The sequence below is a fragment of the Mustela lutreola genome, chromosome 10 (assembly GCF_030435805.1).
Source record: "Mustela lutreola isolate mMusLut2 chromosome 10, mMusLut2.pri, whole genome shotgun sequence".
NCBI lineage: Eukaryota > Metazoa > Chordata > Mammalia > Carnivora > Mustelidae > Mustela > Mustela lutreola.
In genome coordinates, this window is record NC_081299.1 from 85,021,421 (window position 1) to 85,092,891 (window position 71,471).

General features: G+C 39.0%; 1 protein-coding gene across 1 annotated transcript; it reads left to right on the forward strand.

Moving 5' to 3' along the window:
* The first annotated feature begins 3,298 nt into the window (after positions 1–3,298).
* PALMD (palmdelphin) lies at positions 3,299–54,673 on the forward strand. The gene is made up of 8 exons (XM_059136265.1): positions 3,299–3,771; positions 21,660–21,740; positions 27,741–27,865; positions 46,726–46,840; positions 46,975–47,008; positions 47,126–47,239; positions 48,747–49,838; positions 54,305–54,673. The coding sequence occupies exons 1-8, from the start codon at positions 3,727–3,729 to the stop codon at positions 54,346–54,348; spliced, it is 1,650 nt and encodes a 549-aa protein (XP_058992248.1). The 5' UTR covers positions 3,299–3,726; the 3' UTR covers positions 54,349–54,673.
* Positions 54,674–71,471: the final 16,798 nt, after the last annotated feature.

Here is a 71,471-nt window from a genome sequence, read left to right on the forward strand (position 1 = left end):
TCTCACCTTGGCTCAAGCTGGCATCATTTCCCAACTGGATTACAGCGATAGTGTCCTACCTACTCTCCCTGCTTCCATCCTTGCAAAACAGCTAGGTCACGCCGTTTCTCTGTAAAAAAATATCTCAAGGGCTCCTCACTCCACACTGAATAAAAACAAAGTCCTTACAGTGTCGCATAAGACCTACGCAGATTGAGACCTTTTACATTTCCAGCCACCTCTGTTACCATTCCCTGCAGCGCTTCCTGTCACACCACAGTGGCCTTGTTCCTAAAATAAGCCAGAGAAAGTCTACCTTGGGGCCTTTGCACAGACTTCCTCTGATATGTTCTTCCCACTTGAATACTTGTGGCTGTTACCCCTTCTTCAAGCATTTATCCAAATGCTCCCTTTTCATTCTAAATTGCAAATTGCAACCTTCCACCAGTTAGCAATCTTTATTCTCTTCCCTTGCTCTGTTTTCTTTCCAATGCATTTATCACTGTGGCTGTCACAGAAATGTGCTGCCCACATATCCAGCTACAGGAACATAACTGATAAAGAGTGCCAGCTGTTGCACCCTGAAATCTATCCCTGCCTTTGCATCAGGACCCTATCTCTCAGGGTCTACTCCCAGCCAGTGGGTGAGTAGAGCAGAAATGCTATAAGCTCATTCCTGACAGACATGGGCCCTCTCTGGTAGCTGACTTTGGCTCCAGGATTTTTTTTAAGTTTTTCTTTCTTTCTTTCTTTCTTTTTTTTTTTTTTTTTTTTTTTTTAGGGGCACCTGGGTGGCTCAGTTAGCTAAGCATCTGCCTTCAGCTCAGACCATGATTCTAGAATCCTGGGATCAAGTCCTGCATTAGGGCTCCTTGCTCAGCTGGAAGTCCGCTTTTCCCCCTGCCTGACACTCTGCCTGCTTATGCACCCTCTCTCTCTCCGACAAATAAATAATTAAAATCTTCTTAAAATTTTATTTATTTACTTATGAGAGAGAGAGAGAGGAGAGCACACATGCCATCAGGGGAAGTGATGGAGAAACTCAAGCAGACTGGGTGCTGAGCACAGAGCCTGACACGGGTCTCCATCTCACAACCCTGAGACCATGACCTGAGCTGAAATCAAGAACTGGCCATTTAACGAACTGAGCCACCCAGACGCCTTGGCCGCAGGACTTTCTGATGGCCTTGCCAGTTTGACGAAGCCTGCACTGCAGCTCAGGCAGTTCCCACAGCACTCTCCTCTCTCTTGAGCCAGACTTGTGACATGGTTGACCACTCTTCCAGACTCCAGGCTTCCGCCCTCTTTGCCTACCTCCCCAATCTTCTCTCACAGAGTCATTCTCTTAATAAAATCTAGTACTTTCCACCCATCTTGCCGGTTGTTTACTCAGAAGAGTCCAACAGAACCATCTTCTTACCTACTCTGTTTTGCTTGCTTATAATGTTTATCTTTCATTACCTACCAGAAGAGAAGTTCCAGAGAGCAGGAATTTTACTCATCCTTGTATCCCAGACACCTAGCACAGTGTGTGACACATCACAGGTACTCAATAAGTATGTGCAGAATAAATGCATAACAAATGCCTTTAAAATATTAGCAATTAGGAGTATTATCAACTAAATAAATGAATAAACACAGAATGGTACCAACAGTTGTCACAACTCTGCTCCCTCCTAAATTCCCTGGTCTTATTTTATCCAGTCCTCCCCTACACTAGAAGACCTTTGGGTTTTCCCACAGCAGAAATGATATTTGAGCGGTAAATTGTTTTTAGGAAATATCCAGACTAATAATTGGATAACTGCCCATCTGTTCCGGGCTGCAAATAGCAATTCCGGTTGAGATATTCATCACTACTTCTCCCTTGTATTTAATTTCATCCAGGACCTACACAAACAAAGTAAAAAATTCTGAAGGCTTGATTTTTTTTAAGCACAAGTATCCATCCAATAGTCACCAGACTTGGCCCAGGCCTAATCAATTCTCCACTTCTCTAGTTTCCCAAACCATCTCTTTTGAGTATGTATGAACAAGGTCAGGCTACTCTCAAGGATGATTTCAGACTCTTGACAATGATGGGATTCACTCTGCCGTTGGGTAGCTCCACATGACAATATGGAAAAATCTTTTCTCTTCTCTCTAGGGCCACTAAATTACTGTAGAGATTCCCAAGGAGTTCTCCCTAAGGGGTTTGCTTCCAGATGTAAGTGTTCTGGAAGCTAGATGGAAGAGCAGGCTGGGGGTCCAACTCTTTCTCATGAAGACTGATTCAGCCTTCAACCTGTGTCTTCCCTTGCCCCATTTCTTGGGTAGGCCTTGATGAACGGCTCTCATGAAGTCTGTCAGCCAGTCTTGGGTTTGCCATTATTAGCTAGGCAGCAAATTACGGCTCTGAGCCTCGGTTTCCTTGTTTGTAAAGTAAGGATAATAGCATCTATCTCCCAGCACTCTGTATGATATTTAGTATGTGGAGTATTTCTCTATAGAGAGTATTCAACAAAGATTAGCTATTATTATTACGATCAACAATGTGTAGGAAATTAAACCACATGGTCACTGTCTGGCTTGTCTCTTTAACGTGTTCAGCTGAATGTTGATCTGAAGGTGCTTGATAACATCCAAACACAGAACAACAAGGTAGATGGTAATTATGGTTTACTGCACAAAATTTAATCAAAGAAATCAAAGAGGAAAGAAAACAAGATCAATGGTAAAGCTTCCAGCCTCTGCTAAGTGTTTCACTGGGCTTGGCTTTCTTTTTCTAAAGGTCAGGGGAACACCCATATAATGTCAGACCACACGAGTTACAAAATGTCTGGCCACACTTTCAAAGGCTTGCTCCTTTCTCTTGCAGCACTGGTGAGGTCCGAATGGGCACCTTCCTGAAAGCCCAGAGTGTCATTTCTGAATAAGGTCCGAGGAAGAATGGCACCCCGTGGCAATCCAAGACAAGAAATAACCGAGGGTGGTACTGGATGTTTAAATCACACCCAATACTGTTCAGTGGGCCGAGCGTCACCTTAACCCCTTTGATTTCTCCCTGACCTCAAGACTCCAAAATTTGAAAGCAACTGCTTGAGTGGGAGCAGGAGGGAGACGGAAGGGCGACCTGAGGAAAATTTGCCCCCATACTCAGTTCTGAGATAAACACAGAATTTATTATTATTGCCTGAAGCCGGTCAGAGGAAGAAAGGCAAGTGAGTGGCTTGCCCCAGTCAGTCCAGGCGAGGCTCTGTCTCTGCAAACTCGGGAGGAGGGTGCAGGTAAACTTTGGATACACACACACACACACAGACCCACACACACCCAGAGGTGGCCCTGTGTCGCTAGAGCACAGGCCAATGACACCCTCTGCCTCCGGGCTCCCTGGGCCACTCCTGGAAAATAATGAGTTGGGTAAGGAACAGTTAATGAGAAAATGTGCCTTGCTAACTGTGCACATTACAACAAAGAGCTGGCAGCTCCTGAAGGAAAAGGGCTGGTGCGGCTGCCGCTCAGACTTGTCAGTCAGCTCTCGCCAGCAGCCTCAGGGTCTGCCTCCCCAGCACACTCTCATTACATGTGTCTGTCTGGCCGGCTCTGGACATCTGCTCAGAGACGCTCCTGCTGCCTCGGGGGTTCCTGCCTTCCTCCAAGGGGGCCAAGGGCTTTCTCCCTGTCACCCCTCGCCTCTTCCCCAGGAGGCTCCTGCTTTATGGTAGCTTGGGACTTCCTGCCCCCGTCTGCCTGCCCCTGACTTCCAGCATGGAAGAAGCCGAGCTGGTGAAGGAAAGACTTCAGGCCATCACAGTAAGTCTGCGTCCAGCTATCACTCGGGGAGGTGGTTGCTGAGGGGAAGGGCAGCCGCGCTGCTGGTGCCCCGGGCCGCCGAGCCCCGGCCGCTGAGTGGAAAAACAGAACTGTCATCCTTCGTGGACGCGGCTCGGGCGCTCTCTTAACCCCTGTGACCCTCTGTCATTCTTGGGCTTCAGAACCTGCGGGCAGGGCAGTGGTCTGTATTTTCGCCCAACTGTGCCGGCCAGCCGTCTTAAAGAGCAATCTGAAGCTGGGGAGGCAGTTCGGTTCACTGTCATGTACCTTCTCAGTACCTTAAAAAGGCAGTTTGTCAAAAAAAAAAAAGGCAGTTTCTCCTCCAGTGGGTATTTGCCAGACAGGGGATTAAAAAGCAGATCCTCAACTTGGAGACTTTTTTAAAGCAAGGAATACACCCAAAAGTTAAATTCTTTGAAATGGGGGAAAGAGGAAGAATAAAACAAACAACTTGAAACTTTTTATCTGTTATGAGGTAGTATGTTCCAGAGAGCCTAACAGAATCAGAATGAATGTCATTGTACTTAATTAAACTAAGCATTAAACAAGAGAAAAGTAGGTAAAAGCACGTATCAGATTCATTCTTAGAGATCAGTTTTCAGCAGAGTCACAAACTGAGTAAGATCCTGATAAAGGAATGCAATGCGTGCAATGCTGCGGATTTGGAAAATATCTCCTTAATACCGGGAAGGAAAATAGTGTATTTTTTATGTCTGTTCTGGGAAAGAATCGAAGCAAGAAATAAACTACTTTCCTTAAGTGACCTGGCTTTTTTTTTTTTTTTTTTTTTTTAATTTTCTGAAATCCTGTATTTGGCAGTAACCTGGAAATCTGTGGCACAGTCAGTTACGATTAGCTACAATTTGTGATATAATTTTCTTAAAACTTGGAAATCCAGATCCCAATTTCTCAGCATTTTCTGCCACTGAAATTAGCTGTCAGAAAGAAATGAGTACTTTTTAAAAACTGATGTTAAATCAGGATGGGTAGGAGGATATTATTCTCTGCTCTTCCAGTTCCCAGAGCATAAATAATAAGGCTAATCCAAATTTAGCATTTTTATTAAATGGATACAATGTCTTAGTGTCACCCAAAAATGATTCAAGAAGTTGAAGCATTTTCTCAGCCAATAGTAAGGAACCAGAAGTCCAGACGTCCACCAATAAGGTTGGCGCTTTTCCATAAGACAATGCTTTTGAAATGTCTAGCTTCTAATTAGTACATTTCCCTTTCTTCAGAAAACTTTGCTTTGGAACTATTGTTTGTTTTGTTTTGTTCTTTTTTGTGTGTGTCTTTAAAGTCAGCCACTGTTTCAGCTGTCAGGCTTTAAGGGACAGGAACTGGGCCCTGCTCTGTTGTTTTTGGCATGGGCTTTTTGCATTACAGCTGTTGTCTAAAGGTTACTTTATTACACTGTGTGAGTCGTGTGGGCACCAGCTCAGCCTTTGCTTCTACCTCCCAAATTACTAAACTATATCATGTAGCTGGCGAAATACACAAGCCCGTTGTTCCCCACTTTCCTTCTGGAACTATAGCACAGCCTTATTGAAGCCCACATTCCCTCCAGAGCACCTTTTAACTCCCACTGAAACAGCACGTGGTCTGAAGTTATGACTGCCTCCAGTTATTCAGGAAAACCAGGAATTTGCACTGAGGGTTCCAAATGAAAATAGAGGTAGAACAAGAGGCATCACGCCTTCCAAGCAGGCAAGAGAGTAAGTAGGTTCCTGAGTATACTGGTGTGTACTTTTTCTGATGATTAACACACACGCATACACACACACACACACATACACACACACCTACACTTTGAATTGTTCCATTAGCCTGAACTATTCCATTAGAAGGAATTAAGCAAATCTCTAAAGTAAGATCACAAAGTAATTCTACCTTGGACGTAAATTGTTTATATGAAGGTTACGGAGGTTGCGGGGGGCGATTGGAAAAAAAAGTTTTGGGGAATAAATTCATACTAGCCTTCACCTCACCAGGCAAAACTCAGTCCCATTTGTCACAACCTAGAGGGGAAAATAGAGCAGTGGTGTGTCCATGGAAACAACACATCCACCTCCTGCTAGACACCCCGGGACATGCCAGCTTTCCCCACCCTTGTTTTACCAGGAAGCCACCTCAGCACTGCCCCATCCCCCCTGGGAAAATGAAAACATACAGTATCCAGAAAATTCGCTGGGACTGTTTCACTTTAGAAAGTACTTAAAATTTTCGAAATCTCTGACCTAAACTAAAACTCAGACACAGTCTTCTCATTTTAACTGTTTTCTTCCTATTTCCTTTCACTGAAGCAATATGTGTATGCTTAAGAAACAAAATCATAAGACTTTTCCAATGTACGCAAACACAGCAATTCATAGACTTTCTTAGGGAACGGGGGAAAAAAAAAAACCTTTTTACATTCTCAAATCTATTTGATTTTTTTTTTAAAGATTTTATTTATTTATTTGACAGAGAGAGATCACAAGTAGGCAGTAGGCAGAGAGGCAGGCAGAGAGAGAGAGAGGAGGAAGCAGGCTTCCCGCTGAGCAGAGAGCCCGATGGGGAGCTCGATCCCAGGACCCTGGGATCATGACCTGAGCCAAAGGCAGAGGCTTAACCCACTGAGCCACCCAGGTGCCCCTCTATTTGATTTTTATATTAAAACTTGTTCCTCCATTTCCTCACTGTGAAACGAGATGCTCTTTACTGTACATTTATTCCACCTGGTTTTGAGTGTCCAAACAGTCATTATTTCCACTGCAAGGAGTTGAAAAACACAAATGTCTATGCCTAGAACTTGACAGAACCAAGTGCCCGCCCGTCCTCTTATTCCTCTAAAAAATAAATAAATAAATAGATAAAGCACAGTAAGTAGGTGGAATGTGGCAGTTAGGTTCTCAGATTGAAAACTAATACTGTAATTGTGTCCTTCACTTCTATCAGTAAACTGAATTTTAGATTGTCAGAAGTCTTCTCAAAAACTCAAAGAGAATAAAGAAAAAATTATGGAAAGTACACAGAAACAATTGTTTAAAAACCAGTATATCAGACTGGGTATGTCAAATATGGATTCTATTTTATACATGTACTCTCATGTTCTTCCTTCATTACTTTGTCCATGTACCAACCCTTCCTTCACTGAATTAATCATCAAAGTCTCTCTTAGCCAAAGAGTTCAGTTTTCAGCTGTAACTCAAAAACAGTGATTAGATGAAAAGTTTCTTAAGGCTTTTTTCAAGTTAGTACATATTTTAACAAATAGCCAGTTTTTATACAAAAGAAGAGCTATTGAAGTAGACTAGTAATTTGAATTTCACTTTTAATATCACTGGGATAGATGACGCTGATATTTCCAGCATCCTCAGGAAGAGTGAGATGAAGGACTGACAGTTATCCCAACAGAACTCCTCTCTGGCAGGAAACTTGGCCCACAGTAAAGCCAGTGAAAGACCTAGACCAATTCCTTCCAGAAAAAGAGAGATCCCCTCCCTTAGGAGTAGTAACATTCCATATGTTCTCGACATCCTACTCTGCAAGGAACGCTTTATCTTATCTCCATTCCTACCATGACCTTAGAAAATACAGTTCCTAAATAACATGGGGACACTCACACTGGAAGACTCCTAGACCTTAAACTGGCTAGAGATCATAAAAATAGCACTGTTTGGGGGCTGACCCCAGAAGAATTCTGAGAATGAGAATCGATTTTTCCGAGAACAGACCCAGCTGGGGAGTGAAGAGATAAGAATAAAGCGAACGTTTTAATTCTCATCAAGGTTTATCTGTAATTGTTAGGAATGTGTGCTATCAACCCGTCTCCTCATTCCTTTATTCAATTAATGGTGATCGAGCACCTACTATGAGCCAGGCCTTATGTATTTAAAGGAAAGGAAGGGAAATACTACTACCAGGAGTAGGGAGTGGGCTGTGGATCACAGCGACGTTGACAGGACGGGCCTCACAGAGGGGTGACATGTAAGCATAGATGTGGAGGAGGTGAGCTCTGTCACAATTTAGACAACAGAACTAATCACAACAACAAGCACCTGCCTAGAACTGACTCCATTTGGAAGGGAGCCATATAAAGTCCTGACGCTGGAATTTGAGCAACGGAGCCAGATTTGCCGGCCAAAGCCGCTCGTGACGCAAAATAATAAGGAGCTCTCACATTTCCCCAGATCCACTCCCTATTTCTTTCCACTTCTAAGGAATTTTTTCTAGACTTGTAAACGTGGGAACTTGGGTGGTAGAAATTTCCTTGCATAAAACAGAAATCCACCCAATACAAAGACCAACATTAAAACAAGAACACACACACACAGGTTCTAGTTAATTCATTAGCATGCATAGCCTGTCACCAGACACCACACTTCATCCCATTCCTTTTTTGTCGATATCTGGGATCTTCTAGTGTTTAATAAGACAGCTGATGGCCTCAAAGCAGGACCTGCTACATGATTTATGGGGCCAGCACACAAGGAAAATGTGGGGACCCTTGTTCAAAAAGCACTCAAAATATCAACGTGGCAACAGCACAGCGTTAAATGAAGTGCTGGGCCCTTCTCAGCATGGTGCCAAGTTACCCCAGAAACCAGCCCTAATTCTACTTCCTGGGCCCGCCATATATATTTCTCCCCCATTCATTCTGCCTGTCAGATAGGAAAGTAAAAAGGAGAGCAAGCCTCCTGGCTCTTTCCTGAAGATAAACCCTTACGTGTGTTTGGATCATTGCCTCATTTAGAGTTCTAAGGACTTCTTAAAATCATAATGGCTAAAAGAACGCAAGAGGCACCGTTGTTCCGAAGTACCTCGTGGTTAAGACAAAGTTACAGGAAGGTCTTCTCATTTGTCTTGGGCATCTAAAGACAGCCCATATCAATGGTACATGGAGACGCAAGAATCTCTTCAGTAAAGAAGTCCAGTGTGAGAATTAGAACAATCAAGCCTCAGCCCAATTTTCCACAGAGCCATACTGAGATTGCATGTTTCTTCCAGAGAGGGAAAGGTTGCTTCAAACAAAATGTGCTGTACCACATTTCTTTGCCAAACATAATAGCCCACCCACAAAGGAGGGCATGTGACGAGGTATAATAATTTCGATAGTTGTTAAGGAAACTGCTTTTTGATAACAGGGTGAGGTTTTTCCAGCGTGCTTCAGAATGATAATGCTGCTTTGCCAAGACTTCTCCGAACAAGGATCCCCAGGAACCTTCTGCATAGTACTGGATGGTTAAAAAACAAAAGCTGCTTCTTTACAAAACTCGGACTGAAGTAAATCAGAGTCTGAGCTCTGAAGTCTAACTAGAGTATAAACAAGGGTCGCAGGGCTCTGGCTAAAACTCAAACGGGGCTTCCACTCCCTCATCCCCCGTCTCAAATGGCCTAGCTTCTCTAAAAATAAAATATAAATCTTTTAACTTATGTCAGTGACAATGATGTCATTTGGGGAAGAGACTCCCTTAAAATTCATTGCCTCCACAAGTCCCCTCACCAAGAAGCCTGTGGGATGTCTGCTTTCCTAAGGGACCATAGGAGCAGTTTGAGTGAGATCCAAACTTTTTTTTTTAATGTTTTTTACGGGGTTTTTTTTTTACGTTTTTTAATTTTTTTTTTCCATAAAACCCCCAGCGACTGAGAGGACTCAGTCAAGCCCTTAGTGACATGGAACCAGATAATTCTCTGAAGCTCTGAAAAGAACTCAAAACTGGTTCCTGTCCGAAGCACCATGTTTTCCATGTGTAACTGTGTCTGTGATTGACATAGAGGTATAACGTATTCAAATGAGCTACCACTGTTACTCAAAATCCACCTAGGCTCACAGATCTAAAACATAAAGGACATTTCTTAAGTGAAAGAATTACAAGATTAATAATGATAATAACAGCACCTATTGTCACATAGCACCTAGACCTTAAAATATATATATTCTATATATATATAAAACTTTCACATCTGTATCTCATTTGTCCAAATATCCTATGAGTATTTGTGATAGCAGATGTCATCGTTCCCATTTTGTAGGTGGAAAACCTAACACCATGAAAAGCTAAGGGATTCGTTAAATAGCACAAGTTGGGTCAATTCTTCTGCTTGTCACACTCTCTGGCCGCAACATCACAATAAAATTCTAAGAAACCTCAAAACCACAAACCTCACCCCATTTAGAACTTCCTCTGTGGTTCACTCTTAATAGAGTTTGAAGTGGAAGAGAGAGAAGAATCTGTAGAGGTTCTGCTTCACTTAACCGCATTTTCTAACCCAAACCAGTCCTTCAGCCCTTAGAGTCTCCTCTGCTTTCCACAGTCCACAGGGGAGTAGAGGTGCGAAAAGAGAAAGTGATGCCATTTCAGAAGCATTTGTAATTGCTTTGACAGGGCTGGGCTGGCACCATTTCCCAGAGCATCCCATACTCCGAGACTGTGACCTTCCCATCTCACTTCCATTACACAAGGTCTCTTCCCTCCAGCCGGGATTTGCTAAGGCAGGGACATCACTGCATCTCACACAGCTCCCCAGCACTGAGCTCAGCACTAGCTGGAACACACACACACACACACACACACACACACACACACCTTGTGAATGAGTAAATGAATGAAGGCCATCAAGCTGAAAATATTTTTTTCACTAAAGCCAACAACAAAGTTCACCATCACCCTTGAGTTTTGGGGGGTTTACCTTGTGTTTGTTCTTTATCCTTGTTTGTTTTGTCACTATTCGTTAGAACAAACAGGAAAGGACAAAGGAATAAATGAGTAGCCCAACTGAGTTTCATTTCGAGATGTGTCAGAGTTTGTTCTCTGGCTAGGAAAGAAGTCTAAAGTTACTGAATAAAATAAGGTTTAGAAAATGCGTGCTTTTTCATTCACCTCATAAGATGTAGTGATAACCACATCCAATGCCCGTGGATAACTTCAGAATGAGGGTGTTTCAGAACTAGGATGCAGAAATAATCATAGAGCCAGGAGAAAACATAGAGATTTCCTGCTCTAGCTGAAGAAAACTTAGAGAAGGTCCATATCCCCATCTTCACGATGCTATGCTCCAAAGATGCTCACCCAGCTTCTCCTTAAATGCTTCCAAAAGTGTGTCCATACCTCACCCAATACCCTCTCCCATTTGAGAACAGCCCTCTGTGTTAAGTTCAGAATCTCGTTTCCTTAAAATCCCACTCACCCACTCACCATGGCTCCAGTCACTGAAGCCATAGGGCTTCATTTTCTTGATTTCGATCATTGCTCATATCACAGGCTCATTCTAGACACTCTGAAATGTCAGTGTCAGCCTTAAAATTGGGTACTCAAAACACTGACCTGTACAGAGTGCTTAGTGCTATACCATCTTGTTTGGGGAGCTATATTTCTAATGACAGATTTGAGAAAAGATAAGGTGTGGTATAAAGAGCATCATCTGGGGCTCCTGGGTGGCTCATGGATTAAGACTCTGTCTTCGGCTCAGGTCATGATCTCAGGGTCCTGGGATCAAGTCCCATATTGGGCTCTCTGCTCAGCAGGGAGCCTGCTTCCCTCTCTCTCTCTCTGTCTGCCTCCCTCTCTGCCTACTTGGGATCTCTCTACTTTTCTGTCAAATAAATAAATAAAATCTTTCAAAAAAATCATCATCTTTGAAGTTATAGAAATTTAGATTCAATACCAGTTTCAACACTGGACCAACCATACCATTTGGGGAAATTAATACACTCTAGTCCTTAGCTTCAGTGTCTGTAAAGTTAAGAATAACCATTAACTTAAAAGCCAGTAGCCAGATACACAATGAATACACAAAAATCAGTAACTTCCTGAAAAACAATTATTCGTCAGAAAATGAAATACAAAAATATCTCATTCCTAATAGCTATAAAATTAAAAAACAACCATTAAAAGCTGAAAAGAATCTTACTTAAGGAATGTGTAAGATTTATACAAAAAAACTTTTATACTCTTATACCCACTATGACAAGGAAATGTGCAGAATTTATATAATGAAACTATTAAACAATATGTGTTTGGGGAGGCACACCATTCCCTAAGGTGAAGCTCAAATACCAAAAATCCGTCATATTTTTCCAAATTTATTTTATGTTTAATGCAATTCCAATCAAAATCCTCAAAGGAAGCATTCTTTTTTATATAAGACTATATTTATTTGACAGAGAGAGAGATCACAAGTAGACAGAGAGGCAGGCAGAGAGTGAGGGAGAAGCAGACTCCCCACTAAGCAGAGAGCCCAATGCAGGGCTCGATCCCAGGACCCTAAGACCACGACCTGAGCCGAAGGCAGAAGCTTAACCCACTGAGCCACGCAGGCACCCCAAAGGAGGCATTCTTGTTCACTGCTGGTGGCAGCATGAAATTACTAAACAAGACAGTTTGGCAACTGGTAGAAGAAAAGTCAAAATTAATTTATCCTCTGACCTAGAATTTTATTAACAAGGATCTTATACTAAAGAAAAATAAGAGATGCACTCACAGATGGAGTCCTAAGGTGCTCACGACATAGCAAAGTCATTTCTTATATTACAAAAGTAGAAGCAAACTCAATGTCTAAAATAGGAATTTAGCTGAGTAAATAGAATGCATATATGTATGTGTGTATACATATATACTATAATATATATGTGTATATTACATATAATGGAATAATATGAAGCCATTAAAAATAATTTAGAATACTATTTAATGACATGACATATCATTGTGTTCATGATTTATTTAAAAAGTTCAGATTACTAAATATGTAAAATACACCTCCAATTTTATGTGAGCTATAATATATCACACAGATATAAATCATATATAAGAGTATTGATCTCTGATTATCTCTGGATAATGATAGTTACTGTTAGGAGTAACTTTTAAAATTCTACCAGAATACATGGTTTTTTGGCTTTTTTTTTTTTTTTTTTTTTTTTGATGGAGAGTAAGGTGGATAGAGTATTGTTTGGGTTTTCAATTTTATTTCTATAGGAATTTTTAAAAATCACTCCAAGCCCAAGTGGAAAAAACCAAAAAACTATTGCTACTAATTAAGACATTTTAGACAAAAGCAATAAAGCTCAAAAACTTGACCAATAAAATGTTAATTTGTCTCATCAACACATTATCTAAATTATGTACTATTAATACCAAACCCAACTATGCAGGTAACCTGGAACCAGACCCTTATATACATACCAAATTAGTAAATGATAAAAATTAACACTTTTTTTTAAAAGTAAATCAATAGGAAAGAATCCTTTGATAGAGCTATAGATCAGCCAAAAATTTGGAAAAAAGAATATTAGGTCCTTGGCAGTTACCATAAATCAAAATAATTCAAAATAATTCAGCTAGATGCAAGAGGCTTTTAAAAAAATTCTTTAGGAAACTGGAGGAAAATATAGATGGATAATTACTGTATCTCAGACAATAAAGATATTAAAGACATCAAGATAATAGAGTAACATTTTCAGCACTTTTTTTTTAAGATTTTATTTACTTTTTTGCCAGAGAGAAAGCACACACACAAGCAGGGGGAGTGCAGGCAGAGGGAGAAGCATACTCCTTGCCCAGCAGGGAGCCTGATATGGCACTAGATCCCAGGGCTCTGGGATCAGGACCTTAGCCCAAAGCAGACACTTAACCGACTGAGCTACCCAGGCAACTGAACTTTTAATACTTCTAATAACCCAGAAGTAAAATTTAAATGCAATTTAAAAAATTACTTGCAACTAAAATGACAAACAAAAGGTTATTATCCTTAATTCAAAGAGTTCTTACCCATTAATAAGTAAATAATTAATATGTTTTACAGAAAAAAGGGTAGACATCACAAACAGGCATTTAAAAAATAATTGATACAGATAGCCAATAAAATTATGAATATTTCCCCACACCAATCTCAGAAATCTCATTAAGACATCAAAATGAGATACTATTTGACCTATGCAAACTGCTAAAAGAACTTTTACTTGCAATATTCGTAATTAGTAAGGGTGAGGTGAAATATAAGTTAAAACTATTTTTCATTGAAGTCTTTTTAACAATCTGTATTAAGAATTTTTAAAACATCCCTATACCTAGGTAACTAACTTCTAGGGATCTATCTTGAGGAAATATTCAGAGAAAAGTGGTTCAAAATTTACATACAAGGAACTTCATCACATAACTACTCATTATAACAAAAGATACAAAGCAGCCTAAGGGGCAGAAAAAAGAGAGAGACTGAGGTGAACCATGAGAGACTATGGACTCTGAAAAACAATCTGAGGGTTTTGAAGGGGCGGGGGTGGGAGGTTGGGGGAACTAGGTGGTGGGTATTAGAGAGGGCACGGATTGCATGGAGCACTGGGTGTGGTGCAAAAACAATGAATACTGTTATGCTGAAAAGAAATTTAAAAAAAAAAAGATGATGTAAAGAAGAAAGAAAAATAAAATACATAATCCACTAAAAAAAAAAAAAAAGAGAGACTGAGCAAATAATGGTATTCTAAATAAAATTTAATATTTTTATTAGTAAAATGTAGTAACATGAGAGACACTCATGACACAATATTAAGTACAAAAAATGGAACACAAACTGTGTATGGGCCCCCTCACGTGGTTTGCACGTATGTGTATGTAAGGGTGCACATCTGTGGTTTGGGTATCCTGAAGAAAGAATGGAATAAAATGCATCAAAATGTGGACAGCAGTTAGTTCTAAAGCCGTGGGAGTACAAGGGATTCTTATATTTTTCTTTAAAGTTGTCTGGATTTTTTTAATCTTCTACAATTAACATATTGTACAAAGTTCCATAGCTTACATTTGTTAAGAATAAAATTAATCATTAATTTAGGTCCAACATCCCTAATAGACAAGATATTTCAAAATCTTGATTTGGTCCTCTTTTATTTCATTGATTCCTAAAACTAGCCGACCGGGAGCAGTTTCTAACAATAAATCTTCCAGCACCCCCTACTTCACCCTCAAAATTCTGAGTCAGAAAGTTACCTCAATACATTTATGTTTGTTGGTTTATTGGATTTAATTTTAGTGTTCTCTCTTCTTAGAGGCATTGGGGTTTTTTTAATGTTAATATAATCACTTTCAACTATATTTTTTTGTTTGAATTTACACAAATTTCTGGAAGAATAAAATAAGAAACTTTGTCCAAAGCCCTGCTAAAACCAAGGTATTGAATTTCCGTACTCTAGATATCATTTATCAATTTCTTCACCTACCTACTGGGGATAAACATGGTTCCTACTTCAAAACATTTGGGGAAGATAAAATAAATTGATTCATTGAAGAGCTTTAAGTAGCTCCTGACTCATAAAAAGATATCTGTAAATGTTAGTTATTGTTGTAACCACCATAATCATCATCGGCCCATCTAGAAAAATTAAGCAAAAGAAAGTTTTAAATGCTTCATTTTTAATAATCAAATGTTATCTCTTAGACATTGCTTGTCTAAATACAGCATTGTTTAATAATTCATTCCATGACTTTGCCAGGGATTAACCAGTAAGTTCACGAATCTTTAAATATTCATAATTCCCCCATTGTCCCTCTTCCAAAAATTAGGACATTTGCTACTTTCAGTCTTTGAGACCTCTTCTCCCAAGATTCCAAGGTTATTTGACAGTAATTTTCTGTTATGTTGGGGCACCTGGGTGGCTCAGTCTGCTGAGTATCAGACTTTTGATTTCAGGTCAGGTCATGTTTACAGGGTCATGAGATCAAGCCCCACACTGGGCTCTGTGCTGGGCGTGGAACGTGTTTAAAATTCTCACTGGCCCTTCCTCTGCCCCCCAACCCCTGCTTAATCTCTCTTTAAAAATAACAAAAATAATACTAATAATTTTCTGTCATGTCTATAAATTTTCTACTCTCTGAAATGAACCCCATCAGAGTCTGGACAGCTCTGTCTTCAGTGTTCTATTTCTTCTTGTGCTTCAGTTTTCCTTTAAGCTTATTTGCTCTACCCTCTTCAGGGTTAGAATTATTCTCCTTAATTAAAAACGTGGAAGCAAAATAGAAACGGAATAGTTCTATTTTCGTCATGTTGCTATTATACTATGTATCTCAGCGATTGTCCAATGATTGCCTTTACCTTTTTGCTCTCAATATGACTTAAGTATACATAATCATTTATAAACTTGTGCTTTGTGTGCTCTCAATGTTTTTCACATGATTCTCATCTGCACATCACGTGAGGTTTTTTTTGTTTTTTTTTTTACATTTATTTATACTATTACAAGTAGGTACCACTGGCTAATCTTCATTCTTGGTTTCATGAACTCATTGGAGAGCTCTCCTTGATTCCAAACTATTTGGTTTTGTTTTATAGCAACTCTATTTTCTTCTTACCCAAGATCATTTGTAATTGTGTAGCCATGTTTCCACTTGTAAACTGCCCAGGCTTCATGGTCTACCTTCCCTTTTGAAATGTTTGTCCCTTTTTCAAGAATTTTTTAGGAAATTTTCAAGACTTTTAGAAATCAAAGTTTCAGTGCACTCTAGTGAACCTCTAACTATGCTCAGGATTCTTTTCTGGGAATGTTGTGTTAGCACATCCCTTTATTTTCATGTTACCATTATCTGCACATTGAAATTATAAGATACTCAGCTTCTAGCAGAATGAATCTGCTAGATTCATTCATTCATTCATTCATTCATTCAAATCTGAAATGACTAATTGAATTAGCCTAATTTGTCAAGTTCTATTATAATTTCTGATTGACTTCGAAATAAAATTCCATATGGATTCCCTTCCTCTTCTACCCCTTCAATGTAGGCGCTTCCTGAAGGATCTGTATTTAGCCCTCCTCTCTTTTCATAAATATGTCTCCAGTCGTGCTCTGACCATCTTCTGACTTCAGCTATCCCTTCTGAAACACTAACATCTCTATCTTTGACCCCCACATCTCTCTCCAACCAATGTTTCAACGGCCCCCCAGATAACTCTATCTGGCTGTCCCAAAGACACCTTGAACTTGGTGTGAATCCATCATCTCCCCTACCAACCCCTCTTCCTTCTCCTGAATATCTTGCATCTGTTGACAGTTCTGCCCTACCTAAGCATAAAAGACTTTTACTCACATTTGACCCCTTCCTTTCCTGCATCCATATGTCACCAGTTGCCAAGTCCAACCAACTTTAACTCCTTGGTCTCTGACAGACATATGTTCTCCTATCCCTTGCTCAAGTTCTCCTGGCCTAACTGATGATCCCCATTTGCACGGTCCTCCTTCAACATCTACTACCCAATTACACAAGATTAAACTTCTTAAAACATGGTTTTAACTCTATGAATCCTCTCCCTCTGAACACTTTTCATTGCTCTCTATCAGTACATAAGTAAATTCCAAACCTCTTGTCCTATCATTGAATATTTTCTATTAAGGACTTCTCTTCATCCTCGTATCCCTATTTTTTTTTAAAGATTTTATTTATTTATTTGACAGAGAGAGAGAGAGCACAAGCAGGGGGAAAGGCTGAGGGAGAAGGAGAAGCAGGCTCCCCACAAAGCAGAGGAAGCCCCACGTGGGACTCAATCCCAGGACTCCGGGACCTCGACCCGAGCCAAAGGCAGTGGTTCAACCAGCTGAGCCACCCAGGCACTCCCTCTTATCCCTATTTTATTTCCCACTACCCATATGGCAACTTAGATTCCAGAATTGCTGTTCTAGAGAATGTACCAATTTTCTACCTCCAAGCCTTTGCTCACATTGAGCCCTTGACTTGAGTGCCCTTTCTCCCCCACTCACCTGCTCCCCAGCAGCCATCCAACATACTCTTCACAAATGCTACATTAGAGCCTCTTCCAACCACATCATCTAGAAACAACTGCTCTCTATCTCCCCTCAACTCTCATAGAGCCTTCTCTTGTGTCTCAGGAAAGACATTTCTTTAAAGATTTTTTTTAATTTATTTATTTGATAGACAGAGATTACAAGTCGTCAGAGAGGCAGGCAGGGAGAGAGGAGGAAGCAGGCTCCCCACTGAGCAGAGAGCCCAATGCGGGGCTCGATCCCAGGACCCTGAGACCATGACCCGAGCCAAAGGCAGAGGCTTTAACCCACTGAGCCACCCAGGTGCCCCAGGAAAGACATTTCTTACCTTTTTTCTTAAATTATATAGTTACTTGGATGAGTGATTTTCTTTTTGTATAAGAATGTAAGTTTGGGGGCACCTGGGTGGTTCAGTGGGTTAAGCCTTTGCCTTAGGCTCGGGTCATGGTCCCAGGGTCCTGGGATCGAGCCCCACATCAGACTCTGCTCAGCAGGAAGACTGCTTCTCCCTCTCTTTCTGCTGCCTCTCTGCCTACTTCTGCCTACTTGTGATTTCTCTGTCAAATAAATAAACAAATAATCTTTTTAAAAAAAAAAGAGTGTAAGTTCCTTGATGAAAGAATCTACTTTTTTTTTAAGATTTTAGTTATTTACTTGACAGAGAGAGACAGCAAGAGAGGGAACACAAGCAAGGGGAGTGGGAGAGGGGGAAGCGGGCTTCCTGGCAACCAGGGAGCCTGATGTGGGGCTCTATCCTGGGATCATGACCTGAGCAGAAGGCAAATGCTTAATGACTGAGCCATCCAGGAGCCCCAAAAGTATCTACTTCTGAAAAAATTTTAAATACTGCACAACTTCAAAGGTGACCCTGAACAGAGTGTTTGTACATAAGTACCCCAGTATTGGATAAATTAATCATTAAATAACTTAGGATCAGTCTTGTCCTCTTTACAGATTCAAGGATTCTGGAATATTAGCTCCTTGTTAACCTATAATATCTCTAAAATAGTCACACTCCTAAGTACGGTGCTTATTTTTATCAAGTACATGATTGCAATAATACTGGATTATGGGTGTTCACAATAGCTTTCTAGTTGCTCAAGATAAACTAATTTTCAACATAATCAAGAGGTAGGCTTATACGGAATTGGAATTTGTGGGTGTCAACTGCTAAAATATTCTAAGTCAGACAGCTAAAAATCTATCTACGCAACTGTTCATTAAATAGAAGTCTTCCTTAGTTGAACATTTAAAAAGTAAGCATCAATGCAAGTTATTCATAAAAGTTAACATTAATAAATATATGATGTGCCAGGTTATAACGGATGTCTATAGACATGCTCAAGCTCCTGGGGTAATTTTGGGAAGCAGATGGCATCCCACATCTATTTGTTTCATGATAATTTTGGAAGGAATTAGCAGGCTATGGTAACTTTTGGTATACTAGCAATAGAGCTAGATATGTAACTTAAGGTTGACTTATTTATTTTGTCTTAATAAAATTAAATTACTGCCATCTTATTTTTCAGTAATTCTTATAAGCCCCTATGAAATTTGGCAAAAGGATAATAATCTGCTATTGAATATTTTATGAGGAAAATGCACTTCTATCTTAAAAGAGAATCATACCTATAACATTATAAATTATCTTCTTAATTACCTAGACTGACATAAGGGAGGCATCATGTTACCTCTGAGAGAAAAAACACTGGTATTCCTTAGCAACCCTCTATAAGCCTTGTGTTGCCAAAACACTTCAGATGCCCTGCCTCTACCCACACAGCTTTCCTTCCCTTATTACCAACCCAAGATGAAACCAGCCCAAACTGGTTATTGAAAGGGGTGGGGAAGCCTTGCTAGGTTCAACATCATCTCTTATACTTAAGGCACTCTTCTCTATGGGCTACCTGTGGCGTAAGGGAGATGATTAGACACCAACACTAAATATGGAATGAAAAATGGACTCCCTTCTAATGAGAGACCCCACTCCTGTTGCCAGCCAGAACTGGCCACAGTTCTTCATGATAGACAGGACAGTGAGGGAAATTTTAAGAAGTGGGACTGATTTCTCACTAGGGAAAATGGTGTGGTGAGTTGGCTAAGAGTGTGGAGGCTAAACTCAAATTGCCTGGAATCAAACCCTAGGTTAGCCACTTACTAGTTGTGAGATCTCAGACTAATTAGTTACTCAGTTAGTTAAACTTACACTTCTTCTCCTAAGATGAAAATTAATGCAATACCTTTGTTATTATGATGTTCAGTGAAATAGTGCCTGTAAAATACTTACCAAAATGTTTGGCCTAATATATTTAAAATATTACTAATAGCTGCTCAATTTACAACCTCTAGATAGAATGGAGAATTGACTCACAGGTCAATTCTCAAAGAGAGTTTTTGTTCCTAATGACCAGATCTGACCTAAACAAGTGATACTAAAGACCACATTTGTTGCCTAGCTAATTTTTTTTAATTTTTATTTATTCTTTTTAATTTCTTTTCAGTGTTCCAAAAATCATTGTTTATGCACCACACCCAGTGCTCCACGCAATATGTGCCCTCCTTAATACCCACCATGTTGGCACACCCCACACCTCCCTCCCCTCCCCTCCAAAACCCTCAGTTTGTTCCTTGTTGCCTAGCTGATTTTTTTTTTTTCAAAATAACTGCTTATAAAATTTACAAAGTAGGTTACTGATGAAGTCATATATTCTTCTAACACACAAAGAAAAACATGACATCAAGTTGGAGAGTAACATGTTGTTTTTCTTCGACAAATGTACCTGAACTTAAACATCAAAAAAGAGTTTTTATCTTCAAAGGAGTCACATCAGGAAGGCTTGCACTTATTTCAACAATGTTGCCAAGCATTTTTGGAACTCTTCCTTCCAAATTACCTTCTGAGCCTGCTTCACATTCTTTCAGTTGTCTTCACTGGCAACAAATTTTTATCCTTTGAGAGTTTTCAATTTTGAAAGCTGATTCAAAATCCCCTCTTATAAAAGAGACGGAGGATAATGTCACCTCTGGTCAAAAAATAAGGAAATAAGAGCCTTTTTGCATAGCTTGTAAAATGCCTCAGAAAATTCCAGAGAGGGACTCTCTAAGATATTTCAGGCTTATGGAAGCATTATCAGAATTAGTGTGCTACTTTCTGTGATTAACAGATTATGCCTTATTTCCTTAACTTTATTAAACAAATACTTACAGAGTGTTATGCGTCAAACACCATCCTAGGAAATTTGACGTATATTTAACGCTCGTATCTTATGAGCTTGATTCCCTTATTATCCCCATTATTTCAGATGAGGTAATTGAGGCACAGAAAACTTAAGAATTTTGTCCAAGAACACAGGTTTAGTAAATGGCAGAGCCAGAAATCAAACCCAGGCTACATAGTAGTACAGTACATGCTGTATTTTCTAAAAAGTACAACCACTGGGCATTAGCAGTTATGCTTCCTGGGTTTTTTGAGGTAATGCAATTTAAACTTGGTGAAAGAAACTCCATCATCCCATGAATTTTTTTTTTAAACTGGAGCTAAAAGCTCTCTTACTGTTAACAAGCATTATCGGAACCCTTTTTTCTCTATCTTCACATAGCGAGTTATACAAGGAGGAAACACTCCCACCTTCTAGCTTCCTAGTTTTCAAACGTTCTGTAGGCTAGCTATCCTGTTTTCCTACATAAGCAGACCTTTTACCCAGCAGTTTCTTCAGTCCTGTGCCAGGAATAGTCTTTCTCCTCACAGGGTTTCCTCAGGCTTATTTCAAAATTCCCTCCTTAAAATTCACTTTTTCCATTGCATCACTCAGTAGCGCAATCTTGCTAGATTAATAGGGAAGATTTTTTTAAAGCGGACGGGAGGAGAGTGGGGAAGGAAAGACATTGAAATATTTTCAAGTTCTCTTTGAAAAAGCACCTTCTATCGTTTTCCATCAGCAAAATGTTTTGAATGTCTCATTTTGCCCCCCTTCCCTTTGAAATATGAGTTTCCAAAGAAGCTTTCTACCAATGCCAGGAGCGTACAACTGGCCAGCCATTTGGTAATGACGACAACCCCAAGGAAACATATTTAAGCAAATTGAAAAAATAGATTACACTGGAACTCCTTTTATTTCAGGATAAAAGAAAAATACAGGAAGAAATCTCACAGAAGCGTCTGAAAATAGAGGAAGAAAAACTAAAGCACCAGCATTTGAAGGTAATTTCTGATTTTAATTTCATTTCAATGATTTTGTATTCAAATATCCTAATGGCATTCAAAATCTCTATAGTAAAGATGCTTTGGGAAGGAGAAAATTCAGCATAGTTTTACTAACACCCTAATAACTGTAGGGGAGGGCCGAGAAACTAGTAATATTTGCATAGGAGGTTAATATCTTCTGGTAAACATGTAGAAAACAAGTTTTTATTACTTTTATCCTTTATTATTGAATTTCCTCATTTTCTTGGGTAACCTTGAGAATTTAGCCTTGATAATTTGGCCCCCTGAACACAATCTTGCTTAAGATCCCTAGGGACCAATCCAGCTAGGAAGTCCCTTTTGAAATAAACGAAAGGCAAGCTTTCCCCCAGGGGGTGCACAACAGACACTATCTGGCCTGGTCAAGGATGTTAGTATTGAAAAGCTCAGTGCCATGAATCCAATATTGTTTGAGTATGTTTAGGGGGTTTTGTTTCCTTTTGCTTTGTTTTGTCTTGACAAACCATGAGATCATCACCAGAAATAAACCTCCATTTTTAAAATCAGACTTTACATATTCTTTGGGTGTGGTCATTTTGTAATTAAAGCACACTGGGTTTCAACATTTTATTATGTAGCTTCGCCACAGGATGCAACCAAATGACAAACAGGAGGTCCTTGTGAACAGACCCAAGCAAGGAGCTACCTCTTTGGCAAGGCTGCTACCAACAGATTTAATGAATCCCTCAGTGAAACAATGTCGCACACTCATGGGGTCTACACACTTAGGTAAACATGCCTAATTCAGCTGCTCCTAGCTTTCTGATAGTTCAAGTGACCTCCTCTGAAAAGAAACATCGTTTAAGATTCCAATTAGCCTCCGTTCTCTAAATTCCGTTTGCCTGTTTGCCCCTATATAAATTGACATTTCCAATGTTTGACGGTTAATTTCAAAGTATAGTTAACCTGCTATCCTTGCAGTGGGCCACATTGAATTTACATGACGCATAGATAGAGCCAAGAAATGCAGTGTGCATAACCAGAATGATCAGTGAGATTAAAGCAAACTTTACCAAGTTATTTTGGTGAAAGTCAAATCAAAAGGCAAGTCCACAGTGATTGTTGAGCTGAGCCGTTTCTAACACCATAACCAGTGCTCGTTCTCTCTCTCCCTCATCTCTCTCTCTCCCTCTCTCTCTCTCTCTAGTACAAACACACCCACAGTTTGAGGCTCTCCATAAACTAATGACTGGTTCTGAGTAAATGGATAGCTCTCTGGCATTCAGCAATTGCTATCCTTGTCGAGCGGGTCGCCAAACAACGGTAGAGCTCACACTAGGAGAAAGGGTTAAATATCCCAAGTTCATTCTAGGAGGCAAGTTAGACATAAGTACTCTGACTCTGACTCACTGAAAACTCCATTTCCGAGGTGGCACCTCTTTTCAATATTTGCCAAAGTCAGTCTAAAAAGTCATACATGAGGGGCACCTGGGTGGCTCAGTCATTAAGCATCTGCCTTCGGCAGGGTCCTGGGATTGAGCCGTGCATCGGCGGGAAGCCTGCTTCTCCCTCTCACACTCCCCCTGCTTGTGTTCCCTCTCACTCTCTTCTCTCTCTCTGTCAAATAAATAAATAAATAAATAAAATCTTTATTTTAAAGAAAAAAGTCCTACATGATCTTCCATATAGGTTTGCTTTCAGGAGATTGTTTAATCCAATCCAAACAGAATATTTATAATGTTTTGGATTGCCGAACACTGTTGTGCAGATTGTGTATGGCATAAAAATACTGAGAAAGGGGTGCTAAAATCCCTGCTTACACTCCCTTGGAACTGGGCACGCTGGCATAGAGCTGGTTCTGGCTGAAGGATAGCATTTCTTTTTCTCTGCACAAAGGTGCCATACATCTTCCCAAGCTGTGCCCTTAGCCAAAGGGGTGGGGTGAGAAACAGCAATTTTTTCTGATTTTCATATTAATACCACAGAGACTAGCAGTGGTCCTGGAGAGCTGTAGCCCTTCTGCCTGCAACCTAGTGGGGAACCCAGGATTAAATAAAGAATTAGGACAAGATAAGAGATGTTTTTTGGCGGGGGGGGGGGTGCCTGGGTGGCTCTGCTGGTTAAGCAACCGCCTTCGGCTCAGGTCATGATCTGAGTCCCGGGATCGAGTCCCACATCGGGCTCCCTGCTCGGCAGGGAGTTTGCTTCTACCTCTAACCCTCCCCTCATGCTCTCTCACTCTCTCTCTCTCAAATAAATAAAAAAAAAAAATTTTTTAAGAGATTTTTTTTTTTTTAATTTAAGTAAGAATATAAGGGAGTAACTCTTTAATCTGAAGTGGTCAAAGCAAGACTATTAAAGGTGTGGGATTTCAGCTGAGTCTTAACCGACTGGTAGGATTTGTATGAGTGTATAGAGAGCCTTTGAGTAAAAAAAAAATTACTAATTACTTATTACATGTCAGGTACTAAAGAGGACAATAAGAACACATAATAAAGTTTGACCTAGGTCTTTACAATGAATAACTGACCCAGAACCTTGAGATAACACAGAAACACCGTGATGAGTCCTGCTGATTGGAGGCACAAAATACAAAGGGAACACAGAGGAAAGAGTGGCTGTTTGCATCATGTTTTACAGAAAATGGTAAGCTGGACCAAACAGGAACGAGGCACCATTATAAATGGGGCTCGGAAATGTGCAGAGGTTTTTTTTTTTTTTTTAAGATCCATTTATTTATTTATTTATTTATTCGAGAGAGAGAGAGAGAGAGAAAGAGAGAGAAGAGTGGGAGAGAGAGTCTGAAGCAGACTCCCTGCTGAGCATGGAGGCCCCCCACGGGGCTCAATCTCACGACCCTGAGATCACGACCTGAGCCGAAACCAAGAGTCTGATGCTTAACCAACTGTGCCTTCCAGAACCCAGAAATATTTTTTTTAAATTGATTCTACAATACCCTCACCAAGTCAGGAAAGCTCTATCGGCCCCTGTAGTCACCAGGTATTCTTTGATGTTCCTCTTCATCCATCTGTCTCCGGTCCACTGACTATCCTCAGCCCTTTCCTGATTGCCAACTATTTTGTTACACTTCAATGACACACTTTAAACAACACAAACGCAAACATTTACAAAGCTCTGCTCTGTGTCATTAGTACATACGTTGCAAAATAAGAGTAGTAATTCACTCATATTCTTTGGCTCTGGAACTGGGCAATCATACCAATGACATGCCGGAAAGGGAATTTCCAGGGACATGAGGAGTGTTCTAACTTTCAAACATTTCTGAGATTTGTACACTATGGGTCTCCTCACCTAGTAACGTGATCACAGTCTGCCACCCAGAAACACAAACTACACTCAACTTAGAAAACTTTTCTGGAAGTCCATTTGATTCATGGTATGAAAAACTAATTTATTCTTTTTTTTTTTAGTTTTTTTTCAAGATTTTATTTATTTGAGAGAGAGAGAGAATGAGAAGGGGATGGAGGAGTGGGTCAGTGGGAGAGGCAAACTCTCTGCCAAGCAGGGAGCCTGAAGCAGGACTTGATCCCGGGACTCCAGGATCATGACCAGAACTGAGCCTCCCAGGTGTCCCAAAACTAATTTATTCTTCAAGTCCACTCTAAATGCTATATAAAATGCAAAGTTTTTTACAGAAAAACTTTCCATAAAAAAACTGCTCAAAGATCTATTACTGGCATGTCCTTATATTTTTACTTAGTTAATATGGCTTTTGAATATGAATGTCGTTGTGGAACAGATTTTTCATCAACCTCATAGACAAAAGTACAAGTCTAAACAATGACATAAAAACAAAATAACTATGTTTAAGTTGTTACGTGATTGTACCATATCATTTAAATGCACATCAAAATTATGTATTTTATATTCAGAGGCAAAGAGCTAATTCACAAATTCATTTTTTCATTTTACCTCTGGCAAAGTTCTCCGCCAGAGGTAAATGACAATTTGTGAGTTATGGACAAAGTTTTATGAGGCTAAACTTAAAATTATTCTTGTTCCTAACCAGACTTAGAACACTTATATAAGACTATATATCAGACTATATATATAACACTTATATAAGACTACATAGGCCCAAGTTCACATAACACATCACCAGAATTATTCTCTGCTCCCTGTAACTCAGCAATATAAGACCATCCCATCTAAATGTTTCTTATAGTGATATGGATATAAATGACTGAAACTGTCCTCGTAGGTGGTTTGTAAGGACTATAATTTACTTGGATAGGTGTCATCTGTCTTCTTTATTACTCATTAGCTATCATCACATTCCATCAAATAAAAATATATTAAAATTAAGGTAAATTCTTAAAATGATAGTATACTAAGATTTTCTTGGCATCTTTGATCTCAAAGATAAATCTTGACCTTGATTAATAACATTTAACTGTGTCTGTGGGAGAGCATTTCTACAAACAGCCGAAGAGCTATAATTTAGGGTTAAGATAACACTGAAAGAGAGACTCCCTTGCTACAAACTTTTCTTATGGGGTATGTTGTCCACATACCCCATAATTGCTTGAAACTCTGAAAAGGCCAACACAAATACAATGATCTAGGACAAGGTTCCTACTTGATCTAGTGGTTTTCAAACTGTGTTCTGTGCTTCTATAGGCTGCCAAGCCCCCTCATTGCTTCAACTAGAGCAATCCAGGTTGTATCAGTCCTACAAAGTGTAATTCCATATAATATATATTTGTAATCAATGTAATGTTTCTAATTGGTTTGAAAACCATTGCCTTACTTAAAATAGCCATCATCTGGTAATTACCTAGCACAGTCAACATTATTTGAATTTTGTTTAAAATTCAAAGGATTTATATGCTAGTAGTATTAACCCCAGCACCATTCTAAAAAAAGTTCTCTTTACTCACTCTCACTTTAATCATGCATCAGAGAAAGAATTCTCAGGAAATACAAAGTTCCCATTATTCTCTCCTCACCACTTTATATACAGTGAATCCCCAAAAAGTAATTTTTGAACAAATAATTTACACAGGTAGATTATATAGGGAGAACAGTTTTCTCCAGGAAGAAAAGAAAAAACTCAAACTCTTTGGAAATAGTGTCTAACAGTTCCTATGTAAGACATGGATGGGATGCTAGCTAAGTTCCCTCCAAAATTTATATGTTTCTCATTTGCTTTAAGTCTTCTTAGGTTCAAGGTCCAGCATTGTAATTCTTTCATGCAAATTCAAGGGGACTTTTTTTCCATGTAATAAAACATAAATTTTGTTTTGTTAAAGTTGACAAAAATTTAACTCACCTGTATTTAGACAGATCAGTGAATTTCTGCATCATGTTATTGGAACAAGTCATTTAGGTGAAGCTTAGGTAGCTGGAACCAGGTAGCTTCTCAGAAGAAAGACGGGTATTGGATAGGCAAGGTCATAAATGCTGACCACACCACTTAAGACCAACATTGAATTAGTTTAAGATACAATAGCAATTTCTTGTTTCACCCACCATTTGAAATAATTCCCCCCCCCCAAATTTTTTGGAGCATTCGCCATACACTGTCATTGAGATGAATAAAAAAATGGCTTCAAGGAACATTTTACTTCAAAGACACAAGATGTACCAACATTAACCAAACAAATAATAGATATCACATGATAAGGTCCCTGTACAACTGCAAGACAGAGTGTCTATACACAGTGCAGCCTGATTCTGAGGAAAGAGAGTTCTCTGAGGGCGAGGATGGGGCTGTGGAAGGTATGGGGCGGGGGAGACCAGAGATTTTCACAGAGATGGAGGGACCTGAACTGGAACTTAAAAGAAAAATGGGATTTAGACACATAAAACTGTCTTTGGAAGGGGGTCACAAAGGGTGCAGTGAAGGAAGACACCAGATTTATTCAGGCAAGACAGTGAGAAAAAATAATTTCTCTTTACTCTGTCCACTATTAAAATTCATGAGATTTCAAAGCAGCCAGAGATTGTGGAAACTACTGACTGATATAAGAACATCTTTATGTTTCCTGATATCAGAAAAAAGCCTTAAGGGAGAAATGGCTTCTAGATGGAGTCAGCACCGGAAAAGAACAGGAAGAGATGAAGAAACAAAATCAACGAGACCAGCACCAGATCCAGGTTCTAGAACAAAGTATCCTCAGGTACGGCCCTCACTGGGCTACTCCACAACTTTTTTTTATTTTGGCTTTGCCCATGTTGCATGTATAAGAGCCATTCTTATTTTTAGAGACATAATCAGATCTTCCATCTGGATTTTTAATAAAGACCAAGGCAATACAACACCAAAGGCAATAGAAATTTTACTATAAATATCCCCTATGCATAGCAACACAATATTTATTTTTTAAATACATATTAGTGACTTACCCAAAGTTCTCCAAGCCTATCTCCTCATCTATGAAATGGTAGTAGCAATATCTATCTTTTACAGTTGTTGAGCAAATGAAAAATATATGTATTTTACATATTGTGGCTAAGCTACTGGCACTTACCTGGCATATAACAGGTGATCAAAAACCAGTCCTTGTTCACAGCCCCAACCCCCACTCTCGACAGGTGACAACTCAATGGGTGTGTTTATACTGTTCCTCCGTCACCCCTCTCCCCAGCTGCCCCCAGTCACAACCATACTTTGGAAGAGAAGACACTGTAGGAACACATCACTAGCGTTTTCTCTCTTCTACTTCCCTAATCATTTGGTCACAGGTGTTGACCTCACTTCTCAATGTCCTTCCTTGCCCATCACACAAAATCAGTCCAGAGTCAGCAACTTGCAACATAACAAGGAAAGTTTTAAAATTGCCTTGGCTTAAAATGAGGTGATGGGCGTGAAAAAAACAATTGAAACACTGGAATAGAAGATGGGGTTATTAGTATTACCACAAAATATAGATAGCATGGAAGAAAGAGATGTGGGAAATGTCACAATCATTTTCTAACCTGTGCGTGGAAAAAAGATGGGATTTCTTGTGGTATAATAATGACAATAATTTAAAGCCTATGGATCTTTGAAACATAGGTAGCTTTCAAAATCTCAGTCACTGCAAATTTGTTCTCTTTAGTGAGAACTATAAGAAAGAAAGACCTGGAAGTTGAAAATATCCCGTGGATTGACGACCACATTCTGTCCATCCTCACCACACTCCATAGACAGATCACATTAGGTCTCAAATTGACAACACGGAGAAAAGTTTCCTTTTTAAACTGATTCTCATTTTACTTGCCTCATTTCATACACTCGTATATCTAAGAGCTAACATCACTGATTATGTGTTCTTTTTGAGATGTTTTTTAAATTAACAATTCTTAAAAAGTTATGTTGTAATCATTGAAATGTTCACATTCATGAACCCTCAGTTGCTTGCTTAAAGAGAAATGTTTCTGAAAAGCAGATAACAAATACTCAAAAAATAACTCAATATATCAACTCTCCAGTTTGGAAAACTTGATCCTCGTAAGGCACCCCTTAGCAAGAGCTTCTAACCAAACTCTGGCTCAACTGATGATTCCTTTCTCACCACCAACACGGAACCCTTATCTCTGAAGGACTTCTGAATTTAATCCCTGCACACCCTGCACTTTGCAAACACCTTCATGCTTCCCTTCAGAGCCCCCTGGTTAAGAGTCTTTGCTCCTACTGAACACCTACGACTTTTCTCTGCACTTGGTAATTGAAGTGGCGACATAGACTCAGACTTCATAAAGAAGTTTGGGTGGCATTGCAAGTAATCCCAGACAATTTACTAGGGTTCTCCTGATTGCTTTCAGACCTTGCCTCCTGAATGCTCTGAATGCCTAGTTAGAGTTTTTATCCGACAAAAAAAAAAAAAAAAAAAAAAAAAGGAGGGGGAGGAGCAGGAAGTAGAGAAACCATATTTACCCGCCATATTACCTGTCAGGTACTTTACATATATCATCATTCAATCTTCATAGCCCTGGGACAAAGTGTCATCATCGTCCCTTTTTGCCCAGAGGTTGAAGTATCCACACAATTAGGACATGCTGGATCGGAAACTAGTTCATGTGACTTCCCGATGCTGTCAATAAAGTGACCGCTCACAGCATTCCAGACCACACACTGTGATCTGAGAAGCTATTATCTCTTCTGTGTCTTTATTTTTTTTTAAAGATTTTATTTACTTATTTGACACAGAGAGAGAGAGATCACAAGTAGGCAGAGAGGCAGGCAGAGAGAGACGGGGTAGCAGGCTCTCCACTGAGCAGAGAGCCCCACTCGGGACTCGATCCTAGGACTCTGAGATCATGACCTGAGCCGAAGGCAGAGGCTTAACCCACTGAGCCACCCAGGCACCCCTCTTCTGTGTCTTTAAAGCATGTTCAGTCCCTCGGTTCTCCTTTCTCCAAACAGCTCCTACCACCCTCTGGACCTTCTTCCATGTTGCGCTGATGTCTGTATTAAATTACCGGTTCTATATCTATACTCTACCCAATTTCTGGCATCTCATTATGACTTATTAGACTTTACTTTTTTTTATTTTTTGTTTTAATTTAAATATAGTTGAATATGTTATTATATTAGTTTCAAGTGTACAGCATCGTGATTCAACAATCCTGTATGATACACGCTGCTCACTATGATAAGTATAGTCAACATTGGTCAACCATACAATGCTATTACGCTATTATTGACTGGATTCCCTATGCCTGGCTTTTCATTCCTGTGGCTTCACTGCAACCTTGTTTTAGATCTCCAGGGGGTCATTAACCATCAGGGGATCCTTTATTAATACCAGACGATGTTAAGCCCCAAACATAAATAATAATAACACAAATGGTTCATTTTTAAATGGCCTCGTGCAATTTGCAAAGCACTTGACTTACATTACATCATTGAATTCTCACAGCAATCCCAGAAAGAAAGCAGTGATGGCTCCATGGCAGAGAGGTCGAAACAGACTCAGAGAGGATAAGGGGATTAAGGAAGGTCACAGAGTCATTAAAGGGTAAACTTGGGCCTCAAAGCAAGTCAGGCTCTGTGTTCTCCCACTATAGAACTAAAGAAGTATTCTCAAAATGCTAAAACCCCTAACACCCCATAGCAAATTGCTTTGTTTAAGGAATGGTCCTAAAAAGCCGTATTTGCAAAGAGTTAGTAAAGAATATGCATCGCTGTGACCCATGATGGCATGTTTGTCTGGTTGACAATGGGCAGGGAACAGAATGTTCTGAAGCAACAGGGGGAGACACAAAGTATCTGTGCCTTGTCTGTATCACGCAGCCTCCGCAGCCGCCCAGCATTAGAGAAATCACGGTGCCAAAGCCGCTTTATCTGTAACTGAACATTTTCTTCTCAGATCTTTCTAAAGCTGCTAAACTATCAGGTGCGTGTTGTTAAAGTTATTCTTTCCCCAAAACAACTGCCCACAGAGCCTCAGGAGCTTTTCTTAGCAGGTAAATAAAGTACATTTTCCTGTGAGCTCCAAGAAACAACCCAGTCGACGGACAGACCGGGGCGCTGAACCATCCTCCTTCCCCGAGCAGGGAAAGCAGCCCAAAGCCTGAATGTGGTTTATCACTTGACGTGGGTGACTGCTCAAGGGTGACATTTGCCATCTGCCAGGCCTCTCAGCCAGAGGATAAGATTTTAATGGGAACATCAAAATAGAAACGTTGCTATTACCTCAGAGTCTGTAGCAGGGCCAGTCAGCCTCTGGAGATTTCATTCCCCTACTACTTACACGGTCTTGTGAGATGAACTGGAAGAGCGTGGCCTTTGGCTTTCAAATCCCTGTTCTGCCATCCATAAGGTATAGAAGCCTGGAAACGTTCTTCGTCTCTTTGGGCCTTAGTTTCCTTGTTAATAATAGTGGGACCATGAGAGCGACTTCACAGGACACTGTGAGTCAAGCAGCTTCCGGAGTGCCTGACATATGGTAGATGTTCAAAAAATATTAGATCCTATTCCTTTTTAGGAGTCAAAATAATTAAAAGTAGGACGGGGATGTTTATCTTTTGACCAAGATCTCTATTTCTTTATGTCAGTACAAAGAATCTTTTTCTTTGAGTAAACTGAGATCCCCACCCCACAAGGATTCCTCCCATTCAGGCATAATTGATGGGTTTTCTTTACGGCTTGAAGACTGAAATGCTAACAGCAGCAGTTAATTTTTACAGAGTGTGTAGTTATAGACCAGGCACTGCGTTAAGCACTTCATAGGGATTAGTTCTTTAAATCCTCACAACCACCTTATGAGGTAGGTAACATTCAATAAGTGAGAAAGATGACTTTTGTAGATCCTAACTTGTCTTGACTCATGTAACTAAAAAATTAAGACCCAGGATTTAAAATTTAATTAAGTCTTCATTATAAAAATAAGTTATGTCCCAGATCCTGCAGACAAATTTCACATTAGTTCAATCCTGTAAATGCTACCACCCTTTTACAGCACTTTTCATTTCCAATCCATGCTATGATTTCACTCTCCTGCATGCATCATTTCATACAGACATTCAGATGACCCTGCTATATTGAGCACACCCAAAGTTCCCCTGACTCACACCCAACCTTTAAGTAAAGCATGTCTGATTATTCATCCTCTCATCTTTTCTTTCAGAGAGGCAACATTTCAGAAAATAAGTAGGTTTCCATGGTTTTTGTCTCAGAGACACATTCTTAGCTTTGGAACAATATTAGTGAGTATTTTGCCTGTTGCCCTGATTAACGCCTTAGGAAGAAATGTTCCCAGGAGGAAAATGGTATTGAACATCTCCTTCTGAATCACTTTGCTTAAATAGAGTTTCAATTTGCCTCCCAAATGAGCCCTGTTCTTGCTGTGACCAGTGAACCATTTACTTCTTGATTATAGGCACAGGTGCAAATTCAACACTGACTTCTCCGTCCAGACAGCATGTGCACACATTCATTGGCCGGCTTAAAAATCCTCTTCTGTCACATCTGTTGCTTTCCTCCATCCAATAGCCTACACCCAAAATTACCGTCTCCCCCCCCCCCCCGCCACCACTCCAAGCACCCTCAGAAGTATCCAAAGGAGCCATGTCATTCACATTCTAGATTCCTCTTTCCTATACATCTGCCCAACTGCTCTCCGTGACTCCCTCTGCCAAAATGCCTTGCATCACGCTGCCCTCCAGACACTTGCTACTTTTTGAACTGTGTCCAAAGACCTCTGACTTTAATTGGAGCACAAAGAGCGCCTGACAGAAGTGCCATAAGCATAAAATGCAAAAGGTTAACTGCCAAGGAGAATGAGGCAAACGCACTGCCTCCCCTTTGAGAAGGATTATCTACTTATGATTAATGTTCTCTAGTAAGGATTTTTTTTTCATAGTCCAAAGTACCCTTCTGACCCTCCACTTTCCTTTAATGAGCTTTCATTTGTCTCCAAATGGTTAGGAAATGCCTGCCCATATGGTGCTAACAGTAAGTTGCATGAAGGAGTGGATTTCTCTGTGACTCTTTGCCATGAGAAAATCTGAGGCACAGGCCATAACTGCAGCTACCACCACCCCCACATAAGTTAAGGGAAATTCCTCCACAAATGGAGATGCAGTATTAGGAAATGCATTCTGCTCACTATCATATAAAACAATAATCTACCCAGTTAACTCAAAAAAGTGCAGGCAAGATTCGATTTCAAAATGGATCCCAAAGGCCTGATGTAGAAAAATAAAGGTTAAATGACTTTGTTGCTGGTTATAATTTATCAAAGTTCATCTCGTGATTTCTATCCGTACTGCACCCCTACCTGATGCTCAGATCTACCTGTGAAGGCCAGCTGTACCTTAATGAAACTGATGGTTCATCCAACAAAGCGAGGAAGGCTGCATGAAAAATAATCACATTCTAAATGTTTCTGCCTTCTTGCTCTGACCCAGCCAGCCGAAGCTAACGTCACATTGTGAGAGAGAGGGACACAGTCTGCTCTTCTGTGACAATGCGAGAGAGAAGAGAAAGGGAACGGAGGAAAAGAGAGAGAGAAAGAGGACCTAGCATTTGTTTCTTCTTCTTAAATTTGCTGTTGCTTAGAAACACTTAAGAAATGATTCTGAAGCAATTACATGAGTCAAAATCATTCCAAGCATGTTTTTCACTCTCCATATTTGACTAATTGGTTTATCAGGCTTGCGAGAGTTCATCTGTTGTTGTTTTTAATTTCCCAGATATTCTGATAATTTTTAATTCAGGAGATTTTTAAATTTTACAAAAAGAGCAAAATAAATCAAATTTCCAGCATAAATAAATAAATAAATAAATAAAAAGGAAGAAATCTATCCCCAACCCCCACCAGAGAAAGCCTAGTACATAGTAGGGAATACCTGTCACTACATATTTAATAATTAATGGAAAAATATGCATGATGGATGGATGGATGGATGGACAGTTGGCTAAATGGATGGCCAGACTTTAAAATACCAACTATGAAAGGGACCAGCTAAAGACTACACAGTGGGGGCACCTGGGTGGCTCAGTGGGTTAAAGCCTCTGCTTTCAGCTCAGGTCATGGTCCCAGGGTCCTGGGATCAAGCCCCATGTCGGGCTCTCTGCTCAGCGGGGAGCCTGCTTCCTCCTCTCTCTCTCTGCCTGCCTCTCTGCCTACTTGTGATCTATCTGTCAAATAAATAAATAAAATCTTTAAAAAAAAAAAAAGACTACACAATGACTTAAACATTAAGCAACTAAAAAGGAAAGCCTTGAAAATCTTTAAAAAATAAAGAATAAGACCCAACTATCTTGAGTCAAGGGCAAAATTACATGACAGTCATACTTCTGGTTTTTGAGGTCACTGTTGATAGCTCACCATCACTTCACTTTGTCACCCTTCCCCTCTTTCATATGCTCTTTTATTTCCTTATTCCCCGCCTTCTAGACTTCTCCGTTGTTCACACCTGCCAGTCTCATTCATAGGTTAGTAGCAATAAGGGTTAAATTCACATAGAATAAATACTCTCCCACTGTGGTAGGCCAAAATGTAGATTAGAATAATACCACTCCACTGAAGTTCAATAATAACAGCTGCCCTTTACGAAGCACATATTATGTCCTAAGAATTTTCTGAGAGTGACAATTCTCTGGGGGAAGTCTGATTGGCGTTATGTCACATATAAGGACACTAAACCACAGAAAGCTGTAAACCTGGTAACAGTCAAGCCATGAGTCACACATAGATCTTTCTGACTGTAGATCATTCCATCATGACTCACTCTGCTTGTTCTCTATTCAGTTCAATAAACATCTATAGAGAAGCCCTCACTTTGAACCCATCTTTATCTTCCAGAGGAGATTGAGAATCCTAAGTGCATCAAAGCAACTATTATTTACATTTACCTCTCTTTAGATCTTTGAACTTTTCAAAGTATTTTACATTGATTATTGCATTCAAAACAACATTCAGTCCTCGAAACACAAATTTAAAACCATTAGTATGGATGTCATAAAACTTTGGCCGTGTTGACATGAGTCAAGAAGGAAGAAAGGAGTAAATGAACAAAGAAGAAAGTGGGAGGGCAGTTGGTTTCAGTGATCCATACTTCAGGTCATGGTCATAAGGAATGTTCAAAAGCAGAGAGCCTTTTGTATAACATGCTACCAAAGGGTGTAGCCCTCCCATGGCCCAAGAGTGTCCCCCACCCCAGCTGCAGCCCCTTGGCTAAATTTATCAGCTCAGAAAGCTTCCACACCACGCCCCTTGGAAAGCATCTTTTGTCTACCATAAAGCAAGTGTCATTTAGTCCATTCAGACCACCCCAGGCAAACTGATCATTGTTGGTTATTCTATGTTATATTAAGGTTGGAAATTATATTTATTGGTCTTCAAATAATAGAGTTCTGTTCTTGGTATCAAATATGAACAATTCATACTAAAAGCAAAGCAGAAACGATTATTCGTGGCTGCTCTACAATACTGTGGGAGGCAAAGGCTAAGGGTTGGCAGGCACAAAGCCAGTCATTATTTCTGAGTAGAGAGAGTCAGCGGCTGTATACATCATTGGATATGTTTTGTCATTTCATAATATGGTTACAAGTGGTTTATTCACTAAAAATATTTTCTCCTACAACTTTTTTTTTTTTAAAGAAGAAAGATTCCCCAAATCATGAATAAGCCTATTTGCAGCTAACTTGCCATGACCTGGTGATAACAGTATTTAAAGGTCACTTGGGAAACTCATGACACCTATGGAGAGGTCAATTTGAATCATTATCATTCAAATTATTTAACTCTTATTAAGTGTTTCTCATGTACAACAAGGCTCTTTCCAGGCTCTAATTAAAAGCCACACATCCGGTTTCTGTCCTACCAGAACATTCAAGAAGCCCATAACTAACCAATCTGCCATACCACACCAACCTCCAGAGCATGCATTTATTTGCATTAATTTGAAAATTATGTTTGTAATCTGCACATGAAAGTGGCTGATTCTCTGAAAACCAGTTTGGTTTCTTATTTTTCGTGGCAAATGAAACCCTTAATTTACAAAATATGATTCTGATTAAGAGGGTTTGCTTTTCTACTGAATTATTATCTTCTAACATTACCTGCCTACATGGCAGTTTCAAATCAGTATCATCTGCCCATGAGATAATTATTAATATTTGCCAAGTTATATTAGGAGATGAGATTCACCCATGCAAAAGCTGCTCGCATGTAACTATAAATTATTCAGCTTTTCTAAACATCTGCTCTCTTCCCAATTACCAGAGCAGACTGATACTTTTTCAGTGTCACTGCTGGGCTAGCTCTCTGCCTCTTGTTATCTTGAAGTTGCTGTGTTGTAGTGCTCCTCCTGTTCTTAAATGCTTGGGATTAGAGGCAACAGATCTGGCTCAGGGCATGCTGGGTGTCGTACGCCAAATGCCCTTTAATTCTCTGGCATGCTTACCCATAGCATGTGATTGTTTGCACTGGTGGGTTAGCTCTTCCTTATTAGACCCATGCCCTTTGGCAAAGGCAAATTCTTGTCCTATGCCTGTGCAGAGAAGTATTCTTCATCTTTTTTGATATACTTTTATTTCAGTTTGGTGAATAAAACGTGCCTGACATGTAGTAAGTGCTTTTAAACAGTGTGTTAAATGTTCAATGAAATTTACCAGACCTCTAGTTTTTAAAAATAAAACAAAGAAGCACACCTTCTACTAGACTACATGTCCTCAATTTTATGAGAAAATATAGTTTGATAATATACTATGAAGCAAACTATCTATCAAGATAAAATATCTTTAACCTCTGATCCATTAGTAATCACTTATTTGTCTATTACCTATGACCAACACAGTGCAATCAAGATTACTGGGTTAGGGCATCTGCGTGGCTCAGTGGGTTAAGCCTCTGCCTTTGGCTCAGGTCATGATCTCAGGGTCCCAGGATCAAGTCCCGCATCGGGCTCTCTGCTCGGCAGGGAGCCTGCTTCCCCTTCTCTCTCTCTGCCTATCTCTCTGCCTACTTGTGATCTCTCTCTGTCAAATAAATAAATAAAAATCTAAAATAAAATAAAATGTTCCTTTAAGATTACCGGGTTAAAGTCATCGTCTACATATACTCAATAGTATCTGTCACGATTCCAATGCTATAAATTTAACTGAGTTTTGGTTAAAAAATAAATAAAAAGATCTTTCTTTTTTTATTATAAACCTTAGCCATTCAATAATAACTAGCTATAGTCCATATAAACCATGTCAGATTTGATAGATCATCTAGAAACTTATAAATTCCTTAACCGCTTTGCACAAAGCTGATTTATTTTTCTATTTTTACTGGCTAACTACCAGAAATGCAAGGTACTAATGAGTAATTTTGCATATCAAAGAAAAAATATGGAAAAATCTCATCCAAGTGGTGACTCAAAGATTCATCCCCATAAGGCAATGCAATATTTAGTATACTGGTTTTGATGCTGTAAAAGATTCCATAAAAGCAATGGCTTAAACAAGACTAAAAAGTTCATTTCTCTCAAAATCCATAATAATTTTAGCAAGGGAAGAGGAGAAGAAATGTCCTATGAGATGATAAATGATAGAGAGACCCTGTTTCTTTCTGTCCCCTTGTTTTGCTTCCTAAGCAATGCCCATGATTGGATGGCCAAAGACAGCTCACCATCGCCATGTTCACATTCCATTGTAGGAAGGAGAGTATAAATGCAGGGCAAACAGTTCTATTTTAAAGATATGACCTGAAAATTGCAGAGGTCACTTCTGCTAATATCCTATTAGCCAGAATTTAGTCACATGGCACCATTTAAATGAAAAAGAGACCGGGAAATGGCAAGATAGCTAGGGAAATACATAAAACTCAAGGTGTTCTATTACTACAAAGAACAGGAGAAATGGATTTGGGTGAGGGGGAATTAGTAGGTTGTCAAAACAGACTGACCTATTATCTCATTTATAAAATAGATAACATTTGTTAAATAGACACCATCCCCATAAATATTGTGAAAATTCTAATAATGCTGGAGTGTTATTTTGGTTTTCTGTCTAGAACTGTATTTTTAAAGACAGGTGTGTCCCTGAAGCTATAGTAAACCCACACTTGCTCCAAAATCATTGATATTAAAGTTGAAGATCAAATACCCAAATTGACCTGGTAGGTTTTCTTTATTGGAGTTGTCCTAGATGGTCCTCCTCTCCCTAGCAGAGTAGGAAGAAAAAAGGCTAACTACTACATTACCAGCTAATTCTTCCACATTGCACCCTGTGCTAGGGGCTTATAAACATGATTCCCTTCCCCTCTCAAAGACAACCTTTTGTGAACTCAATAAATAAGAAATTATGTTTCACTAAATAAGATTCACTAAATAAGAAAACCGAAATTTGGTTGGGCTGAGGAAGTAAGCCAAGTGTGTTAGCTTTGGTTAACTTTGGGTTCACTTTCTTGTTTCCATGGGTAGAAGTGAAAACAAAAAAGTAGACCTTCCCACAAAATAATCACAAATGTAGGTAAGCCACCAGCCACCTCCTGTTCTCCCAAGATTCTGTGGGAAAGAAAGGAAAGAGAATCTGCACCCAAGGGAGGAGTCAAAGATTACAACTGCTCACCACTCCAGGAGGCATTCAACATCTGCTGGAAGCAAACACGTTCTGAGAGCCTGTGAGTCCCAAAAGAAACTGGGTCCTTCTTTGTCTAGCTTGGGGTGGGGCTGGTGAGGTGATGCTAGCACGTCCATCAACTGGTTTCAGAGGTATGACAGAGGTAGCACAACCTGGATGAAGTCCTGCTGATTCACACCATCCCAGAGAAGTGATCATGGGGTGCTCTTTGGGTGCAGTGCTTGCTTTTCATAAGACAGCATGGGCCCCCAAGAGGCAAACAGGTCATCAGTCCTTTCAAAGTATCTGGCTAAAGCCAGTCATAAACTTAATTTCAAGCATAGCATCAGTGATTACCTTCAAACTGCAGCTTTATAATCAAATTACACCAACCAGCTTTTATTTAAGACCTATGACTCTGAACAATAGTTTTGTTCTCGAAAAAAGAAAGGCTCTCTATAAAGTACCAGAGCTGAGTGAAACCTCAGACTCTGGAAGAGACTGTTCTAAGAACGTCTACCAAAATCCAAACTCAAGCAGCCAAAAAAGAAAAGAAAAGAAAGGATAGAGAAAGAAGGAAAGAAGGAAGGAAGGAAGAAGGAAGGAGACAAAGTCTTGACTTTAATCCTGTTCTGGCTGTCCACTAAGCAGAAATATTATCTTTATATGTGATGAGTCAACACTTTTACATGTGGGTGGACCCCAGCTTGAATGTCAATCTTCTCTCTCTTTATTATGAAAGGAAACAAGAAATCCTTTGACACTGCTTTGCAAAATGAATATTGCGTCTAAGTTCACAGGAATCCACTTTTTAAAGTTGTGTTCCCATAGTGGTTAATTAGAAAGTTGTTAAAAGCTCAGACTGTCGGCGGAGATTTGATTTCAAATTCTGCGCTGCAACAAGCCACCTGTAAGCCTCCAGGCCAATTGCCTGTCTTGGTGCCCTGCTTGCTCATCTGTCAAACGGAACTAATAATGGTGCTCCAGGGGGTTGTTGGGAGGACTAAATAGGACAACGTCTGATACAGTGTAGGTACTCAGTACATTTTAGAGGTTGTTATAATTACTAGCAAATAAAAGGATGGAAGGTAGGATGTAAATCTCCCGAGTTCTGGCCTTTTGGGTCCCAGTGGCAAACTTCATTAGGTTATTAGTCCTTGTTAACCACCCCCCAAAACTGAAAGAGATAAATGGACACTTAGCAGCAGAAAAATTGCCTCCTGAAATAGCCCTTCTTGATGCGTCCAGCATTTAGGTGTTGTCCTTTTTCTAAGACAAAAAATTACATGTTGAAATTGGATTGGGGACATTATTTTGTGATGATTAAGGGAGGTTATTACTAGAACAGTGCACGAAATGAAAGCTACCTGCTTTCACCTAGGGAGCTCTTGAAAATAACCCTATTTTTTCCCAGCAAATAGGCAAGGAGAAGAAAGATTCCAATAATGGATAGCATTACAAATCCTTTTCCATGTACTCTGCTTATCTAAATTGGCACACGATGCCTGCCCACCCTCTCTCAGAAATCGTGAGAGGTGCTAACTCATCCATCAGGCCCCGCCTAACAGCCCAGGAGGTACAAAGAAGGATATTTCTCTTTGTCCGCCTGCCTGTTGCTCCTCAAACTGAATCAGCATTTCTGGGAGCTCAATTCCCATTCAGAAAGGTAATACCTTTTAAAGACGGGCATGGTGGCACTTATGGAAATTCTAACCCACCTGCTGAGAGATAAGCAGGTGAAGGTTAGACAATTATCCCCTAGTGACCTCCCCAAAAGCTTTCCATGTACAAAAGAGCTTTACATATATATAAATTTCTATTTTTATATCTAAAACTAAAACCTCATATATACACACATATGTGTGTTTTTGTATGTGTGTGATATGATGAGCTTACAAACACACATATATACACTCATGCACAGATCTATATACACACACAAATTTCCCCAGTACTTCATTTATACTTGCTAAATTTTTGTCTCTACCCAAAACTTTTGGAAAAGGATTAAATATCAGTCCCTTATTTAAGCTCCAAATTCTTTTTGAGCTTTAAATCAAGGTTGAATATCCTCTTCACTATGAATGGTCACGGAGCCAGAACAAAATCAATAAACGCATAGATAGATATAGATACAGAGAAATTTTTTTTTAAGATTTTATTTATTTATTTGAAAGAGAGAGAGAGATTACAAGTAGGCAGAGAGTCAGGCAGAGAGAGAGAGAAGCAGGCTCCTTGCTGAGCAAAGAGCCTGATGTGGGGCTCAATCCCAGGACCCTGAGGTCATGACCTGAGCCGAAGGCAGTGGCTTAATCCACTGAGCCACCCTGGTGCCCCGAAATTTGAAATGAAAATGAACCCAAATAGTAATTTTAAATGAAAATAAGACTGATTAAATTCTATTCAACAAATACTAGTTTGGATTCCATACTAGCTATATGGAAAAGAGAAATAATGGCAAGAAAGTAAAAATATTAGAGAAATGGATATTTTAAAAATCCCTTATGAAGCATGTATCAAGCACCTACCAGCACCTGTCAAGGGTCTCTCAACCTCAGCACTATTGACACTTCGGACCAGAGAAGTCATTCTGCGCCTCTTAGGATGTTTAGCAGGGTCGCTGGTGTCCACCGACCAGATGCCAGTAGCAAGTCTTCAAGATATGAAAACCAACATGTCTCCAGCATTGCCAGATGTCCTTGGTAGGAAGATCACTGTTAGTTGAAACCCACCGTGCTATATACACAAAAATAGTGCCTACATACCAGCTGCAATTTTGGGGGGGGGTTGTTTTGGGAGGTTTTTCTAGGATTTTACTTATTTGTCAGAGAGCGAGAGAGAGCACAATCGGGGGAGCATCAGGCAGAGGGAGAAGAAGGCTCCTGATCCCAGGACTCTGGGACCATGACCTGAGCCAAAGGCAGACGCTTAACCAACTGATCCACCCAGGCCCCCTGCAATTTTTGTTTTATGTTCTTTAAGAACAGGCAATCCTCAGAAACTTGGTGCATTATCTAGTGTGGAGCTCCTTAGTTCTCCTTTAATTCCATTGTCAGACTACTATAGTGCCTTCCCTGGGAGAGGGAGGCCAGCAGCAGCCAGGTACCTGCTCTGTTACTCTTTTCTGGGTTTCTCATCACTTCCACTGGCATGGTGAGCTGTTAGAAAGCTTTTCTGGAGGAACAAATCTCTAATATTTATATTTGGATGTTATTTATTTTGTCCACAAATAATATACAGAAGTAACAAATCAACATATAAAAATGGGATATAGAGTTTTGCATTGACGTGACAATTTTAGGAAATGCTCTGTATCGGTAAGCATTTCTGTAGAGGTTTGTGATTCTAAGTAATTAGCACCAAGAAGCTTCCTTATTATGCGATTTAACTGACAGTTGGCTGTGAGTAAATGATAAAGAACAGAAAGAGGGTGTTTGTTTGTTTCTGTTTGGTTTTCATGAACAGATGTATCATCTGACTACAACCTCATATTAATGCGTCTTTCACCCAGTGACTTGAAAAACCTTCAAAAACATTCATTAGCAGATACTTTGATGAGGTTAGCAGGCTTTCAACCTCATACTCCTACCTTTTTAGTCTAAAGACATCCATGAAAATCACATCTCTTTACATTACCCATAGGCCTCTCTACAGTGGAAAACAACTACAAATAACAGTGTCTTTCTAAGTCCCTGAGATGTAATTGGCCAAACAGATCCAGAATCTGTCTCTGTGCTCCACATATGGAAAGGGAAGAAACAGGAAGAAACTAGCATTTGCTGAACACTTGCTATTTCTTTCATTCTTTATTATACCTTGTGAACTAGTATTATTGCCCAGATCTCTAAATGCTTAATTGCTCCAGGATTCAGCCCTTGGTAACCCTGACTTTCTAAGAAATCCCATAAATACCAATTCCCAGATTTATTTCCTTTAAGATTTTACTTATTTGAGAGAGCAAGCACGAGTAGGGGGTCAGAGGTGGAGGAAGAGGGAGAAGCAGACTCCCCACTGGGCAGGAAGCACCATGCGGGGCTCAATCCCAGGATATAGGATCATGATCTGAGCAGAAGGCAGACACTTAACAGATTGAGCCACCCAGGTGCCCCACTAACTCCCAAATTTAAAATCAAACCCAGACTTCTCTGAGCTCCTGATTTTTTTTTTTAAAGATTTTATTTATTTATTTATTTGACAGACAGAGATCACAAGTAGGCAGAGAGGTAGGCAGAGAGAGAGGGAGAAGCAGGCTCCCCGCTGAGCAGAGAGTCCCATGTGGGGCTCGATCCCAGGACCCTGGGATCATGACCCGAGCTGAAGGCAGAGGCTTTAACCCACTGAGCCACCCAGGAGCCCCCTGATTTTTATATTTAGCTGTTTTCTCATGTCACCATTGACATAATTAATTAGTTAATTAATTAAAATTAATTATTAAAACTGGGCCCAGGACAAAATTTAGTCATGGCCTAATTAATTGTTAATTAATTTTCATTGACAAAATAGATGCTAAACAAATACTTTTGAATGAATGAATGAATTAATATAATGAGGCTTAGCAAGGTCTGCTGACTTTTCTAGGGTCACACAATAAGATAGAAGATGAACCAGTGTTTAAACCCTTGTCCATTGGTTCCACAGGTGAATCCTGCAGTCCAAGAGCTACTTGTAGCAATGATTTGAACAGCCTCATATTCTACTCAAAGGCTCCTCATTAGACTGTCTCAAACATGCTATTGTGTAAAGGACCCTGTGAAACAAGATGTAGAAGGAGAAAGAAACACAGCATATGGCAGAAAACTTTTAATAATTACATTAAAATAACACTTAACATCTGATATCAATCATATACATCACCTCTTCTTAGCTTCACCAAATTTCTGTATAAAGTAAGGCAGATACCATTTGCTCATTGTTTATGCTACAAAACCAAGTTTCAGGGAGGTTAAAGGAAATGGTTCTCAAAAGTGGTGAAGAGCAGAAACAAAGTCATCCCGATCTATCACTTTTAGTATAGACTTTTCCATTCTCCCAACCAACATGCATGCCCATAATTCCACTGATGGACAGACATGCTACAATGGATGGAGATAGACTTTTTTATAAAAATTAACTTAAATTCAATCAGTTAACATACAGTGCATCATTAGTTTCTAATATAGAGTTCAGATATCATCATCTATTGCATATAACACCAAATGTTCATTACATCATGTGCCCTCCTTAATGCCTATCATGCAGTTATCCCATCCCTGCAACCCTCACTTTGTTTCCTATAGTTAAGAGTCTCTTATGGTTTGTCTCCCTCTATGACTTCATGTTATTTTATTTTCCTCCCCTTCCCCGATGATCTTCTGCTTTGTTTCTTAAATTCCACATAGAAGTGAAACCATATGATAATTGTCTTTCTCTGATTGACTTATTTCACTTAGCATAATATCCCTCCAGTTCCATCCACATTGATGTAAATGGTGAGATATCAACTTTTTTGATGAATGAATAATATTCCCTTATATAATACACCACATCTTTATCCATCCATCAGTAGAAATCTGGGCTCTTTCCACAGTTTGGCTATTGTAGACATTGCTCCTATAAACACTGAGGTGCAGGTGCCCCTTCAGATCGCTACGTTTGTATCTCTGGGGTAAATACCTAGTAGTGCAATTGCTGGGTCATAGGGTAGCTCTATTTTTAATTTCTCAAGGAAACTTCATCCTGTTTTCTAGAGTGGCTGCACCAGCTTGCATTCCCACAAATAGTACAGGAGGGTTCCCCTTTCTCTGCATCCTCACCAACATTTGTTTTTTCCTGACTTGTTAATTTTAGCCATTCTGACAAGATTGAAGTGGTATCTCACTGTGGTTTCCCTGGTGCTGAGTGATGTTGAGATTTTTTTCTTGTGTCTGCTGGTCATTTTTGTATCTTCTTTGAAGAAATGTCTGTTCGTGTCTTCTGCCCATTTCTTGACGAGATCATTTGGGCTTTGGGTGCTGAATTTGATAAGTTCTTTATAGTTCTTGGATACTCGCCCTTTATCTTATAAGACATCTGCAAATACCTTCTCCCATTCAGTAAGTTGTCTTTTGGTTTTGTCAACTATTTCCTTTGCTGTGCAAAAGCTTTTTATCTTGATGAAGTTCCAGTAGTTCATTTTGCTTCTTTTTCTCTTCCTTTTTTTTTTTTTTTTTAGATTTTATTTATTTATTTGACAGACAGAGATTACAAGCAGGCAGAGAGGCAGGCAGAGAGAGGGGAGGAAGCAAGCTCCCTGCTGAGCAGAGAGCCCGATGCGGGGCTCAATCCCAGGACTCTGAGATCATGACCTGAGCCGAAGGCAGCAGCTTAACCCACTGAGCCACCCAGGTGCCCCACTTCCTTTGGAGATATGTCTAGCAAGAAGTTGCTACAGCCAGAGGTCATAGATGTTGCCTGTGTTCTCCTCTAGGATTTTTTATGGATTCCTGTCTCATATTTAGGTCTTTCATCCATTTTGAGTTTATCTTTGTGTATGGTGTAAGAAAATGGCCCAGTTTCATTCTTCTACATGTGGCTGTCCAATTTTTCCAATATCTTTGAAGAGACTTTTTTCCATTAGATATTCTTTCCTGCTTTGTTGAAGATCAGTTGACCATAAAGTTGAGAGTCCATTTCTGAGTTCTCTGTTCTGTTCCATTGATCTCTAGGATAACAATCACACCTCAGTAACTTCTAAGAAAACAAAAGTACTACATTTTACCTGGAGTTCTATGATATATGATAAATCTTCCTTAGTTACAAATAGCCAATCACCAATGGCCAGAGGCAGCAGGAAAGTCAGAATTTTGAAGCTCAAGCAATGAGTAGGAGAATAGTTAAGCAGACCATATCTTCATCTCTTACTGATGTGACAATAGCACAAGATTTTTGAACTCCCAGATCCATAATCATCTTAAAGAAGGAAGTCAAGAAAACTGACAATTACCATAGCAGATGTGAATACCCCTGGCTCTCACCTCCTGGACTAGTTGCTCTGCCTAATCAGCCATTCCCAGAGGCAGCTGACGTTGGAGTTTAGAGCATTTGGCTGAGAAACTATGCATATGTCGTGGTAGCCAAGGGTCAGCCTTACTAACTTTATGAGTGCCATGCCTGATGTTTTTATACAGGACAGAATTCATGACAACACACCCCGATGTTAACTTGAATCGGATATGCAGCTGCACTCTGGTCAAGATTCCAGCTCAAAATGTTTGTGACAGTCCAATATCAAATATCTGTTTCTTTGTCCTTATAAGTTCCCTTACATTTCATCAGGCTATGTGTGCTTTTTTTCCCCCCCTCCGGAAAATGTAATCTCTATAAACAGCAGCAACTGAGTCCACTACCCTAGGCTTTGTCCATTTCTCATGTCTCTGTTCCACTCATTATAATATGGCACAATTCTTGGGAAATTATAAAATTAAAAGGAGATGTCATTTCCAGTGATAGGATACACAGGGTTTCGAAGTGATAATTTTGATTATTAAATTAATTCTAAACATTATAGTCTTATGAAGTGTTGATTGGTTAGAAAAAAAAGTAATTATAATGCTTTCTCCAAATAATTTATATGAAGACTTAGGTAAGAAAATTGGTGAGCTACATAATAACTACCAATGAACCATTCCTTTTGGTTCAACTTTAAACTTAAGTCTCTTTATAAAAGAAATTTCTCTAATTATTTGGACATAACATTAGTAATTGCAATAAAGAAAATGAGGCAAGGTTCAAACACTTTACCTAAGAATTCCCTTTGTCAGAAAAATTTTTTGTTTCAACTTGATTTAAAAACTGTTAAATCAAAGTCAGGTGTCATATCCCTTATATGTAATAAATGTGGTGGTTGGTGTGATGCTATGTTCTTAAAAGGTACCCAGATATTTACATGCAGTATTCCAAGGAAAGTGTATATATGGAGAAAATATATTTGGGAACTCTGTAGTGCCTTAAGCAATGAAAAGCATATCTTTCTGTTGTCAGACTTGAGAAAGAAATCCAAGATCTTGAAAAGGCTGAGCTCCAAATCTCAACCAACGAAGAGGCAATTTTAAGGAAACTAAAATCAGTTGAAAGGACAACAGAAGATATAATAAAGGTGAGCATTAACATTTAAACTATGAGCTCCTCCCAGAATGAGTCCGCAAATAGTATATAATTCTTTAAACTATATCCACATTTAGAATTTATGTTTTAACTCTATTAATCACGGAGGATTCTTTTTTCTTATAGTCTGTGAAGGTGAAAAAGGAAGAAACATCAGAAGGTATGTTTCCAAACATCCTATTTTATGGCTAACTATGACATTTTTAAATAAACTCACAGAAATCTTTCTCATTATTATATATCCTAAATGTATTTTGAATTAATATTAATTTTACAGAGTCAATTGAAGACATCTATGCTAATATCCCTGACCTTCCAAAATCCTACGTGCCTTCCAGATTAAGGAAGGAAAGAAATGAAGGAATAGAAGATGATGAACAAAACAGAAAAGGTATATGAAAAATCTATATCCAAATGCGGGTTCTCAAATTCAGATTTTACAATGTCAGATATTAGCAACTTGCTAAGACATCTGATGCTTCAGGTGAAGCAATGGTCTATTTTACAAAGTTCCAAGAGTTATCTGAGTCACTTGCATTGGTAGGGATAAAGGGGTTACAGTATTTATGCAAACTAGGTAGAGGCAAAGAAGGTCAAGACTTGAAAGAGACAAACTTAAAAGCAAAGCTCCCCTGTTCAAAAATCTCTCTCCCCAAGTACTCCATCTCGTAGACACTCTCTTGGATTACTAAGGTCCTTTATGAAAATAAAAATATCACCTTGGAAACTTTAGATATGATTTACCCCCATGTGGGAGTGATTTTCATAAAACATACTTCAAAGCCTCCAGACAAAATGAAGGCTTGTCTGGGGGCAGGGTGGGAACCTTTGAAGTTTAGATTAGAAAAAGAAGCCACACTCCACAGGCAGGGAACAGTCATTCCTTTAAATATTCAACAGAATATTTAGTGACCATGTACTACATGGCAAGCTCAGTTCTTGCACTAGGAGTCCAGGAGTGGATAAAACAGCAACAATCTGTGCCCTCGTGGAGGTGGGTTGCAGTTTTAGTTGGGTAGTTAGGGAAGGCCAAGAACCACCAGGCTACTGAGGAGGAGGTATGGAATCTGAGATGGGTCCAGAAAGGGAGGTAGGAGGTCACAACAGAAGTAAGCACTGCCACATTGTCATTTGGCCCAGATTCCTATTGGTTCTTAAAACTCCAGTCATAAGGAATCTGCCTGGGCCATGAAGCAGAGCTCTACTACCCAGTGCTCTCCAGTTCAGTTGTTTTCAGTTCAGCTGATACCGCTCTATTGTCCCCACTACTTGAAATTTGGAGCAAAAGAAACAGAAAAAAAAAGGCAGAAGGAGAAGCACATGATTCTTACCTCCCTCCTCCCTCTTCAATAGCTGTTCTGCATTTAAACAAGCTTCCTGCTGTGGAAACTTTAGAACACTCCTCTATAATTTCAGTGGGCTACTGGCCCACACAGCAAGGATGTAACTTAACAAAATATACTGTGCTAGGCCTTTTACCTGTTGCAATGCCTAGTGCTACATATTCCTCCTAACTAAAAAAGAGGTCTGATTCCTCCCATTGAATAATGTAAGAGTATAATCTATCTGTCTTGTCAGATTTATTATTTATAAATAAAATACTTTTTGGTATATAATATTTTGAGCCTTACTGTTTGGAATCATCAGCTTCTCTTCTCCAATCAGCTTTTCAATCCCATTTCTCAGTCATCCCACGCATCGTTACGTAAAGACCTATGTCATTACCATGTTGGCCATTATACAACGAATGCAATTAAAAGTTGTAAAAACAGACAACAACATCTCACATAAAAGAATATCAAAGAGTATACTTAGCATAAAAACACACTGTGAAAGCAGGCTATACTTTTGAAGAGAAAATTTTAACTACATCAGAGATCAAATTTCTCTCTCAACAGCTTTGTATGCCATGGAAATTAAAGTTGAAAAAGACTTGAAAACTGGAGAAAGCACAGTCCTGTCTTCAATACCTCTCCCCTCAGATGACTTTAAAGGTACAGGAATAAAAGTTTACGACGATGGGCAAAAGTCAGTATATGCAGTAAGCTCTAATCATAGTGCAGCGTACAATGGCACCAATGGCCTGGCCCCAGTTGAGGTGGAGGAACTTTTGAGACAAGCCACAGAGAGAAACTCTAAATCCCCAACAGAGTATCATGAGCCTGTCTACGCCAATCCATTCTGCAGGCCTACGACTCCACAGAGGGAGAAGGTAACTCCTGGACCAAACTTTCAAGAAAGGATAAAGATGAAAGCTAATGGACTGGGTAATGATATGAATGAATCCGTAAACAATCTGGACAATGGGCTTTCAGAGGGGAGGGGCAACAGCTTCAATCATGTCAGCCCCGTTCGGCCCATACCTCAACCCCGATCAATGACTCAACGAGTTGAGGAGATGCCCCACACTCTACAAAGGAGGCTGATGACTCCTTGGGAAGAATCCAACACTATCCAGGACAAATATATGGCTTCTCCAGAGGCAAGACTGAGTCCCAGTGAAGCCCTAGCTGGAAAGTCAAAACACCAGGATTCTTCTCCTGCTTGCCAGGAGGATGAGGAAGATATTAGATATAATATCGTTCATTCCCTGCCTTCTGATATGGCTGATTCAGAACCTGTGACAATGATTTTCATGGGGTATCAGCAGGCAGAAGACAATGAAGAAGAAAAGAAGCTTCTGACAGGGTATGACGGGATCATCCATGCCGAGCTGGTTGTGATTGATGATGAGGAGGAGGGTGAAGGGGCCGCTGAGAAACCATCTTACCATCCTGTAGCTCCCTACAGCCAGGTTTACCAGCCTGCCACACCAACACCACTTCCTAGAAAGAGAGCAGAAGTTAATCCCTACGAAAACACAAACCACAAATCTCCCCACAAAAATTCCATATCCCGGAAAGAGCAAGAAGAAAGCTTGGGCAATCCAGTTCATTCTCCACTTGACGTTCAGATGGCTGGAGATGGGACTGAGGACCCATCCTTAACAGGTAATGAGAATGATAAGGCTTGCCACTGCTGTTTAATCATGTGACAACCTTCCTTTTGCCTTAACAAACCCTTTTGCTTTCAGCTTTTTTGACCATCTCATAGACTAATACAAGCTAAGGATTTGGGGTTTTTTAAATTCATGATGACCTGAATTATTGTCACTGTAACTAAAGTGATTAAGTCACTTGGAAAGATAGAAATGAAAAAAACAACTGTTGTCTTATTTGGATAGTGCAATAGTAATAGTAATCAATGGATTGACCTTAGAAACTTGAAATTTGTCTTCTGTCACAGTGTGGTACTGTTTGTGAATGTATTTGGATCACTAATATGTTGGATCATCTACATCACGCCTTTTCCCACCAGAAACTGATGCCAGCTAATTGTTTGTACCTTTTTGTTATTTAAACATCTTACCTAAGTTAACAAGTTGCCTTAATTTTGCAAGAAAAAAAATAAGAAACAAATTCTATTTTCAATGTGATATTTTATTACTTTGCTATATCTTGTTTCTCCCTACTTTCATAGTTTGAACTATGAAAGTAGTTTAAAGTTACTTTAAAAGTAAACTGACTTTATTAAAGTTAAACTAACTTCATTTCCTTAATTTTTCTACATTTTAAAGCAGAATGTCAATTTATTTTAATTATCTGTAACATTTATCTTTCCATAGTCTTCCTGAACTTAGCAATTTTTTCCATTTTCTACATACTCATATTTTTCATTCTCTATAGTTCTATAGCTATCTAGCTTGTTTAGCATTAAATGGAAAATAACACTTTTTCCTACAAAAGTGATAGCTCATTGGTTTAAATTCCTTATTACCACTTGGATATTGTATTCTACTCCTCACTTACAAAAAAAAAAAAAAAAGAAAGAACATTCTGACAAAATCAATTATAATAGCTGTACTTAACCTTAGCTAAAGACCAACATAAATTATCCAGACATACAGATTCTGGATGAATGGATGGGATGGTAAATTTTAAGTGTATCTAATGGAAGGATTCTTGTTAAATAGCAATAAATATCAAGACTCAGCTAATTCAGCAAGCAGAACTGGATAATTCTGTAGAAGTGTGGAAGTACTTGCACAGTTCAGGAAGGTTTCTTCTGCAACCCATAAGCTCAATTTGGGGCTGCCAATAATATAATTAAATTGACTTCTTCCATTCTTTTGGTTAGTTAAATTAGGCATACACTGAAATAATTACCTGAGGAATTTCTAACCTCTTGGCAAGTACACGGTTATCTTCCTCATAGTTGAGTGATGCATCCCCACAATGAAAACCTGCTAAAACTAAATGTTCCTCTCCGTTTTGAGAATGAATTTTGTTTGCTGATCAAATTTTGCATCTTAAATTCATTTTTAAAACAACAACACAGTAGACTTAGAAAAGAAAATCACACTGATTATGGTCAAGAGCAGTAATATTACCTACTATAAAACCTTCCATTTTTGAACTTGGATGTTAGTCACCTCCCACCGAATGCCCTTATTCCTTCTCCCCTACCCATGTCAACACATTTACCCCATAGAAAAAGACAGGAAGTGACTAACATTTCCAGACAACACTAATCATGCCACTGAACTAAAATAATGAAAACAGGAAGACCTTTTCCAGACCAAGTAACAATACAAAGTTCCGTACTATCAATCAAAGCATATTACAAACAGAATGCTCCAAATTCCTTGCCTTCCATCATGATATTGTTTTACAATCCTGTTTTCAAATTCAGTGCATGGATTACAGAGCTGATATTTTTCTAAGGGGTTTTTAAATAAGCGTATCATATTGACATATGCCCTCAGCCTCAGGAGGCATCCATATACATAGAACAGATAGCCACCTGTGCAGTTCAATTCCACAAGCACCATGTAGGTTAAGCGTCTCCCCCAACACCCCAAAAATGCTTTTTGATACTTGAAAATCCATCATCTCAATAAATTCCTTCATCCAAGCTTTAGGCCCCCTGCTAAAATATTCTTGGTAGGCATAATAAGTCTCTTAGAGTAAATGTTATGAAAGTCTTATATAACAGCAATTTTGAACTTGGAAAAGAGCACAAAAAAGGAAGAAAGAGGTTGAAAAGTGGAGCCTGGAAGTCCATATGTCTTAATCAAAACCTTTGAACAGGTTTAGACATGACAAGAAAATTCAGCAAAGTTATGTCCATCTGCTAATGTAAACGTAACAGGGTCATTTTCTAAAGTATAGGTCAATGCTGGGCACAGCCACCAATGAGTGGTCCCAGTAAGCTTTACTGGGATTTTACTACTATGCCCACCATATAGGCAGCTGGCTTTTTGGTAGTTAGTCCTCACCAACCTACTCTTGTATTCCTTCTAGCTCTATTCCCCCCTCTTAGATACATCTGCAGCATTTCAGGATGATAGAGGCAGGGAACCTCAGCTCCGAGGGATTCCTATGCTACTGGTGTTAAAACTGCGAACCTGTGGCAATCATTGGGAGCCAAGGAATGCTGAGAGTAAGGAGGCAAGCTCTCCTCCACCAAGTTCAACCAGCCAAAACTATGTGTCTGAATTGCTGTCGGGGAAGGAGATGAAGATCAGAAAAGAGCAGAAAGCAGAAATATAAAGAAGAGCTGATGGCCCAGGTTATTTACCTGCCACCCCTTCCTATTGCCAACATGCTCAGGCCCCAAACTTCTACATGAAACTCACACCATCTACCTGCCATAGGCCTAAAGAAAAAAATAGCAGACTCTAACACCCTAGAATTCATTTTCTTCCCTTAAGAAGTTGGACAGTGAGCTACTGCACACCCTCCTCCCAAGGATGTGCACATCTAGGATGTCCTTCAAGAACTTCAACGAATTGTCTATAGCACAAAGGCTGTGCCTGATTTACTGAATCTCAAATTGAGGAATAACTGTAAGGAATAACTGTCTTAAAGGAGACCTTTAAGGGGCGCTAGGGTGGCTCAGTGGGTTAAAGTTTCTCCCTTCAGCTTGGGTCATGATCCCAGGATCCTGGGATCAAGCCCCGCATCGGGCTCTCTGCTCAGCAGGGAGCCTGCTTCCTCCTCTCTCTCTCTGCCTGCTTGTGATCTCTGTCTGTCAAATAAATAAATAAAATCTTTTAAAAAAAAAAAAAAGAGAGAGAGAGACCTTTTAAAAGTCTCTTAAAATGGACTTTCCCCCACTCTCATTTTTGGCATGACCAAGGTGGAGGTCCATAAAATCCAAGAGTAGAAAACGTAAAGCCTTGCCTTTTGCCTTCAGTTCACCTCCTGCTGTGGAAGTATAGTCCTCTCCTCAGGCTCCACCATCCATCATCTCCCAGCAACAGAGACCATCCTCCTGGCTACAGAGTAAAGGACGTTCTCCCAGCTGGTCCTAAGTTCAAGGAAATATTCTTGACCCTGACCTTAGAAATGACCATTCCCCATAAGATTCCAGAGGAAAGAATGCTCCTTGACTTCATTTAAATGAAAATATTTCATATAAGTAGAATAACAACAACAGCAACAAATAATCATAGTCTTGTTACAGTATTGGATCCCCCATCCCTTCTCATATTTATGAAAAAGAGCACCTCAGAGAAGAGATCATTTCATTTGTTAATAGACAACTAATTAAATGGCTGGAAAATGAGGGAAAGAGCCTTCCCTTTTTTTAAATTTTTTTTCATTAAATGAAATCTTGCAATCAGTTAAACAGCTGGCTCTTGAGCCATATTTACACATGAATACAATGATCAGTGCCTTGAAAGCATCTTTCAACTTTTGGAACATGACCCAGGCAGCTATACTGATACCCTAAGTATTAAGGGCATGATACCAGAACATTGGAGGAGTATTACAAATTCTAAATCTATGTTTTAAAAAATGGTTTTTACATCATATTTATCATTAGCAGTGGCATATGCTCAAAAGATATATTGTCACTTGAAAGTATACCTGATGAAGACATAATTTTATAATCACTCCAGCTCTTATTAACTGGGTTCACATTTTTTCACTCACAAAGAAAAATGTTTTTATCATTCTGTATCCAAGGTTGGAGCCCCCAGGATAACCAAGTTTGATGACTTAAATTATAACCATGAATTAAAGTTTATGTCAATGACTTTTTTATTTTTAGTAGTGCATAGCTCAGAAATAGGAACAGAACATGGTCATTGATGTATAGGAATGTGTCTAAGGCTAATAGTACAATTGCACACTAATCCTATACTTACTCAACTTACGCTGTGTTTACCCTACTAATTTTTCTAATCTTTATAGAAATAGGTTCCTTCTAGTTCTGAACCTGCTTCAGCCCTAGTTAACCATAGCTTATTATTTCTACTATCTTTTTGTGCTACTAAAACAATGCTCACATTGTTGGATAAAATCATCTGAGGTATGTTTCAAACTTTCCTGCATTCTATGAAATGGTCATTTAGAGTGAAAACTAAAGCTCTCCTTTTATAACTCTCTATTGTTTTTTAAATTTTCAGCTTTAAGGATGAGAATGGCGAAACTGGGGAAAAAAGTTATCTGAGATGTGTATCATCATCTACCTAAACATCCTTTGAAGAAGAAACTAAGAAACGTTTGCCAACTTCTCTTCTCGGTATTTTGTTTCTTTTTTCCTGAGACTCCAAAAATTATAATTATAGCCATATTAAGCCATGTGAATAAGCAGTAGTCATCATTTGTGAAAAAAATCCCAAAAAAACTAGGGAGAACAAATGCTTAACTTTTCCAGTTACTTGACACAATTCAGTGCGGGGGGAGAAACCAGCATATTTTTATTGTATTGATACCAAAGCATTTCTAATAAGAGTGTGTTAAATTTAAGAATAAAGTTATTTAAAACAGCCTGACTATAGTCTCTTAACTGACATGGTAGTTTTGCTAATACAAAGATTGAAAGATCATAGGAAGCCATTGCAACCTCATCACAGAAATATTCATCTTCCACCCTAACAAGTAAACATGGTTTCCCAAATCTACAAGGCATTAAGACAACTGCACCCTCCTGCTAAGGACCAGTTTATTTGCTAGAGACTTCAAACTCTGCATCCATTTCAAAGGTGCATGCAATAATTAACCTCATATTTTGGGCCTAGGTTTGTAGTATCTTGATAGTGTTCATGACTTTTGTCCATAATAACTGACACATTGATTCTTCTTGAAATATTACCTTTTCTTTCATTTGGTTCAGTGTGACCTCCATGGTGCAATGACTGATTATGACCTAAGGCTATTAGATGGAGAACTTCCCATATTCTCAAAAAATACAAATCTAGTCTATGTTTGACCAATCCTTATAAACATGTTAGAAGCCTAATATTAAAACTTAGTAGGAATGCATACAGCGTCTCATTGCTAAGTGTTCTTGCCAAGATGTTAAATCCCGATTTGAAGAATATTCCCATGCCAGTTCTCTCCTACTCTACCTTATTGTACTGTCCTCCACCCAACACTCTCAAAATCCATCCTCACACACCTTCCCCTGGATCATGCCAGTGCATATTACACAGAAACCGCAAGTCCTTCAGTGAATAGTCTGTTTCCTCTCAGGGCAGAAACTGAATTTCTCTGGTGAAACTATAATGAGACCTTACCTCAGTTACTGGTGCGAAGGCAATGAGAGGTCAAAGAAGCAGATCCTGATGAGAACAAGCTTAACCCTGCCAAGCATCGACCTCAGGTGAATTGTTTGCATGGGGCAGCTGTTCTCTAGCAGGAGAGAGCTCCTCTCTCTGCTGGCCTGAAATCCGGGAAATCTGGAGGTTCAAATTTCAGAGACACTTTGACACAAATTCCCCTACCCCAGGTCCAGTGGTCCCACTCCTTCCCTTTCATGGCTCTGACTTTAGCATAAGTGACTCATCAAAATTGCAAATTCTTTTGTAGCTCTGCCATCCTGGTGATTAAAGCCTTGGCTTTTAGTTTTGATTGTGTGTACACAAATGTTGACTAGAACACTGCCTGGCACCTAGTAAGTGATCGATAAATGAATAAATAAATGAATGGTTCGGGAAGGAAAAGATGTGGTCTGCCCTGGGATGGAAGCGGGGGAAGGCCAGTCAGGGCGGCCGAAGTGAAAGTTGCTTTGTTTTGTTTTGTTAAGTTTTTGGTCTTTGTTTTGTTTTTTAAGATTTTATTTATTTATTTGTCAGAGAGAGAGCACAAGCAGGGGGAGCCGCAGACAGAGCAGGCAGACGGAGAAGCAGGCTCCCCACCCTGCAAGGAGCCCATGCAGGACTCCATCCCAGACCTGAGCCAAAGGCAGCGGCTTAACCGACCAAGCCACCCAGTCTTCCCGAAGTGAAACTGTATTATCCCACACACCAATTCACTGATTCCTGTGCTCAGTGAAGAAAGGAAAACCAGAAAACGGAAGTGAGGTGCCTTCTTGCGGCTCTTGCCTCACAGCGTCCCTCCAGCACCCTCTATCGGCAAAACCTAACGTTGCATCAATAGGCAAAGGAGAGCTGTTTACAGGGTCAAGATCATGAAACAGGGCAAAGGGTGCATTTGGCGATGAAGCATTAAACGATGAAGATAAAGATGAAGCATTAAACTACCATAGTCCACCCATTTTTCTAACCCATCTTCCACATTTATCCTTCCACACACATTTTACTATTCGAGAAACTGAAAAACTCTGCTTCCATCTAATAAGATGCTGCTATCTTTTATACAATGACTTCACCCTCTCCCCAAAAAGAGGAGACACACACTCTCAAGAATCATTGTATCCACAGCTAACTACATTAGACATTACTTTTAAGAACAATTTTGGAGGTTTTTTTTTAGATTAACAGAGAGATTGAGAAGATAATACAGAGTTTCCATATACTGCACACCCAGTTTCCCCTATGACTAATTTCTTTATTAGTGTGGTACACTTGTTATAATCAAGTGAACTAGTAATGATACATTACTAAGTCCCATAGTTTATGCAAATTTCTTTAGTTTTTACCTAATATCCTTTTTTGTTGTTGTCCCAGGATCCCACACAGAAAACATTACTTTTATTTCTCATGTCTACTTATGCTCCTCTTAGATTTTTCCTGTATTTGATAAGCTTGAAGATTTGAAAATTACTGGTCAGATATTTTATAGGATGTCCCTCTGTTACAAATTGTCAGAGGTAAAGTGACATTTTCATTGCATCATATCAAGGGTACATAATATCAACAACTTATTACTGGTGATGTTGACCTTGGTCTCCTGGCTAATGTGTTTGTCAGGTTGCTCCATTGTAAAATTATTATTTTATCCCCTTCCAACTGTAGGCTTTGGAAGGAAATCACCATATACAGCCTACGCTTAAGGGAGTAGGGAGTTAGGCTCCTTTTCCCTGAAAGCAGAGTACCTATATAAATTATTTCAAATTCCTCTGCACGAGAGATTTGCTTATTTTCCTTATTTATTTTTTCAATCATTAAATCAATATGGACTCATGAATGTTTACTTTACACTTGAGTTATCATCTAAATCAACACAATTTGCTGCTCAAATTTTTTTTTCAGTTTGGGCCATTTAAGGTGACTCCTGTATGCCTTTTATGTATGCCCATAAATGTTTTCAATATGAAGTGTCTTTCCATTTCATATCTTTAGTTTCTTTCAACAATGTTTTGCAGATTTCAATTTAACAGTCTTGCATTTACTGGGATTTATTCCTATTGTATTCTTTTTGATACTATTGTAAATGGAATTGTCTCCTTAATGTCACTTTCAGATTGTTCATCACTTGTGTTTGGAAATGCAATTGATTTTTATACATTAACTTGGCATCCTGCAACTGCAACCTTCTTGAATTCATTTGTTCTAGTAGTTACTGGATTCCTTAGAATTTTCTTTCTTTTTTTTTTCTTAAATATTTTATTTATTTGACAGACAGAGATCACAAGTAGGCAGAGAGGCAGGCAGAGAGAGAGGGGGAAGCAGGCTCCCTGCTGAGCCTGATGTGAGGCTGGATCCCAGGACCCTGGAATCATGACCTGAGCTGAAGGCAGAGGCTTAACCCACTAAGCCACCCAGGTGCCCCTCCTTAGAATTTTCTATATATGAGATTATTCGTCCATAAAAAGTGATAGTTTTACTTCTTCCTTTACAATCTGGATACCTTTTATATCTTTTTCTTGCCTGATTGCCCTTGCTTAAGCCTCCAATACCATGGAGATGCACAATGGCTAATGTGTTTGTCTTTTTTTATTCCTGATCTTAGAAGGAAAGTGTTTAGTCATTCACCATTGAGTATGATGTTAGCTATAGTGTTTCTCAGATAACTTTAACATTGAGAAATTCCCTTTTATTTCATATTTTTGTGTGTTTTATATTATGAATGAGTGCTTCTCTTTAATTCTGTCTACTTTTTTTTCATGCATTTTGAAGTCTGCTGGTAGGAACATACATATTTATGACTGCAATGTATTCTTGATAAATGAATGCTTTAGTCATTAAGAAAGGTCTCCTTTTATCTCTGATAATACTCTCAGGCGGGAATGAAGTTATCTACCATAAATACAGACATTGCACCCTGCTTGTGCTTAATATTTCATGGTATACCTTTTTTCATTCGCTTTCAAAGTATCTGACTATATTTAAGTCTCATAATGAGTTTTCCCTTTTATTTTAAATCAGTCTGACATTCTCTGACCTTTAATTAGAGTATTTAATCCACTAATGCTTAATGTAATAATAATATGGTTGAGTTTTGGCCTACCATTTAATTATTTGTTCTCTATCCCTTCTGCTTTTCCTCCTTTATTTTTCCTTTCTTGCCTTTCAAAGTTATTTAAATAATTTTAGAATTCCATGTTAATTCTTCTTTTGGCTTTTTTATATAAGTCTTATTTTTTTTCTCTAGGAATTACAATATACATTCTTAATTTTTACATTAGAAGTTACTGAGAACTAAGACTGTAACTTTAAATAAAATGCAAACATTTTGCAACTATTTAGGTCCATTATCCCTTCCCATCCTTAATACTAAATTGTTGTATGTAGTACATTCACCTATATTATAAGTCCCATGAAAAAATGTAGGCTTTTTTATTTACTTGTTTTAAACAGACATATTTATTATGAAGAATTGAAATGGGAAAAATCCAAAAAAGATTTTATATTTACAATTGTTTATCATTTTGAGGGCTCCTCATTCCATCCATGCTCCCATTGAGTATCACTTCTCTTTAGACTGCAAAACTTCCTTTTGCATTTCTCTTATAGTTCATATGTGTTAGCAACAAATTCTCTTAGATGTCTTTCACCCAAAAATGTCACCATTTTGCCCTCATTCTTTTTTTAAAAAGATTTTTTATTTATTTATTTGAGATAGACAGGTAAAGAGAGAGAGAGCACAAGCACAAGCAGGGTGGGGGGAGGAGGGTTGGGCAGAAGGAGAGGGAAAAGCAGGCTCTCCACTGAGCAGGGAAATCAGTGTTGGGCTCCATACCAGGGCTCTGGGATCATGACTTGAGCTAAAGGCACACACTTAACCACTGAATGAGCCACCCAGACCCCCCCATACTGCCCTCATTCTTGAAGGATTTTTTTTCTTTTCTAGATAGAATTCTTGATGATTCTTTTCAGCACTTTAAAGATGTTATTCCACTTTCTCTGGCCTCTACATATTCCTACAAGAAGTCAGATATTAAATCATTATTTCTCTGTATATAATTCCTCCTTTTTATCATTTTTTTTTACTTTCAAAAGCTTGACTATGATTCTTAAAACATGACTGTCTTTATGTGTGTGTGTGTGTGTGTGTGTGTGTGTGTGTATATATATATATATATAATTTTGTTGTTTGTTTGCTTGTTTAAGTTGTTTTCCTATTTCATGAGTCAGTAAAGTTAAGCTTTTTAGCAAATTTGGGAATTTTCTGTTCATTTTCTCCTCAGATTTTCCTCTCCTTCTTAAATAACACCTAAATATGTTATTTAACAAGTCACTGAGACTCCTGTTCAATTGTTTTCCAAATTTTTTTCCTTCTTCTCTTAAAAGATTAGACAATATCCATTGATCTGTCTTCAAGTTCATGGGTTCTTTTTTTCTGTCTCCATTCTGATATTAATTCCCTCCAGGGAATTTTTCAAATGATTTTATTTTTTCAGCTCTCCAATTTCTATATGATTCTTTTGTATTGTTTCTATTTATATGCCTCTTTTTTATTTATAGGAAGCATATATTCTTTTACATCATTGAGAATAGTTATAATAGATGCTGAGAAATCTTTATCTCTTTAATCTAATCATCTAAGAAATCTCAAAGGTTAGTTTTGATTGATTATTCTTTCTTTAAAGCATGGGTTGAAAAACTATAGCCCATAGGGCAAATCCATCCCACACCCTCTTTTGTGTATGTTTTTGTATGGCCCACGAGCTAAAAATGCTTTCTCAAATTTTTGAAGGATTGGTGAAAAAAAAAACCCCCACATATGTGTATTCTACAGAGACCATATGTAGTCTACAAAGCCTAAAATATTAGCTATCAAGCCCTTTAGCAAAAAAGTTAGCCAATCTTTACTTTGAAGAATGGGTCAGAATTTCCTGGTTCTTCTTATATTAGGTAATTTTGGATTATCACCTGTACAGCATAAAATATTACATTATGAAAATACCAGATTCTCAGGGCACCTGGGTGGCTCAGTCAGCTAAGCATATGACTCATGGTTTCAGCTCAGGTTGTGATCTCATGGATCATGGGATCGAGCCCCATGTGGGCTCTATGCTGAGAGGTGAGTCTGCTTCTCTCCTTCTCCCTCTCCCTCTGACTCTGCCCCCTCACACACGTTTTCTCTCTCTCTCAAATATATCTTCTTAAAAAAACACTGGATTCTCTTATCTTTCTCCAATGAATGATGTTTCTTTGGAAATGAAGCAGTTAACTTTTCCAATTAACTGGATTAGAAGGCTAACTCTGTTTCTTGTGTTACAGCTCCAATTTCAGGTCAACTTTTTTTCTTTGCTCTAAACTTCTTTGTTTGCTTCACACATGTGAACATATCCAACGGTCAACCAGAGCTTTGGGTAAATAGGAATTGGGATCCCCTCTCTCGTGGGATCCCTTACCTTACCCCACCCCCTGACAATGGGAGTTGTCCCAGCCATCAGTCTTCTGGTTTCCTATGCCAGAAGCACTGTAGGTCCCCCACCACCCAGCACCACACACCATTGATTACAACTCCCCAGAACTTAAAAATTTTGAAAACAGGGCACCCTAAACCATTTGCCTTCTCTGGCTGTTGACTCGTCACCAGCATCCTCCTACTTCTGTTCATTCCTGGGACCTTCAAGTAGATACTCTATTGAAGTTTATACTAGTTTTCTGGAGGAGAGTTCGTTTGGCAGGATCTCACTCAGCCATTATCGGCATTATCAGCCATTATTGGCAGTACATGTTTAAAGTGTATGGGTTCAGGAAATTCTTGTACCAAGAATCTGATTACAAATCAGAAAATGTGTTTAGGTCCTTACAGAAAACCCAGAGTACAGTAACAATTTCTTTTACACACGAGTAAGACATCATATGAAACATATATACTTCTAAAGGTATGTCCTAGGAACTTTTCTCCCCTAAACTAGGGGAATATAACCAGGCATAAAATAAAATTACATTAACTTCTCTGATAATGAAATAATGAAGCTGAAACCAAGTTTAGGGCCAGCAAAACCCCTAGATCTTTCCACCCAAAGGTATAATCCAAAAGCAGTAACATCATAAGTATTTGTTTCACTGAGGTGATAGTCAAACAACATAAAATAACCATTTTATAGTGGACAATTTAGTGGCATTTCTCACATTCACAATGTTGTACAACTATCACCTCTATCTCCAAAACATTTTTGTCACTCCAAAATAAAATATTATTCCCAATATGCAATTACTCATTCCCTCCTCCCCCACCCTCAAGACTATGGCAACCACCATTCTGCTGTCTCTATGAATTTACTTATTTTGGATATTTCATACAAGTGGGATCACGATATGTGACCTTTTACATCTGACTTCTTTCACTTAGTATGATATTTTGAAGGTTTATCCACATTATAGCATGTAGTAGTACCTTATTCCTTTCTATGGCTGATGATATTCTCTTTCTTTTTTTTTTAACATTCTCTTTTTTTATAGCATTCTCTCCACCATTTGGCTATTGTGACTAGTGCTGCTATGAACACCAAATTTCTTATTTTGTTTTGTTTTTTTTATTGTGTTAAAAATATACATAACACAATGTTTACCATTTTAACCATTTTTAAGTGTACAATTCATTGCATCAAATACATTCAGTATTATGCAAGCATAGCCATGACCAATCTCCAGAACTATTTCAATATCTCAAACAGATACTCTCTTAAACATTCTCTTCTGCTCTTCAGCCCCTGGTAATCACCATTCTACTTTCTTCTCCATGAATCTGACAAGTCTTGGTACTTCAAATAATAAAATCACACCCTGGTTGTCCATTTATGCCTGGCATTTCACTGATCATAATGTTTTGAAGGTGAAAATCAAAAGTTTTTATAAAACAAAAATACATGTTTTATATGTAAAAATGACTAAAGTTTAACACTGTAATCAAACAGCACCAACATCATCAAAAACATGAACAAAGCACCTTTTGCTAGAATTACTTCATTCATTCCTCATAACTGCCCTGTGAGGTGGGCTTTATAGATGAAGGAACCATGTTCAGAGAATATATAACTAATTTGCCCAAGGACAGGCAGCTTATAATATAAACATGCATACACAGATCTTCCAATTCCATTCCCAAATTCCTGGTCCTTTTTACTTTTATTTTTTCAAAGATTTTATTTATTTGAGAGAGACAGCACATGAGTTGGAGTGGGGGAGGGGGGCCAAGGGAGAGGGAGAAGCAGAATACCCACTGAGCAGGGAGTCCACCACAGGATCAGTCCCAAGACCTCGAGATCATGACCTGAGCTGAAGGCAGGCTCTTAAGCAACTAAGCCACCCAGGCACCGCACTCCCAATCCTTTTTAATTGAAAGGATCAGCTGCCTCCTAGCCCAATACCACACCACTTATAAGGATGGTCAGGAGAGACCTACATGGAAGGGAGAAACAGAGAGGCCCCAGGGACAAGGAAGATCTTGAGACAGAACTTGATAAACCAGTTTTTGCTAGAAAGAGAGAAACACAATGGGCATTCCAGGCATCATCATGACCATCCAGGACCTGGGTGCAGACTAGCCTGAGTACTACGCAAGGAAGAAAGAAGCAGGATATGGATAGGAATAGTGTGTATCCTAATCAAATCTGAGAAGAGTGAAAAATCCTAGCTTTCATTCCCATCTATAATGGATTATCTTAAACAAGGACATTTGTTCCTCTTATTTTCTCCTGCTTTACCAGAACATAGAGGTAAGTAAAATTTCAGCCAAAAGCTACATGTTCCCCTAGAGCTTCCTAGTTGGCATTGACTGCCAGTCAGCACTGTCTTTTTCCACTGCATCCTGGACTGACGCAGGATGTGGAAGGGATGAATATCACTTCCCACACATTATAGCCAAAATCCTGATTGAAACCAAGTAAGCACTAAAGTGAATTTGATTCATTTATTTGATAACTTATGCCATAGGCTACCTACACCCTTAAGATTCATTTCCACAGAGGAGAAAATAATAAAAGCAAAAAATAACCTCAGCTGTGAATGCTAACCCAACCACTTATTTTTATTTTATAGAGGAAATCATCTTTAGGAAGAAAACTTATGATTTTGATCACTGAGGGCAACACTGCTGAAAATCTAAAGACATTTCATTTTATAATCACTCCTACTAAGGGAAGTTTTTAAAAAGCTGTTTATTACAAAAACAAGAATCATGATAAGAGTGAAAAATAAGCACTTTTCAATCTGTGGATATCAACCATTCATAAGCAGAAAAATCATAATTTGGTATTAATAAAATGGTGTCTCTATCAAGACTAAATAAGAAAGACTTTTTAACAACTCTGTATATCAACTGATGATACAGCAAAATAGTGCCAACAGTGAATCAGGGAAAAGAAAAAGTTAAAATATCTTGGCCTCAGCACTAGAAATCCCATAACTTCATGTATTTGAAAACCAAACATACCAAGGTTCATTTTCCCCTTAAAAGGAAGTTTTCTTTGAGGGAGGAGCAAGATGGCAAGATGGCAGAGTAGGAAATCTAAATATAGTTGGGAGTTCAGCTAGATAGAATCGAACCATTCTGAACAGCTACAAACATAACAGGAGATCAAAGAGAATTAGAGCAGCAATTCTAGGAACAAAAAAGCAACCACTTTCTGGGAGGTAGGATGTGTGGAGAAGTGAATCTGAGGAGACCTATGGGAAAATAGACTGCGGGTGGAGGGGCTGGCTCCACGCAAGCAGTAGAGCAACAGAGCACAAAATCAGAACTTTTAGAAATCTGCTTCACTGAGGGACATCACTCCAGAGGCTAAGCAGGTGGGTGGAGCCCTCATGGGGACAGTGTGGTCTCAGGTCCCTTGGGGTCACAGAAAGACCGGGGGGTGTCTGAGGGTGGCAGAGCTCCCAAGTATCGGAACCAGGAAGCCAGCTGCAAAGATGGAGCTGAGGAATGGGCTCTCAGCTCAGGGTTATTTTAGACTGTGATCCACAGTACAGTTGGGCCACTGCTCTTCAAGCAGGGACCCCACAAGTGGGGAGACTTATCTTTCCTCTCTGGAGGCAGGAATCTGCTGGGTTTGGACACTCCAAATGGGACTGTGCACCAGAGACAGAAACGCTCAGTCACAGGCTGGGTAAGCTTGGAGCACAGCCGGAGACCAGGGAGTTGGGAGGGACTGACTTCTTTTCTCCAAGGGCGCACTGAGGAGTGCAGTGCCAACCTCTTGGCTTCTCCATGTGGAGATTAGGAGGCTGCCATTGTCATTTCCAACCTCCAAAGCGTAAGGAAAGCATTCAGGGAACAAAAAGCCACAGAGAGCTATCATGAGCAGATTACTTAGCCTAGACCCTGGGAAGAGAGTGCAATTCCGCCTCAGGCCAACAAGTGTGGTGCAACTCCGGGGAAGACATTTGAGAATCATGGCAGTAGGCCCCTCCCCCCAAAAGATTAGCAAGAACATCTATCTAAGACCAATCACTGAGAAATACAATCACTGATTGTATGAGAAATAATCAATTTCTGAGAAATAGATCAATCAGAAATATGGAACTTCAGAACTAGGGGAAAGCAACACATAGAATTCATGGCTATTTTCCCATGATTCCTTAGTCTTTCAAAGTTAAATTTTTTTAATTTTATTTTTTCTTATTCTATTTTTAAACGTTGTCCTCTTTCTTATTTTAATGTTTTTCACCTATTTTATCTTATCAATACCTGTTTTAAAAAGTCTTTTTTTAAGATTTTATTAATTTATTTGACAGATAGTGATCACAAGTAGACAGAGAGGCAGGCATAGAGAGAGGGGGAAGCAGGCTCCCTGCTGAGCAGAGAGTCCAATGTGGAACTTGATCCAAGGACCCTGGGATTGTGACCTGAGTCAAAGGCAGAGGCATTAACCCACTCAGCCACCCAGGTGCCCCTAAAAGTCTTTTTAAATTTTCATTGTTATAGTCATATTCTATCCCTTCATTGTATTTAACCCTATTTTGTGTATACATATAGGTTTTTCTTTCTTTAAAATTTTGGGATACAGTTTCTTCTAACAGATCAAAATATACCCTAAATCTAGTGCATGGCTTTGTTCTAGTCTCTAGCCTGATCACATTCTTTCCTCTTTTTCTTTTTTTCAACCAACTTCTTATCAATTCCATTTTTAGAATCTTTTTTAATTTTCATCTTTACAATCATATTCCATCCCTTTATCATGTTTACCCTTATTTCTGGATATATATAAGATATTCTTTCTTTAAAATTTTAAGAAGAAGTTTTTTCTAACAGACCAAAATACAACCAAAATCAAGTGTGTGGTGCTATTTCATTCACCAGTCTAAGAGAATTCCCCCCTCAAAATCAATAAAAATATGTACACACCTTGTCATCTAATAGTAAAACTTACAAGTCTCAGTAACAAAGAGAAAATCCTGAAAGCAGCTCTGGACAAGAGGTCTGTAACCTATGGTGGTAGAAAGATTGGCAGCAGACCTATCCACAGAGACCTGGCAGGGCAGAAAGGACTGGCATGATATATTCCAAGCACTAAACAAAAAAATATGCAGCCAAGAATACTATATCCAGCTACGCAGTCACTGAAAATACAAGGAGAGATAAAATGCTTCCAGGACAAACAAAAACTAAAAGAATTTGCAAACACCAAACCAGCCCTACAGGAAATATTGAAAGGGGTCCTCTAAGCAAAGAGAGAGCCTAAAAGTAGCAGACCAGAAAGGAACTGAGACAATATACAGTAACGGTCACCTCATAGGCAATACAACGGCACTAAATTCGTATCTTTCAAGTTACTCTGAATGTAAATGGGCTAGATGCCCCAATCAAAAGAAACAGGGTTTCAGAATGGATTAAAAAACAAGACCCATCAATATGCTGTCTGCAAGAAACTCATTTTAGACTCAAAGGAACCTCCAGATTTAAAGTGAGGGAGTATAAAACAATTTACCATGCTAATGGACATCAAAAGAAAGCCAGGGTAGCAATCCCTATATCAGATAAATTAGATTATTTAACCCAAAGACTCTACTAGTTGATGAAGAAGGACACTAAATCACATATGCCCCTAACATGGGAGAAGCCACTTATATAAAGCAATTAATAACAAAAATCATGGGGCGCCTGGGTGGCTCAGTGGATTAAGCCACTGCCTTCGGCTCAGGTCATGATCTCAGTTTCCTGGGATCGAGCCCCGCATCGGGCTCTTTGCTCAGCGGAAGCCTGCTTCTCTCTCTCTCTGCCTGACTCTCCGCCTACTTGTGATTTCTCTCTCTGTCAAATAAATAATAAATAAAAAATCTTTAAAAAAAAAAAAAAAAAAAATCAGGGGCGCCTGGGTGGTTCTGTGGGTTAAGACCTCTGCCTTCAGCTCAGGTCATGATCCCAGGGCTCCACATCAGGGATTGAGCCCCACATCAGGCTCTCTGCTCAGCAGGCAGCCTGCTTCCTCCTCTCTCACTCTCTGCCTTCCTCTCCGCCTACTTGTGATCTCTGTCAAATAAATAAATAAAATATTTAAAAAACAAACAAAAAGGGACGCCTGGGTGGCTCAGTTGGTTGGACGACTGCCTTCGGCTCAGGTCATGATCCTGGAGTCCCAGGATCGAGTCCCACATCGGGCTCCCAGCTCCACGGGGAGCCTGCTTCTCTCTGACCTTCTCCTCACTCATGATCTCTCTCTCTATCTCTCTCTCAAATAAATAAAAAATCTTAAAAAAAACAAACAAACAAACAAAAAAATAACAAAAATCAAAGAAATACATCAACAATAATACAATAATAGTAGGAGACTTTAACACCTCCCTCACTGAAATGGACAGATCATCTAAACAAAAGATCAACAAGGAAATAAAGGCCTTAAATGACACATTGGACCAGATGGACATCATAGATGTATTCAGAACATTCCATCCCAAAGCAACAGAATACACCTTCTTCTCTAGTGCACATGGAACATTGTCCAGAATAGATCACACCCAGGATAACGAATCAAGTTTCAACCAGTACTTGGGATCATTCCCTACATATTTTCAGACCACAGTGCTCTGAAACTAGAACTCAATCACAAGAGGAAAAATGGAAAGAACTCAAAAACCTAGGGTTAAAAAGCATCCGACTAAAGAATGAATGGGTCAACCAGGAAATTAAAGAAGAATTGAAAAAATTCATGGAAACAAATGAAAATGAAAACACAACTGTTCAAAATCTTTGGGATGCAGCAAAGGCAGTCCTGAGAGGAACCTGTATAGCAATACAGCCTTTCTCAAGAAACAAGAAAGGTCTCAAGTATACAACCTAACCCTGTACCTAAAAGACCTAGAGAAAGAGCAAAGAAAGCCTAAACCCAGGAAGAGAAGATAAATAATAAAGATTGGACCAGAAATCAATGAAATAGAAACCAAAAGAACAATGGAACAAATCAACGAAACTAGGAGCTAATTCTTTGAAAGAATTAGTAAGATTGATAAACCCCTGCCCAGATTTATCAAAAAGAAAAGAGAAAAGACCCAAACAAATAAAAATCATGAAAGAAAGAGGAGAGATCACAACCAACACCAAAGAAATACAATTATAAGAACATATTATGAGCAACTATATGCCGGCAAATATGACTGGAAGAAATGGATCCATTCCTAGAGACATATAAACTACCAAAACTGAACCAGGAAGAAATAGAAAACATAAACAGACCCATAATCAGTAAGAAGATTGAAGCAGTCATCAAAAATCTCCCAACAAACAAGAGCCCAGGGCCAGACGGCTTCCCAGGGGAATTTTACCAAATGTATAAAGAAGAATTAACTCCTATTCTCCTGAAACTGTTCCAAAACATAGAAATGGAAGGAAAACTTCCAAACTCATTTTATGAGCTTGATCCCAAAACCAGAATTACCTTGATCCCAAAACCAGACAAAGATCCCACCAAAAAGGAGAATTACAGATCAATATCCTTGATGAACAAGAATACAGATATTCTCATCAAAATACTAGCCAATAGGATCCAACAGTACACCCCATGACCAAGTGTGATTTATTCCAGGGCTGCAAAGTTGGTTCAACATCCACAAATCAATGTGATACAATACATTAATAAAAGAAAGAACAAGAACCATATGATATTCTCAATAGATGCTGAAAAAGCATTTGACACAGTACAGCATCCTTTATTGATCAAAGATCCAACTCAAACTTGATCAAAACTCTTCAAAGTGTAGGATTAGAAGATACATACCTCAATATCATCAAACCCATCTATGAAAAACCCACAGTGAATATCATTCTCAATGGGAGAAAAACTGAGAGCTTTTCCTCTAAGGTCAGGAACACAGCAGGGATGTCCACTATCAGCACTGCTATTCAACATAGTACCAGAACTCCTAGCTTTAGCAATCAGGCAACAAAAAGAAAAAAGTCATCTAAATCGGCAAAGAAGTCAAACTCTCAGTCTTTGCAGATGATATGATACTTTATGAGGAAAACCCAAAAGACTTCACTCTAAAACTGCTAGAACTCATACAGGAATTCAGTAAAGTGTCAGGATGTAAAATCAATGCACAGAAATCAGTTGCAGGTCTATACATCAAGAGCAAGACAGAAGAAAGGGAAATTAAAGAGACGATCCCATTTACAATTGCACCAAAACCATACGATACCTAGGATTAAACCTAACCAAAGAGGCAAAGAATCTGTACCCAGAAAACTATAAAGTACTCATGAAAAAAATTGAGTAAGACACAAAGAAATGGAAAAACTTTACATGCTCATGGACTGGAAGAACAAATGTTGTAAAAATATCTATGCTACCAAAAGCAATCTATACATTTAATGAAATCCTTATCAAAATATCATCAATATTTTTCAAAGAAATGGAACAAATAATCCTAAAATCTATATGGAACCAGAAAAGATCCTGAATAGCCAGAGGAATGTTGAAAAGGAAAAGCAAAGTATCACAATTCCAGCATCACAGCATCACAATTCCAGATTTCAAAAGCAAAGTAGGCAGCATCACAATTCCTCTATTACAAAGCTGTAATCATCAAGACAGTGTGGTACTGGCACAAAAACAGACACATAGATCAATGGAACAGAATAGAGAGCCTAGAAATGGACCCTTAATTCTATGGTCAACTAATCTTCGACAAAGCAAGAAAGAATGTCCAATGAAAAAAAGACAGTCTCTTTAGCAAATGGTGATGGAAAAATTAGACAGCCACATGCAGAAGAATGAAACTGGACCATTTCCTTACACCACACACAAAAATAAACTCAAAATGCATGAAAGACCTCAGTGTGGGACAGGAATCCATTAAAATCTTTGAGAACATAGGCCGCAACCTCTTTGACTCACCCACAGCAACTTCTTCCTAGTAACATTGCCAAAGATAAAGGAAGCAAGGGCAAAAATGAACTATTGTTGTGACTTCATCAAGATCAAAGCTTTTGCACAGCAAAGGAAACAGTCAACAAAACCAAAAGACAACTGACAGAATGGGAGAAGATACTTGCAAATGTCATATCAGATAAATGGCTAGGATCCAAAATCTCTAAAGAATTTATCAAACTCAACACCCGAAGAACAAATAATCCAATGAAGAAATGGGAGAAGACATGAACAGACATTTCTGCAAAGAAGACATCTAGATGGCCAACAGACACATGAAAAAGTGCTCAATACCACTTGGCGTCAGGGAAATACAAATCAAAACCACAGTGAGATACTACCTCACACCAGTCAGAATGGCTCAAATAAACCAGTCAAGAAAGGACAGATGTTGGCGAGGATCCTACACTGTTGATGGGAATGCAAGTTGGTAAAGCCACTCTGAAAAACAGTACAGAGACTCCTCAAAAAGTTGAAAATAGAGCGACCCTACAACCCAGAAATCACACTACTGGGTATTTACCCTAAAGATACAAATGTAGTGATCTGAAAAGGCATGTGTACCTGAATGTTTATATCAGCAATAACTACACTAGCCAAACTATGGAAAGAACCTAGATGGCCATCAACAGATGAATGGATAAAGAAGATGCGGCATACTATGCAGCCATCAAAAAACGAAATCTTGCCACTTGCAACCATATGGATGAACTAGAAGGTATTATGCTAAGTGAAATTAGTCAATCAGAGAAAGACAATTATCATATGATCTCTCTGATATGAGGAATTTGAGGGGCAGGGAGAGGGGGGAGGGGTCATGGGCAGAAGGGAGGGAAAAAATGAAAAAAGACGAGACCAGGGAGGGAGACAAACCATAAGAGACTCTTAATCTCAGGAAACAAACTGAGGGTTGGGGGGGTGGGGCAGGGAGGGATGGGGTGGCTATGTTATGGACACTGGGGAGGATATGTACTATGGTGAGTGCTGTGAACTGTACAAGACTGATGATTCACAGACCTGTACCCCTGAAGCAAATACTGCATTATACGTTGGCTTTTTTTTAAGGCAATAAATAAATAAATAAATAAATAAATAAAAATGAAAAGGAAAGAAGAAACAAAGGAAGTCTTCTTTGCATATACAGACTATAATTTATTTAAAAGAAGTTTATTTGCTGGCTAATAATTTAAAAGGTAATTTATTAACCTTTAAGCCCCTTATAATTAAAACCTAGAGGAAAATATTTTAATACACATTTAATTTTCTATATTAAAAAAATGGTTTTAATGAAACTACTTAAAAGGAAAGTTTAAGCTGTAAATAATAGCCTGCCACTCACAGAACATGAATACAGAAGATTCACATCTCAACCCTAAGCTATGTACGATAAACACTTATATAAGGAACAAAACTGAAACTTCACATTGTTTTACCCCATTAAAGATGTAGAATACACAGACAAGGATATTATTCACGCCAAATGTAAAATAGGTACTTGGACCAAGCAGAAACTGTAAGACAATCAGACAGAACACCTAAAACATAAAATATGCCCTCCTAAATATTTTTTTAGTTATGTCCAGTTTTGCTTGCTTCCTCTGCTTAAGATATAGTCATTTGTCACAGCA

Excerpts from the sequence above, each read along its gene's own strand:
- PALMD (XM_059136265.1), top strand. The coding sequence starts at position 3,727 with ATGGAAGAAGCCGAGCTGGTGAAGGAAAGACTTCAGGCCATCACA. Across the intron at positions 3,772-21,659 it reads AAAGACTTCAGGCCATCACA|GATAAAAGAAAAATACAGGA; the intron begins GTAAGTCTGCGT and ends CTTTTATTTCAG. Across the intron at positions 47,009-47,125 it reads AAAGGAAGAAACATCAGAAG|AGTCAATTGAAGACATCTAT; the intron begins GTATGTTTCCAA and ends TTAATTTTACAG.